Genomic DNA, 60,948 nt, shown 5'->3' on the forward strand with positions numbered 1-60,948 from the left:
CAGGCTAGTTTGATAGTGTAGACAGAGCTTTATGGATGATGATGTTGATCTAAACGATGACAAAATAATGACAGTTTGAAATTATGTCTTTTTTACAGGAGTAAAAGAAAAACTAGGGTATTTGAAAGGCATTGGTGTTTCCATTATCTGGTTAGGATCAGTACTAAAAACACCGTACAAAGATCTTGGGTACGATGTGTCCAACTTCGTAATGGTAGACCCTGTGATTGGCACAGCTGAAGATTTCACGAACCTCGTAAATGAAATTCATAAACAAGGTTAGTCAATTTGGATTGGACGTCGTTCCAATATAACTAAAAATAAAGAGACAGCAAGGTACAAGTTGAAAATTCGACATTATTATCATTTTCAAGAATCTTATGACAGAGGCCTATTTACACATTATTCAGTACGGTACGTTACAAAAGTGTCACAGAAAGCATGAAAACAAAATGTGTTGACCAATGGGTGACGGATATGTTGTAGCCAATCATTGAGACTTAATGTTTTAGCAAAGGAGAATAATAAAAAAAAAATATAAACAGTTATTAAAGTAATCTAAGGTGTTCATAGTGATTATTATTTGTATAATTTGTTTTTTTCATATAGTTATTTTTTTATTGTATTTTATATACCTTGTAAATAATGTGTTGTTTTGTTATGAGGTCGAACCTCTTTTTGCGAAAGAGTGTTCCGCTATATCAATAAATGATTTATTATTATAATAAAAATAATTATATTAAATAATAAAACATATTATTGATTACAGGTATGTACCTCATCTTGGAGATTCCACCGAACCAGTCCAGTGACGAACACGAATGGTTTACTGATAGTATGAGCAGTAGAACCTCTCAGTTTAGTGATTACTATATCTGGACAAATGGTGTCAACGGAGGACCCCCAAATAACTGGGTAGGTTTATAATATATATAGGCCTAATGAATAATATTACATTGTTAGTATGGTTTGGAGTACATCATTATTTTGCGTTTGTCAAGTTCATTATCGTTATTCATCTTACAGATCAGTGTATATGGAGGGCCTGCGTGGACGTACGTGCCGGTGCGCAATCAATGGTATTATCACACATTTTCCGAATATGAACCAGATTTAAACTATAGGAACCCTGAAGTAGAAAGGGAAATGACGGTAAGAAGAAAACGTATTGACTTAGAAAACATTCTCACTTACTGGACTAACAGACAGACAGACCATTTAGTTATTGAGTGACGGTCGGAATGTTAATAGTCATTAATTGATCAACAACTTATCTATTGTCAATTGATCTTTTCCATTAGGTAAATTTGTTCGCGCGAATCGAAAGCGTCAGCTTATACGCATGCGTATTTATGATTAAGTCTTCCAAACGCTCTCTACGCATGCGATTCGCGCGAGACAAATTCGCCTGGTGGAAAATAGGCTTTAATGATCAATTTAATTTCTATTTTGATAATCGGTTTATCCAATAATGAAATAAATGTTGATTTTCACCTTAGGAGGCAATACGTTACTGGCTGTCACAAGATGTCGATGGGCTTTACTTACGTCATGTTAATGCATTATTTGAATCGAGTGAATTGAACCAAGATGAACCAGAAAATCCGGATTACCTGAAGTACGATAATGAAACAAAAGTAGGTACAGTATTAGTGTTTGATTAGATTCATATGGTGGCAAAGTTTGAGTTAAAATTGAATAGAATTGACAACACCGAAAAAGCTTTCGTAATTCTGCAATTCACTCTACAATCACGCAGATCATTATTGCAAAAACTCTGAACGCAATATAATGCTGCATCATTAGCAGACAATTATTATTGTTGTTATTATTCGTTGTTTATAAAGCGCCAAAGAAAGATAAAATCGTCGCCGCTGCTCTAGCCAGCTATGTCCCATGAGGACATATTCATTAATAAGTTGTTTCATAGCGGTAGATTTAGTATCTAAGGCCGACAGTTTTTCGAATTTGCAAACTCGACTATAATGTATAGGTCCCAGCTGCTGGACCCAAAAAACGTTTGGGAAAAAAGAGTCTATGAGGGCTCACGGTTGAACGATTTTGGATTCTTGCCCTTTGATTGGTTGACGCGAATCAACAGATTGAATTTCATGCCATTTTTGAATTAGTAGATTAATATTTGTTGGCAAATAATACATTGTTGGAAAGGTACACATGTCTTCTTTCAAATGCTGTGTATACAATTAACTAGTGAAAAAATGGGCATGTGATTCATAATTAAAGAACTATCTGTGATTTGTATGTATCTTTGCGATTAAAGGACATCTTTTTAATAATTAATCATAAATTAATCAAAAAAACAATGATTAACTTTAAAATGTCGAGCGGCGTTTTTTGTAAGAAATATTTCTTGTTTTTATAGTGGAGTTGGGGTACGGTAAATGTGCTTCTTACCCAACACAAGATCCGATGCCTTCATTTATTACCCACTGAATAACGTTGTTATTTATCTTCTAGATACTCAAAAGCTACGATGAGCTGTCCCATATCTATACCAGAGATCAAACCCAGGTCTACGGTGTGCTCAAGAGATGGAGAGACGTCATGCAAGAATACGAGACGATTACAGAAGATGGCGATGATGATGTCAGAAAGTAAGAGAATTACACATTGTAATTCAACAAAAACTGTTGCTGGAACATTGTGTTATGTGATGATGATACATTATTTAATATAAGATTGCTAACAAATATTATAAAAATATGTTTCCCTCCTTATTTAAAATTAATTATTCCATTATGCATATATACGATTTTTTCGCATCTCAAAATTTGATTCTCTAGATTCCTTTGTTCTCACCATTTTTGTTTCAATGTAAGTTTTTGGATGTCCTTGTACAAAAACTTGCAACTTATCTACTCTTAATCTGTCGAATACGAATAAAAGAGTATAATCTTTTTATAGGTTGATGGTTGTGGATGTACGCGGTAGCAGTGTGGCTGAAACTATAAAATATTCTACCGAAGGGTGGGCAGACTATGCCTTTAACTACGCCCTCTATGACTCAATAGATGGAAATTACTTGGCTTCGCAAATAGAAGAATGGATGCGAGAAAAGCCGACGGGATCAGTAACTAGCTGGTCTGTAAGTAGGCTGCCACGTTGTCATTTCTGAAAATTTATTAAATCTCGAGTTATCTGTATCTTTAATGTGGGCCGAAATATTAGATAACACGCCCTCTGTTGTCGCTTTCTTTCATTTTGTTTTCTATTATAAAAAATAAACATTCATCAAAAATATAATGTATGTTGAAATAAATTCATCTAGTTTCTAAAGCTCTGTCTACACTATCAAACTTTATGTGACGAAAAATGTGGTGCCTATGATGTCATATCAATACCATATTTAAGCATATCATTACCGTATGTGGACACATCACACTTTTTTTTTGTCAAACTAGTTTGATAAGTGTAGACAGAGCTTAAGCGCTTAATTTGTTTGTGTTTTAATTATTAAATCATAAAAATGTACTTTGTTCAATTTCTTTGTTGAAAACATTAGCAGGTACTAACTAGAATAATATCTATGTAAAAGTAATAATATCTATGTAAAAGTATTCAAATAAAATTAGTTTTTACTCTTTTTTTTTTAACTTAGATTGGTTCAGGGGATTATCATCGAATCCAATCACGTTATCCCATTTCTATGGCGATGATGACCCTTTTGTTAACCCTTCCGGGATCACCTGTCATTTATTATGGTGATGAGATTGGTATGAAAGATATACACGTGACACATAACATCTCGAGAGATCCGCAAATTAGTAATATAAATGAAACGGTAATTCTATTTTTTAGTTCATTAATAGCGTGTATTTTGTAATTTAAGTAGGCCTATTTAAATTCTTAAATCTTTACATCTCTTAGAAGATCAAGCGCTGATATTACATTTAAAAGTTCAACACTTTGCGAACAAATTATAATTTATCGATTAATACTTGTTATAGTTTCGTGGTCTTATATATAACTTATCACGTGATGCTTCAAGGTCACCGATGCAATGGTCAAGCAATGCGAATGCAGGATTTTCTGACGTTAACGATCCAGAAAGTCTGTGGCTACCAGTCAATACTGATTACACGACTGTGAACACACAGGTAGGCCCAATTGAACTTATTCTATCTAAAGAGTATAAATAGGTCCATTTAAGTATTAAAAGGGTGTGTCCGTGTTTAACATTTCTATTTGTTTTTATTATAAACATTGGCAACACTGATAATAATAGCTTCAGTAAAGCATCAGTGAAGATGATTCGCTGGAATGAAATAAAGAATAAAGAACAGTACTATAAATCTTTGTAAAGTCAATTTAAATACGGTTGCTTAAAATGCTTCAAATTTACATAAATTGTATTTGACCCGGATCTACCCTTTAATGAAATCATCCCAGTGGTTAATCCCGTGGGTTTTTATAGGGCGGTATGGTATGCATTAAAATACTGTCCGTTGTCTAGGTGTCATTACGAAGAATTCTGGAGGACAGGTATATAGACTAACATGTTCACACGTACGGCGTAATGCTGGCATAACATACTCGTACGTATTTGCGTGTGAACGAGGCAGTTGCGTTACAACGTCACTCAACGCAGCACCTTTTTCACTATAGCTACCACACTGGATTTCCGTCGTCAGTCAAATTTATATTCAAATACATATTTATCTAGGGGGACATTAATGCCGATGTACACAATTAAAGTCTTCTTTTTTTTAATTTCATGCACTATTAGGTTCGGAATTCAGCGTACCTAAAATCTATCCGTGACCTTGTTGCGCTAAGGAGCACACGAACTTTTAAGGAAGATCAAGTAAGGATGTTACGTGCCCAAAAAGACGTCGTCACGTACGCACGCGAGCGTCTTGGGTACCCGACATACTTCGTTGCGGTAAATTTGGCTGATTTTGGCCCTGTTCAGACCCATGGCGTTAGACCGTTTTAGCGTACAACGTTACTATCAAGGTCACGTTACAAACCGCAGAGAAAAAAACGAGGTGTTCAGACCCATAGCGTACGATTATCGTTACAACGGAAATACGTCATCCAGGTTGTTTCTAGTTGCATATTCATGTGCTCTTACACCCACGTGTTTTCATCATTATTTCCACTGTATATAGGCCTAGATCTCAGCCCTACAATTATGACAACATTTGCCGTAAATAAAACATACCTCAGCATTTATTTAAGAAAAATATAGTAAAGCCAAATTTCTGTTTCTATTGTTTTTATTTTGTAGTAAAAAACATTTTCCCCAGGCTCTTGTGTTACGAAAATAAAGCAGGCCTCGTAATGATGAAGAAAAAAATGATTGTGATTAGTCTATCCAGTCCAGTCAAAGATTATATTCTTTGGTGCAGTCGGTTGAAAATAACCCTTAACTTGCTAATAAAAGGGACACAGCTCCCTTGTTTGTTTACTGTTTTTTTTAGGAGTTAGGGGATTTTCAGCATTAAACTTGTCCAGTCTAGTCTGCCTTGTATGAATGAGTGACTTGATGTCCCACGCTAGTTTTTAGCTTGAATGAAATGCGTGAATGGCTCTAGGCCTAGCTAAGCCTAAAAGCGGATGGGATCGTAGTCCCTATGTTTAAATACAAGGTGCATGTATTTATGTCATTTGTTAGAAAATATAATGGTAATCAGTTGATAATAGTTTGTAGCCTTTGTAACAGTTGTATTTGTAGTGTAGTTAGGCCTTATTTATTCTGGCCTTTTTGTTATTGAAATCCATCTCACACATTGACGATACAAGATGTCAGCCTAGGTCAAACCTTGTTTCGCGTCATAACAGGAAACGTTCTGATTGGATACAACGTTGACTTACAGTAGCGTCGTACGCTAAAACGGTACTATCAACCGTTTTCCACTACAACGCTACAACCGTTGTACGACGCGTTGTACGCTAATCCCCAACTGTTCAGACACACATTCTTTTAGCGTCGTACGCTAAAACGGTCTAACGCCATGGGTCTGAACAGGGCCTTTAGCGTGTTAGATAAGTATTACTTGCATGACAGTGATTTGTTTGGTGAAGATGAGATTGGTACCGTTGTGTTTAACACGCATGGGGACATAGGGCAATCGGTTGATATACGTGAATTAATGCTTGAGGCAGACCAAGCCATTATTGTAGAATTCCCTATCTAGTGTAGAGATTGAGACTGGGGTCAGACGGGTTTATTCTCGTTGAACTCAAGCCAAGAAAAGAGATGAATGTGTTTGAAATACAGCCTAACAGGTAGACAAGAAGTTCAACATGAACCATGATTTATGTTTTCTTTTCCGGATATACTGAGGCGTAGGTTGTCAATCGTCTGAACGTATTCATCCAAGCTGACATTTGACAATTTTGTATAATGTATATAAGAATACAAATAGGTATAATGCTGCTGTCGAATTTCATTCAATCTTATTTAAAAACATGGGCTAATGTAGTTTAATTTAAACAGGCCTACAGATAAAACACAAATAAGACAAACAATACAATTTCAAGAAAAACAATAAAACAATCGTTGAAGTTAAAAGTTACGATTTCATAAGTAAGTGTATACAAGTTTATACAAACAAAAGTATGTTTTTGTAAATGTTGTGCCTATAATGGGTAAATCGCCTATAGGCCTATGTATTTGTGTCAACAAGAGAGAAACAAAATCAGTATATTAATTTTTATAGGTATTAAGAGAAAAAAAGTATGTGTAGGCAGATACATGCCTAGCTACTCTTTGTTATGCAATGAATGAATAAAACTCATATCAACACAACTCCGATAGAGAGAATTATCGACAGTTATGTAACTGCAACGATCATGGAGAAATGGAACTTTTTCATCGAAGATCGCCATTTGCGACAACAGATATCTATAATTTTAATAAGCCTAAATATTACTATTGGATATACGGGTATGTCGTCGCACCCGTTTCTGCACCCGCAAAATGTGCTCTTCCATTTACATATATACAGTACTTTTTTATGTTCAAACATTGTCCCGTGATACTTTGCAGTTCTCTGAAATTCATTATTTCTTTATTTATTGACCTTTAAAACACATGCATTGCCATGCAAAGTATTTAATATTGCCTATTAGTTTTAAAGGACCTCATGTGGTTTAAATTAAAGCGTGTGAACTTTACGGAGGCCCAGGAGGACCAAGCGTATATTATTTTTTTCTCTGGCGCACATTACGTACGCGTCTTTTGTGTTGTGATCACGCAGGCTGACCGAACAGTTGGCGCAGTTTTTATTGAGATTTAATTTTTGAAAATGCTTTTCGCGATCGTCTTTGCCCGGATTACAAACGTGGGCCTACTATGACAGTAAAACCACTTGAGTCGGGTCCAATCATTGTTTCTCTACTTGTTTCGTCACTGTTATGTTTACTCTTGATATTCTGTGACTAAGAGGATAAGGAGGAGAAACACTCTTTGTCTCCTACTTTGTGTCTACGTAAGTCTCCGGGGTGCAGCGATCAGTAGGTGGAAAGGAACGTTCTCTCAACCGTTTGGTCTCTGGTAACGAACGTACTGTGGTGAACTTTTACAACCCACAGCAGCGACAGCTGTGAATGTAAATCATTCTGGTTTGGAAAACAGCGTCTAACTATTTATGTCTTTACCCACGGAGAAGAAGATAAACTTTCTGAACCTACTTTTAGAAATTCAGATTGAAGTTAGAACTGGAGACACACAAGAACGTATCGTAAGTATTGTAGGCTACATAGTTTTACATAGTTAGTTAGGCTGGTAGTTGTTAGGTAGACCTATTGCTTTTCTTTACGTTCTGTAGGCTTAAACCTAGTCATGAACCTAGTCATGAGTTCTAACAAGTAAAACAACTTATAATATGGTGGATGTCGATGATGATGACAATCACAATGATCTTTTTGGTGTGTCAATGATGTTGACAAATTGTTGAAATAATATGATGGAGCCTATTTAAAGACTGTAGGCCTATTAGGCCCAAAACATGACAAATGAAGATGAATTTAAGACCTTTGAATAGGCTATTTTGCAGTTTTAAGTTAAAGATGTATTGTCCCTTTTACTAATTCCAAAAAATAAAAAATAAACAATTTCGAAAAAAAGTGGATAATTTTGAAGTATCATAATAGTTATTAACTTTCACCAAAAAATTAGCCGGAAAAAAAATCATTTAACTGAAATACATACGTTTTTTTGTTCAAAAAATAACTTTGACTTCCAGTCAAAGTTTTTGATCAAAACATATCTCATAATGCAACGCGCTTGTTTGGCTACTCTATATGCATAATCATAAAACTTTCTCGCGACCTATGTGAAAACAGCTTCCCAACCATGACGAGTTGTAAACAATCCTAATTAGCATCATGCACAATGCATAGGTACTAGTGGTTTGAAATCTTTGTTTACTTTTGCTCATAATGAATTTCTAGACGAAATGTAATCAAATTAATTTACCTGTTAATTACGTCAACTTGTTGTTTTTGGCTTGAATTTTCGACTTAAAGTGAATAACTTTAATATTACTTTGATATGGCCAATTTAAATTTAGAATATTTTGACCTTCATTTTTTGTGTTTCAAGGGACAATATACATCTTTAAGTTTTCACTTATAAAAAGACCAAATAAACGGTTATCAACAAAAAACTCATTAAAGTTCAGTCAATTTGACTATTTCCTCCGTTAAATTACAGTTTTTTCAGGTGAATATCTTTTTTGGATACAATTTTGGTCAAAGTGAATAACTATACTATGTGATATTAAAATAGCATATTCAACAGAGAGCTTTAAAATAATAATAGTTAGGAAGGTTTTTGACATTTCTACTTTAGACCTTTATAGTACGACACAGGCTACGAAAACTTAAGCAAAGTTCTCAACGGGATTATAATTGAATGGACCTGACAAGTACGGCACACACCATTTTTTAAAATATTTAACCAGTGTATGATTTTCGACGGCCTATATTATAATAAAAGCATATATAATGGCTGTCATTATTAATATTAGTTTGACACTGAGAAAAAGGTTTCCATACCAGAAAGCCTCAGCCACAATCGAAACCGGGTTCTGTCAAAGGGGGAGCGAGCGAGCTCTATAGAGTACAGTACAGTATATTAAAATTGTATGTTAATTATTGTGTACAACAATAACAAAACTGTTTCGCGCGATTTATACAGTGTTTCGCGCCAGCGCCACCAATGTCTAATTACTATTACTACTACTATTTTGATGGTAGGGGATTCAATATATAAGAATTATTATTATAGAAATTTAAGCATATTTTGGAATATGACCACTTTATAAACAAATTATGTGTTCAATAATATTAAAATTATTTTGTGATTTAAATCATATGTTTGTTGTATTGAGGTATTTTTAAATTAAAATTGTCAAATATAACATGCAATTTTTTAAATCCCTATAAAAAATGGACGATTCCAAATACCACGCATTCGGTTCGTGACGTGTGGTCGCGCCCTTCCGTTTTGTGCCAGTGAAAAATTTACAGTCATTGTGTACGGACGACGGAGGTGTTTATTTGTGAGGCAAATATCTCGACTTATTTATACGTTATTTTAGCATAATTTAGTGAATTTAAACTAACAAAATGAGTACTCCCGACAGGGACAACTACGAAATGGCCCCACAAGCTGAACGTGATGTGGAAAAAGCAAAACAAGTAGAGGAAGAAGAAGCTGGTTGGACAGGACTTGGCAAAGATGAACTTCTTGCAGTAGCCGACACTCCAGCCTGGAATTGGACAAGAAATGTGCTTCTTGTTCTATTTTGGGTGACATGGGTGGCTATGTTAATAGCTGCTATATGGATTGTTGTTACTGTTCCTCGTTGCCCAGATGTGGAATGGTGGGAGAAGAATGTCGTTTATCAAGTTGAGCCACGTTCATTCTACGATACCGGTGATGACGGAGTTGGTGATCTCAAAGGTAGGCCTACAAATCGGCGTGTTGCTTTTTCATTCTTTGTTTGTCTACTACACTATCTACTAGGCCTAGCTAGAGTCTCTAGGTAGGCTAGGCCATCAGTATCATGGCATGTGTGTGGGATTAAAACAAATATGTAGGTCCAGTCTAGGCCGTTTTATGCTACGTAGTTATTGGGTTTTAGCCTTGGTTTTAGTATCATAAAACTGCCCGCATTTTCTTATTGAGAAAGATTTGGCCGAGTGCCACACAATATGGCCGATTTAAGAGCTGAAGGCCGCGGGCATCCATCCATGAATGAGCATGAATGATGCAATCAATATCAATTGCGCAGTTGCATACTACATTACCAGTACCAGCACCATTGATTTTAAACTGGTTTCAACTGGCTAGATTTAACCTTTTTGTTATGCTGACATCTGTAATTTATTCATTAAATAAAAGATTAGATTTGGTAATATAAAATAAGTGTGAACATCTGGTTAGGAATATTGATTAATTTGTGTTTAATTGACATTGTTAATTCACGAATAAATATTGCCTGAAAAAATATTACTGTAGAAATCTAAAAATGTAACAATACAAATTTAAATCGCATTGCGTTGAAAACAGGATATTAAATTTCCCTGGTAATTATTACCATATGATGTGTTAACTCGACTACATAGCCTGTTTAATAATCTTGTTTGAATTGTTCAGGTGTTCAACCATTTCATGATACTGAATTACTAATTTTAACTAAATTAGATTACTTAGTTTTTTTAATATCTAACTTTTTTTGTTGCTTTTTATTTTATAATACATTATTTTTAATTTTACACATCATAAAATTTGTATATAAATATTGATGTTCTAAAATCTTGAATATATTGTTTTATATACTAGGCCTATTTGATTTTAATTTGTAAATTCCAATTAATTTTAGGAATCAAGGAGAAACTGGGTTACCTAGAAGAATTGAATGTGAAAAATCTGTATATAAATTCAATCTTTGCCCAAGCCAATGGAACAAACACATACCCCGGAAACCACATCGTTGATTTCAAGGCTGTCGATGAAAATCTTGGAACCCTAGACGACTTTACCGTGCTTGTTGAAGCTGCTGGTGAAAGTTGTAAGTGCATATAAAGTATCTGCTGCCACGCAATCAATCAATAAAAAAAAATGCTAGAAAATTAAGAAGATTGACTCTATAGAAGTACTGGAGTTATTTTTAGTTTATTTTCATTTTTCTCTTGTATATATTACGTGTTATGTGAATAGTTGCCAGTGAGCGACCATTTACTTTTGACTATAGTACACAATACAAAATAAATTAATTAATATTCAGTAAAGGTATTCAATATAATAAATTCAGTTTAATGCCATATCTTACTCTCCACTATTTGTTGTTTTCTCATAGCAATCAAGGTTATTCTGGAGTTCATTCCTAACCACTCCAGTGACCAGCATCCATGGTTTATGGATTCCAAGGCTAATGCTACTGGACCAAAAGCAGACTACTACATATGGAGTGACAATGGAGGGTCTGAGGTAAGAGTTCATACTGACTAGCAGAAAGTGTACCTCTGCTTATCCTATAGTTTGGCAGAGAGTGTACCTCTGCCCAGCCTAGGGCTTGGCAGAGAGTGTACCTCTGCTCAGCCTATAGTTTGGCAGAGAGTGTACCTCTGCCCAGCCTAGGGCTTGGCAGAGTGTACATCTGCCCAGTCTAGGTCTCGGCAGAGAGTGTACCGCGTCCCAGCGAAATCAACTATGTTAACCTACCCACCGAAGAAACCTCAAGAATAGCTTGTTATGGTGTTGGCATCATTCAAATATTTAAGCCATGTGTGTATCATACTGTATGCTGTCCAGTGTGCTTATGGCAAATGTGCAAAACTTCAATAGTCTAGGGAGTCAGAATTTGTTTGTTGCTCTTACATTATGATTTTTTTACATAATATCTCATATTTTTGTTATAGACCATTGGAGATAGTGGTGCGCCGGCTTGGACCAATGTTCCTGGTCGTGGCTATTACTACCACAGCATGGATCCATCTTTACCAGACTTGAACTACAACAATGAGGATCTCCGCAAGGAAATCACTGTAAGTTAGTAAAGATATTATTGGCCTATTCTATGGCAGACAGTAAATTGATAATATCAGTCAGTTGTCTTAGTTTAAAAAGGGCTTTCCGTATTATGATTGTACAGTCGACTCCGTCTAAGTCGACTTAGGCGGAGTCGACAAGTCGAAAAATCTCGAAAGTCGAATTTTTAGGAAAGTCCCAATTCTTTCCTATACATTACTGTGTAATTTTTATTTCTAAGTCGAAATTTGTCTAAGTCGACGTCTTTTTGCGGTCCGAATACACACACATTCTTTAGTGATTTATATCGTATAAGTCGAAGTCACAAATTACGCGGCAACAACGCCTTAAAAAAGCCGATGAAACGTACGTAATTCGATAAACAAACAACAGAGGGGATAATGTGGGACCATATCGGTTCTGTCAAGCAGGTTGTATAGTATAGGTGGCATCCTATAACTCGCGCTAGTGTATAGTGTATGAGTTGTTTCAGAGTTGAGAACTTGAGCGGCGTTTTGTGGGTACCTATTTTGTGCTAGACAGATGGCAATAAACAATGGATACCGATTTCGAATAAGAACCGAAATGTATTTATTTATACGTTTTTGTATTGTTTCGGAAAAATACAGTTTATCATTGCCGATAAAGAGGCTTAGCATTTATTAGAGCTAGCTAGCTAAGCAAACTCTATTCAAGAAGGCTCATCGCGTGGGCCGCGATCGCGACAGGACAGGGTCCACTAGGCCTAGCCATAGTGCAGCTAGTGAGTGAACCTAGGCCTAGGCCAATCATTTTTTTGGCAAATCTGTAAGTCGAAGTTCGCGTAACTCAAATTTTTATACCGGTCCTATTAGATTCGACTTAGGCGGAGTCGACTTTATATTAAGTATATCACCAGGCGCTTTAGAATACATATTTCATTATTGCATGTTATTAGTGTTAAAATTGTTATTAATAGGATGCCATGAATTACTGGTTGGAACTTGGTGTTGATGGAATGGTCATAACCAATGTTGACTCAGTCGTTGACTCAGTTGGTGAGAACTCCCGCAGACGTCGTCAAGCAGCTGTTACCAATGACACTGTAACCGGTGAAACTATGGCTCCAACTATGGCTTCAAGTGAAGCAGCAACTACTGCCATGATGCCTGAACCAGAAGCAACAAAATCCACCAATATGGATGGTGCAGATACCAATATGAACGGTGCAGAGACCGGCGCACCTGAACCAGAACCAACTGTAAGTGTACATCTGGTTTGGTTTTCTGTCACGGCCTGATCTAGTCCAACATACAATGTCTAGTAAAAAATCTGGGGTAGTCAAATGTTGCCTTGCGAAAATTTGCATTAAAAAAATGCCATCAAATTGCATTACATATGTTAGCCTAGTAAAGTCTGCAGCCTGCTATCCTAGTTTAGTGTGTAGTTAAAAAAAGAAAGACATGTCTATAGGAAATTCACGGTTAAATATTTCGACATTAAATTATTAGTATACAGTATTTAAAATTAGCATTTAAATTATATTAAAAATTTTACTTTCAGTATGTTGTTCTTGAAGATGACAAGATTGTGCAAGACCGCATCGCCCAGTGGCGTGAAGTTTTCACTGACAACTCCTACCTTGGAAAATACAGGTAAACTTCTATGAATCTAGGCCTACTATTTAAACACCTCTTTTAAAGCAGAAGCATACTCTGACATTGTGTTCCTGTGCATCATGCTAGGATTTGCACTAGGAGTCTTACCTGATGTTTCTACCATCAGAATAATAGTTGTGGAGTACCATGAACCTGTGCCCTAATTTCACTAGTTACCACAATATATTAGTGCAATTTCCCATTGCAATAAATGATTAACAAATATTTTAATAATCTTTTTAGACTTCTTCTGACATCTGGAGCCGACTCAATTGAAAGTGCCGTCACGCAGTATGGCAACGAGGACAGACTCCTTGCCGATATACCTCTGAACATTCAGTTCCTGGAATCCATCAGTGGTACTCCTTCTGGTGATGACATCAGTGCTTCCATCGACGCTTGGGAGGAAGCCAAAGAGAACATTGACGAAAAGACAGCCAGTCGTTGGAATAGTTGGATGGTTAGAAAATAGTATACTATATTATTACCGTACTGACGCGGGTATAAGCCCACCCCCCTCGAACATGAAATCACGTCAAGTTTGGGGGGTGGGCTTATACCCGAGGATCCAAAAATGCAGATCGTCAAAAACAGCACATGTACACTGTGTATTCCACCATGCGAGCGAGCGCCCTCACGTGTAAGACGTTGCCTCTAAATACACGAGGTGTAGAGTGTCGGAAAATTAAGTTTATAGTTCATGTAATTTATGGTAGAATATCTTATTTTAAACATCAATTTAACAAGAATTTATCAAGCAGAAAAGCAAGTATACAATGTTCGTTAAATAGAAATGTACCAAAGAAATTTAATAAGCTTGTTTATGGCAGCCGATACGAAATAGTGGTTTTCCGTTTTGGCGACTTGTAGCGTCGTGTGTGAAGCGATCTTCGATGGAGTGTAAACAAAACAGGACCGCTAGGCCTCATATGGCCTAGCGTATATTAGCCTAGCTTGGTTATGATCAAAGGTAGGTGTATTCGGTGTATGGACGTCGCCAAATACAAAATAATGTATTACGACACACACTGTAGATCTTCGAATTAATGGGTGGGCTTATACCCGAGTGCCTCATTTTTCATGAAAATTAGTCAAAAGTCGGGGGTGGGCTTATACCCGAGTATGGGCTTATACCCGCGTCAGTACGGTAAATAAATAAATTCGCTGATATTAATAAAGAGTTTATAACGCTATACAGTATTATTTTACACTGGTTTCTTTGCTAAACAAGTACAATTCTAATTCGATTACATGTATTCCTAGTCTCACTAAAAACGCACCATTACTGTAAGGAATGTGTTAAATTAAGCCATTTATTATTTATCACTATTAACATTTACTCTGTATTCTGTGTTATTTAGCTAAGCAACAACAATGTCAATCGTCTAGCCAAACGATGCAGTTCAGGCCTTGTAAACGTCATGAACACCCTTCTGCTCACCTTGCCTGGAACACCTATCGTTATGTACGGAGAAGAGCTTGGTATGCAAGGCAATGCAGATAATGACAACTTCAACGTAAGTAACAATAACGCTTTCTTTCTTTTTACTCTTAAACAGCGCATAGAGACTATTTGAATTTTGTGCTATACAAATTTACGACTATTAATCATACTGTATTTATTGTGGCTTTTACCACAAATACCGGATAGTTTATTGTCAGAATTTTTATATTTATAATGATTAATTCTTTTTAATAATTATTAAATATGTTTTTCAATACAGCAACTTGCACCAATGTCCTGGGCATCATCTAAAAATGCCAATTTCTCCAAAGCTACACCATGGAAGGCTCTGGATAGCAAGTGGATGGAGAACAATGTTGAGGTATAATATAGTTTAATAAAATCACCTGAATGAAATTAAAGAGTTTTCTTTTTTAAATATGTATTGGATTTTTTTAGTACCGGTATATTATATTGATCAACATTTGTGGAATGAACGTGTTTTGTTTTGTTTCAGGAATTGAAAAAGGACGACATGTCGACTTTGAATATTTTCAAGTCCCTTGTCAATATACATCTAGAGTCTCCAGTTGTTGCTGGTACATTCGATCTGATCTCGTCATCCAACAACGGCATGGCGTACCTCAGACGTCTTAGAGATTGGCCAACATACCTTGTGGTCCTCAACTTTGGAAGCTCCAACGAAGAGTTCGAGTTTCCATCGGATAGAGTCCGAGACGAGGTTGAGGCCGTTCTAAGCACCGATGGTAAATTCACCGGTAAAGATCTTAACGTGCAAACAATGACTTTGGCTGGCCAACAGGCCGCTATCTTTAAGTTCAAAGCCATTCAGTAAATATAGCTTAATTGTTAGATGATTAAATCTCAATTAATAGTGGAGGTTTACATCTTCATACAGCTGATACTGAAAAAGAGTGAATTCATGAAAGAGTACTGTCAGGGCATCTTCTCGCATACAAATAAAAATAAGCTAATTTGACTGTTGTTTTGAACAGATAATCAGCAGATCTAGCTTCTCAAACCCTTGCTGTTTATGCAGGCAGTGAGAGTATAGATCACTGAGAGGTGTTTGCGAATAACCAGTCAAATACGCCTAATGGATTAGCTATTCTGCTTCAATAATCTCATTTACAATTAAAAAACTAATTTCTGGCAGCTTGTTGTATAGACTTGCACAGTGTACACATTTTGAGGGCTTTAGTGAATGTATGAAAATGTTTTAATTTGCGGTGTTTAAGTTATTATTAATACAAATTGTGAAAAAAATTAAGTAATTATAATGTGCCCTCTTGCCAAATTTGTAACAGCCATTGATTTTGGGAGACAAGCGTGTGTTATAATTGTACAGCTAGGAATATTGTTGTTGTTCCTTTTTGACGCGTTTATCAGTCTGGTTGCACCACCAATATAACATTGGTAGAACAACAGAGCTGGCTATGTGTAAATGAGCAATATCTCTCAATGTATTTACAGAGCAATACAAATTCACAAGTAATAATATCTATTCTCTTTGCTACATTATTAATGACATGTTTCTAAAAATAAAAGAACATTATTCTTGCCTAAATGTCATTGGTAATTCAGTGAAGAGATAACTGTTCTAGCAATACTTGATATAAAGTCTTGTCTCCCCCGTGTGTACTTTCGTAAATGAAATATTTATACCCCGCTTGCATTGTAATTTGGTTGTGCATCGCCTTCTCATTCATCGTACCTAGCTAGATATGGTGTTGTAATATTTGCCTTTTAATAAAGCCTCTGAAGTACTAAATATGTATTTTTGAATAAATTATTTTATGAAACTTTACGTTCAGAACAAGGCTGTCGATGGCCTTGTTGAGCCAAGCGCAGAATCGGTTGCGAGACAATTCGGACTACGAGTTATTTTTTGCCGGTGTCTTTGTACGGCTTTCGGTGTGCGATTACGTCACTCTACGATGATGAATTGTGTTTTTTAATATAAGTGGTACAGCGCCATCTGGCGCTGGCCGTTTATCTGATCATCACTCTCAAGCTTGGTTCCCACTAGAACGTAACGCAAGCGTTTTAACCAATGACAAGCGAAGTTATAGACAGTTAGCAATCACAAGCGAATAAGCCATCGCTTGTGATTGGTCAATTCACTTGCGTTGCGTTACGTCCTTGCGTCGCTAGTGGGAACCACGCTTAACTACAGATAGTACTGTCATAGAGATTCTCCATGGTAGTACTAAACGAGATAAATTTAGTGTCGAAGTTCAAAAAGGTTTCTATGCCTAATCGACCTGAATGTGCTTAAAATGTATCGGTGAATATATAGGTCTTTTTTTCAAAAGCTGTATGTTCTTATGCTTTGTCTACACTACAACAATTTACTAGTTTGATAGTGTAGACAGAGCTTTAAACAATGGAGAAAATATTTCTTCTGAAAAACAACACGCACATAATAATAATAATAGGCCTACACAAACCTTTGTTTCGGGAAAATATATTTATTGTTACTGAACAATTGTTTCACATTGTTACCGGCAAGTAAACTAGTTCGTATTTACAGTACACTACTGTAAGTGCTTTACGCATTAAGTTTTTCTAAAACGTAGAGGCCTATCTAAGCCTTAGTGAAGATTCGTTTGGCGGTTACTCCTTGATACGTCATTGTGACGTGCATTTCACCGTTCACCAACTCCCTCACAGCTTTCGTTCCTGTGGCTTCCTTGGCGTTGGTTAGGATAAGCTTACCACCCTCCCAGGCAGACTGCACTGTGACCTCAATGCCTTTAATTTCTTTGATATCTTCATCTATGAAGGTATCGCCAACCTTAAAAAATAAATCGTTAAAAAGTTAACATTTTTTATTAATATTATGCCAATGCTACAAACTATTTCTGTAGAAGGAAAATGAGATCGTTCCATTTCCCCACCAACGTTTCGTATCTTATTTCATTCTGCTAATGTGTAAAAACACTACAAAACGTTGGATGATTTTATTCCACACCAGCATAAGAGCACTTGCTCTATGCTGGTACAGTGTGTAATACACTATCAAAACGATCCCAATCCAAGAAACCATCCATGTAATTGAAATGATATGAATTTATGCATCCATAATGCAGCTATTAATCAGCGCAAAGTTGTGTCTTTACCTAAACAGGTACCAATTTCTACATCTGGATAAGATGAGTAAAAGGCCTTGTCTAAGAGTACAAGTACATGCGACGAGAGTTTGATTCGAACCTACTGTGCGCCACGCGCCCGATTTCAGTTATGCTACAGAGAACAGGTCAGGACCTCCCAAAACTGACCGCCGTATTACAGAACCACATCAAACATTTCAATGCAGTACTGTAGGCCTAATACATTGTTTTAAATACTTTTAACTATTATGTGACTTAATTTTCTAAAAAATATAAATTGTACCGACCTTAAATGAGTTCACTCTAGTCTTGAGCTTAGTGATGGTCTTGATGGTGAAGTTATCACCATCTTGTTGGATCTCTACGGTGGGAATGGCATCACTGGAAGCTAGTTTAGCCTTCAATTCTGGAGTAATACCGGCTTTCTCCAACAGAGCTTCGAAGTTCTGTGCATCTTTCAGCTTCCAGGTTCCGGAGAAGTTGGTCATTTTGTCTGAAATAGAAACAAAATGGTGAATTATGAATATAGAATCTGGTAATCTTGAATTGGAATGTAATATAAAATGAAATATCACGTATAGGTATTTGAATCGGGTAATCAGTAATTGGAATGTAATTCAAAGGAGACATGAAATACTGTATCATAAGATACATAAGCCTATACCTTTCTCATGACTGTTTGTATTGTGGAAAAGGGAGTCAGAAAGTTTTTGGACATGGATTAGTTTAGTGGTCTAAACATGCGCCTTCCAAAAAAAATAGTACATACACGATTGTAAGTTCGTATTTGAATTGTTTGTTAAACTCTTAATTTTAAAATTGAAAAAAAAATCATAAAGAAACAAAGCATTTCACGTTTCCGCGATAAATCTAATAGGACTAAACAAGTAAAAACTAGGAAATCAAGAAAGTAACGCACAACAAATCTAAGCGTTAAATTAGGATTGAAACGACAAAATACTTACATGCTTTGAATATAGTCTGCTAAACGAATGAAGCCTCCGACAAGTATAAGCCAAAAGAGGCAGATCAAGCTGTGCGCTTTGAATTTATAGCCAGTTACTAGGGACTTCGATCAAAGATAGCTTGAGATAAACTCATGTAATCTTAACAATGTTACGTGGCCAGTTTACATCTTTAATCAACCGTGATAATATTAAACAACTGATGTTTAATATTTAACTACAATATAAAAACACAACGTGACATTAAGTTTGTGGTAAGGTTGATCACATAACTTAAGCAAATATCGGTGCAAATTCACCTGATTTTTGTGATTACATAGATAAACAATTGCCTAGTGATACAGACGCGCTCGAAGTTAGCAAATAGAGTATGAGTGAAATGAGTATGAGTAATCTTTTCTAATAATAACTTGTTAATAATTCAATTATGAATGGTTGCTTTAAAAAAAAAATACTGGAGTGGGTGGGTGGTGTTAGTTAAGGTTATTAGAAATGGATCGATAATGGCAGTTATGTCCGTAAACACTATATTAATTTAAAATCATAGGAAGATATTTCCCTCTCTTTTCATTTGTTATATTTGGTTCCAGACGGAGTTTTGTTTTAATATTAGTAAAAAGATAAATATTTTGGTACATATGGCGTTTCATACGTATACTACTTGAGTTTGGATACTCCTATTTTCAGAAAAAAAAACAAATAAATAAAAAAAAGAATGAATGCAGACTTGGGGCAAGTCTAATACAGACTATAAATTTCTTTAAATATTGCATATTCTCCAGAGAACTTGTCAATTTGAAATGCGTATGAAAATTATGTGGTAGGGTGTCCAGTTCCTTTCCACGCCGCCTTGTCCTTCCATTTTCAACCAGGTACTCATTTACAGCTCAACTTATTTACAGTCAAGTGTCCTAACCACTCGGCTACCCAACTCCTTACTACTAAATTACTATATATACTGTATCATATGCGTACCGTAATAAAAGGGTAGACCTACTGTAAGCATGCATGTAGTTCAAGCAATATGATATAAGATTAATTATTTTCAACATCATTTCTCATTCTTAATCCGGTACAGTAGTAGTTTGTTGATCTAGAGTATATTTAAATATAGGCCTATTTATTTATTTATTTATTTATATTGAATCCTGTTTCGTGAAGCTTGGGAAAAGTGCTCCCTCTTTAGAAAATAGTTCCATAATTACTTTTTTCAAGAAGTTTTATAAAGAAGAAACTTAACTATTATTTTGATTGATAGGATTCAATTATTCATTAGAAAGTCTGTCAATCATGATGGGATATTGATGAAAATAAAATCCGACACAACATTTGCTCTTCTAGGGACCGAGCCTTTTCCTTTTTTTAATATTTTAAAAGACTGAAATTATTGAATTAAATTTATTTTAATGGATTGAAAGTAAATAAATGTTGAAAATTTAATTTATTGAATATTTTGGTAATCAGACCGACCTTTTACTGCTACATCATATATAAAGCTCTGTCTACTGTGACAAAAATATGATGTGCCCATATATGGACATGATGGCGTCATATCACTACCATATTGGAGCATATCACTACCATATTTTAGCACATCACACTTTTTTGTTGTCAAACTAGTTTGATAGTGTAGACAGAGCTTTAGCATTTTTGTACAAATCGATTTGTCTGCATCATCAGCGGATCGTAATTGTCAAACGTCATAGTCTAGGATTTAATCTCAGATGATCATCATTATCATAGTCATCATATTCAAAGATTCATTCGTTTAACGTTAGTTACCAACAGCACAAATTAGGAAAACAACAAGAAAATACATTTAATTTTTTTATTTCAAATTTTCTAAACAAAAATGTTGCACATTGACAGACATTGTGCAGTTTATACACTGTTGTCGATAGCGCCAGCCTCCTTGATTTCGATGTTTTTGAGATACATTGTAATGTCCAAGTTGTTTCAGAACTTTATTTGTTTCTATTGTTCGACTATTTGAACTAGGATTTTATTTAAAGTTCAAGCTTTGTTTTAAAAGCACATCTTAAGCCTTGCTGAAGCATCGTTTGGCTTTAGTACCGTCGAACTCGAATGTAACACACATCTGTCCTCCACAGAGCTCACGGGTTACACCGTTGCCTTTCTCGCCCTTCAGCACCAGCTTGTCACCGTCCCAGGCTGGGGTTACACTCAGTTCCTTTCCTCTCAGAGCCTTGATGTCTGGATCAACAAAGCTGGTTCCAATGGAGAAGCTAACTTCCCTGGTTCCGGCAGCTGTGGTTGTCTTGATGTTAAAGCTGTCGCCGTTCTGGGCGATCACAACCGTTGAACCTTCCTGGGCTGGTCTCTTGTCGGCTGGCACATTCAGTTTGTCCAACAGGGCTACCAAACCCTCACCACTGGCAAACTTCCATGTTCCACTGAAGTCAACAGGCATGATGAAATTTAATCTATCGGTAAAAAAAAAATATTAGAAACGATAATATTAAAATTGTGTGAATAAAATCGCGAGTCAAATTGCATTCACGTGCATTAGCCTACATCTTGATAAAAATCAAAACAGGAATATTTTTTAAATGGGGTGAAATTTATGGGGTGAGATAACCCTATCGAGTCATCTAATTCCGTCGAAAGTTTTATTTACCCAACAGGGTTACACTGTCAAAGGTAGTGTTTGTATAGTTTGGCCGAGTTCTATATAGAGTCACTGTGAAATAATAAAATCTGTATAACTAGTTTAAATTCAAGATAAACACTATTTTCTTCAAGTTGGTCTACTGGTCTAACCCAATGCTATTACAAGTTTAGGTGATTTTACTCTCAACACAAACGAAAGATCATTTTAAAATAAAAGAAGGATATGGTTTTGTCAAGAACATTCCATACCTTTTATTTCTAGAATAAAAGTCATTCTGTCTATAGTTTGTAAATCGACATAGGCTTTTGGTATTTTGCCAAAAAACATAGTTAGCTGATAACAATTTACTAAACCTAACTTTAAATTCAGACGTTTGTTAAATTAATTATTTATTTTGTCAACATTATTTTAATAGCAATATACAAAAAAAAGTAAAAGTAAAAAATTACAAGCAATATACAGAAATAGTATTAGCTGGTGTAAAAAAGAAATATTAAAAGGAGAAAAAAAACTTGAAATGTGGATAGTAAATAAAGTAGTCAGATTATTTACAGCTTGAATAATATAGGTAACATGTAATAACTATCAAATTAACTACTACTTTGATGAATAAGTTATAAATATTGTACTGTAGGTTAGAATCTACAATAATTGTACTTACCTTTTTGTTGCTTGCGAGAGAAAAGAAAAGAGCGTTTAGCTGATCGGTTGGTCGAGAAGATCAAGGATGCAAAATTAGGATTTTATGCCAATTTATATACTTTGATGTTTAGATAATTCTACAAGAAACACCCTTTCATCATCTTAATTGCTTTATTTCTATTGGTCAAGCTCATCGAAAAACGATCAGTAATTGGTTGATAATTCTTCTAGATGCTAAATCAGCAAACACTATAGAAGTTAAGCAAATATTTAAAGGTGGGTAATCGATGGGAGTATATCTCAAGTCGTTCGTGCTGTTGAATGCTGATTCGGTGAAAGGTTATAGAACTAGTATAAGCCAATATGTTGTCAACACCTCGAATAGGGTGACCTATAGGGCAAAGAGAACCCATTGACTTTTTCGTCACGTTCCTATCATATACAATACGCTTTTGATTGATGGGGATTGTAGTTTGGTACTTGTACAGAATAACCCTATTATCTAAGCAAATTCATCTTCGTGGAACGATTTGTACGATTCCACAGGTGTGGGCCGTTGCTATGCTATATTAAAAGACCTGTGGGAATTTAAAATAAGAACATTTTGTAATTATTATAAATAATTAAACTTATGCAAATAATATTTTTAAAACATTCAACCTAAAAGAGCTACGTCAACATCTACCTTCCACCTCAGCTCCACCTCTCCCCCTCCATCATCTCTTTTCGAACTAACCATATCCTACCCATTCCAGCCCACCTGTCACCCTCCCTAATCTGTTTTCGAACAAGTACCCATCTATCCATTCCAGCCCACCTGTCACCCCAACCACTTCAAACCCACCATGTGGTGCAGAGGTTCAGACGTTTTGAGAAAATAGACCCAGATGCCTAGAAATTGCATATGGTAAGATAAAAACTAGTGTACCGTGTTGCATATAAGTTAATACAAAATGATGTTATAGCGAACGAAATGAATTAATGAACCATTCGTTATGATAAAATATGTATTCCTTATTTTTAGGTTTAAATGTTATGAAACTTTTTTGTTATATTATTTTAATGATGGATTCACACCAACCTCGCATTTTGTATTTATGGAGTGCTTCAAATATGCATAAATCGAAATCAAACAATATTCTTTTTTTTTTTACACCAAAAAATATGCTAAAACATATTGCAGATTCACATGCTTTTATTTGTTTATATTTACCATAAAAGTTGATACACAATTTTAGTTGATTAATCTTCTATTAGGCTAGATTATTTATAAAAAAATTGAAAGTTAATCATTTGGATGCATAGTCTGATTTAGGTCTTGACCGATTCAGAATTTAGGCGATTTGATAAAATGAGGTAATTTTATCTATCTGTGTTCAGTTCTATTGAATTGGAGTGCACGTGTTATTCACAGAAATTAACAGAAATATTGCATTATTAGTTATAGTTAGAGTTATTGCGTATGATCAAATTTTGGAAATTTGATAAAAATGAGTTACTTTAGCTATTCCGGTTTGCAGACTGCTTGAATTAGACTGTTGTCATCGTTATTAGTTATGATGGTATTGCGATTCACACCAACCTCCCATTTTGTACCATAGTTAATTATGGAGAGAGGTTCAAATACTTAATTTACATAGCCCACAAACGTGGTAAATTGTAAGCGGAAAAATAAAAATATAGAATCTGTTATTTCTTGTGACCATTACACAAAACGCGAAGCGGACGAGCGGCGGTTTAGCGGAAACGAGCTCATGATAGATTCTATGGCACAAGCTACGCGGTTCTCCGACGACGTTACCGCTTGTATATTAGCCGTTGTATATAAAGGTTGAATTGACTTAATATATAGCTATGTTCGCCACAGTGGCGTAACGCAGAGGCCTGATGCCCTTGGTTTGGGAACCCTACGTGGCCCTCCAACGCTGGAGACCCCAGGCGTTCTTAACCTTTTTCGACATATTTTAATGTCTTTTTTTTTTCTGGGCTCTAGTCTTAGGTTTAGCCAGTGAGCGCTCATAGCCGTTACGCCACTGGTTCGCCATTACCAGCGAGCTTTGCAAATATAACTGAAATATCTGTACAAAAGTCAGTATATACAAATTGCTATCCCCAGCAAAGTCCGTCATTATCGTTGATAAGTGGTCTATATAAACCACACCATATTCATAAAACGTAAGATACGCTTGTATGCTTATCGTACGCGTCGTTTGCTGTCTGTGATTTACAGTGATATTAGAATTCGATATACATTATTTTGAGTTAGTTTAAGAAGATAAACTCATGGATATAAACATAGTAAATTTGATTGACAAAATCATAGAGAGAGATAGTCGTAAAAGGTCACTGGGATCTTCAAACGAATCGATAAATTGGAATTTGTACAGTAGAGAAAAAAAACCCAAAGTGTCTGATGATAGTATCTGTCTGTACACAGTTTAGAGTTAGTGGGTCTAATATCTTCGAGGGACCCTGGGCAGTGGCTATACCCAAGCCTAGAGTAACACCATTAACCATTAATATTTACGTGTTTAATGCAATATGCCTACTTGTAACGTTTATATTTTTTATTTTAGATTATAAAAGGATCCCAATGGGAAAAAGCTTTTTGGGCTATCCTGGAAAATCTTTTATAAATGTATTATTTGTAATGTCAGTAATTTATGTTATCACTTCGTATGTAGTGATATATGGAAATCATGAGGTTTCTTAAAGTTCTAGAATTGTATAGTATACTTTTTCCTGACCAGCATTATCTTTGGGGTGCCTCTTTCTTGGTTGTTGTCTCTGAGCACCCGGTCGTCTGTGGCAAGGCAAATGTGTATCCTGTTCCTTTGTTTGGTCACCTAGGTAGGGGTCCGGATCCGGGACCGCGACAGAACGAGAACGGATGGGGACCCTGCAAAGAAATTGCATTTTATTTGTCGGGCATTTGTATGATTTGTTTTATTTTTTTTGAATGCGCCTTGAGCACTCTTGAGTGGTATGTGCGCTATAAAAATCCTGTTATTATTATTATGTATTTGTTATGATGATTTTCCTAATAAATGAGATGAACTCAAATAAATCAGCTGGACCAGATGACGTGCATCCAAGAGTACTGAAGGAACTTAAAGAAATTGTTGCAACTCCATTGACGTCAATATACAACAAATCACTATCGACTGGACAGTTACCGGAGTGCTGGAAATGTGCAAATGTAGTACCAATTTTTAAGAAAGGGGACAAGACGGAGGTTGGAAACTACAGGCCAGTAAGTTTGACATCTGTCGTATGCAAACTTTTGGAATCAATTGTGAGAGACAAAATTATACAGTTTCTAAATGATAGAAACCTTATTATAAAAGCACAGCATGGGTTTCGGAAAGGTAGATCTTGCGTCACACAATTGCTGCTGGAGGTGATGGAAGAATGGACGAAATTGCTGGATGCGGGGGAAAACTTTGATGCTGTATATTTGGATTTTAGTAAGGCGTTCGATTCTATCCCCACCAGAGATTAATAACAAAATTGGAAGCGTACGGAATAAAAGGAAACCTACTAAGATGGATACATCAATTTTTGACAGGGAGGAGACAAAGAGTTAGACCCCATTTACACTTACGATTTAGGCCGGCCCTGGGTCGGCCCTGGGTCGGCAATTGATAAGTGTAAATACTCCAAAAAGTTAGGCCGGCCCTGGGCCGGACGCAGATCTGGGCCACCTCTCCAGGTAGGTTCAGGAGCGGCTTTTACGTTTGGGCCGGCTTACGCAGTGAACCGTGAACAACGTTTGACCTTTTTATGAGGTTGTTGTTATGACGATCCGACATTCTCAGTACATACCGTACCTTCCTCCTTTCCGGGCGACAATTTGTTTTCTTCATTATATAGTTAAATTTATTTTCAGACATCTTCTTTCAATAAAGTATTCCTCCGCTTGTTTCGCATATACATAAAATATAGCCATATTATATATAAAACAGTGGGGTTCATTTTGTTTTTAATGGGACAAAAAACAACAATACAGTATAAGGCCAAATAAAAAAATATACTTGTTAAGCGTCACACCCTCATAAATTTTCAGGGGCGGGGGGACGGTTTTTTTGTTTTTTTTTTTATAGAGGTATATTTTTGCGCGGTGGACTTTTTGCCCCACTTTTTTAGGACGAAACGTCAAACTTTTAAAATGCGAAACAGAACAAAATTGACTATGTATGAAATATTATTGCTTATGACAAAATTGAGTTTTGTATTGTTTATATCCAAACATTAAATTTAATTGCCACCAAGCGAAATTGTAGGCCTTAGGCTAACTAATCCGTCCAAGGTGCTACCCCAACCTCACTCATCGGCCATCCGCCGTCTCTCGCTCGACTCATCTATCCAGGAAATTCCCTATCGCGAGAAGCATGATTTGGTCTCAATAATACTAAATAGTGGGCTAATTTATAGTTTGAAAACAGCTTACGGCATTTCTTAAGTGAATTTTTATTCAACGTATTCATTCTTCTTTGATGAATCCTTTGCCAATTGCTGTGTAAATCAGTATTTAAAGTTGTGATGCAAAAAGTGTATGTAATTATTCCAGGCAGGTAAACCAGGCATGTAAGGAAACCCATCGCCCAACAGGACCTCGTGGTGTGCCGATCTCGAGCGCGAGATCATCGTAAACAAAATTGGTAGAGTCCATTATGTATGGGGTGTTTCCTATTTACGAACCTATAAAAAAACTGGCTTCGACCACTGTGTAGGCAAAATATTTATTTCGTTAAATCCCTAAATTGATAATCGCGTATTCTGTAATCACGTGACTAATGATGTAATCCTCAGCGACGTACTAAATGCACATGATTTAATGTGTTGGGGAAAAAGCTTGCTGTTTACCACATTACATGATTCACGGTGCTATTCGCGTTTCCTTTACGTAAATCGGCGGCGTGTAAATGAAACAATTGTTTTCACCAATTTGCCGTTGTCGACATAGAGCGATCGGCGGCTAGCGTTGTCTAAGCTAAAAAGTATGTATTTTTTCAAAAATTACGCTAGCCTAACAAACATTTGCTAGTTTTGAAATTTTCAAATAGCAATTATGAAGAATCTACTAGCAAAATGCTAGTTTGCTAGCGTGAATTTCGAGCCCTACTCTGGAGCTGGGTCGGGCCGCTGAACTTTCCGTTGTATATCGGTAAAAAAAAAATAAAAATAAAAAGAGAGGCGGCTGGATAATCAGGAGCGGGCGGTGACGCTTAACAAGTATGTTTTTTTATTTGGCCTAAATATAAAACGGTCGGTTCGCGCGGAGAGTTGAATTGACGATCGAGAGAGAAAAATGTAAACAAACTGTACTTCGTATCCCAGCATGCAATGGTACTTCCGATAAAATTATTTACGACCAGTAATCTGCGTCGCTAGTGTAAACGCTCTGGGGCCGGCCTAAAAGGTAAATATTTGCAACCGGCCCAGGACCGGCCCTGGACCCAAACGTAAGTGTAAATGGGGTCTTAGAGTGGCCGCAGCATTTTCTAAATGGTCTACGGTTAAAAGCGGAGTCCCTCAAGGCAGCGTGTTAGGCCCTTTATTATTTATAATTTTTCATAAACGACCTACCTGATGCAGTTAAATCTAAAGTATGGATGTTTGCAGATGACACTAAGATGTTTAATGTTGTGCATGAAAACAGAAATGATACTGTTCAAAATGATCTCAAGGCATTATCCGATTGGTCTAAAAGATGGCAGCTGAAATTCAACATCAATAAATGTAAAGTAATACATTATGGAAATTCAAATCCACAAATGCAATTCACTATGCCAACAGAGGAAGGTGACGAGGATCTGCCAAATGCCAATACTGAAAAGGACCTTGGAGTTACTTTTGATCAGTCTTTAAAATTTTCACTACATACGAATGAAGCTGTAAATAAAGCAAATAGACTCATTGGATTGGTAAGGCGATCGTTTGCTTACATGGATATGGATATGTTCCTGCCCCTTTATAAAAGTATAATTCGACCTCATCTGGAACATCTCTGAACAAATTCAACCTGAAGTTTTATATAAGGAATTAGTAATTAAAAAATTGAAAATTATTTTAAAAGACCACGCTCATCCTCTGCACTATAAATTTAACAAAAGTCAACGTTGTGACAGACTCCTTCAAAGAAAAATTAAAACAAATAGATATGGCAATTCATTCGTCCCTGCCGCTATACGATTATATAATGAATGATATTATCATTCATTATATAATCGTATAATCGTATTTTATGCGCTAGTTTTATTTTTTGTAGTATTTTAAATCGACTTTTTAGGATTTTATATGTATATTTTGTATGGCTTTTTTTTTTTTATCGTATTTTATATTTTATGTACTGTATCCATTTTATATTTGTATGTACTGTACTTTTGAAAAGGCCAACAGAGTTTCCCCATGGGGATAATAAAGTTTTAATTGAATTGAATTGAATTGAATACGCAAGCTGTATATGGTACCCTCTCCTAAAAGGTGATTTGGATAAGCTTGAAAGAGTGCAGCGAGGGCCACTAAAATTGTCAAAAAGTTAAGAGATAAATCTTACGATCAGAGATTAAAAGAGCTTGGATTACCTACACTGAATTACAGAAGAAGGAGAGCGGACATTATACAAGTGTTTAAAATTATCAAGGGCTTGGATGATATTGAAGCCGAAACCTTTTTTGACTTTAGAGAGGACAGTAGAACAAGGGGCCATCAATTCAAATTAAGAAAGCCAAGAGCCCGACTGAAAATCAGAAGCCACTCCTTTTCAAGTAGAATCGTCAACACATGGAACAATCTATACCACACTACAGTACAAGCAGAAAACATTAATGCATTCAAGGATCAACTAAACAAAGACAGAGCAATGGGAGATAAATTTTGCTACCAATTCTAGATAAATACAGAAGAAATGGAGGGCGTTTAAAAGGCATTTGCCTTAATCAAGAGCCCGAAGATTCAAGTAAGATTCAATTAAGAATAACAACTTTTGTTGAGCGCATAGAAGTAACAATCAGAAACCACAAGCCTAAGTAATGTTGATTGTAAATACGGCTACAAGGTGTTAGAAATTGAGGGAGAGACGAGGTGTGAACACATTTCATAAAGCCCCTTTTTTCTTTTTGTTATATAATTATAAGTTATTATAATTTCAATGTGTGTTTTATTTTTTATTTTATTAAAAGTAACGTTTACTGGTATATGCCTATGTGTGCTTGTACCAGGTACCTTGTTGACATTTCGGAATATCACCTTCATAAAAAATGTAGTTGTACGATCACCTTTGATCAACAATAACCACGCATGAGCAGGGGGCGTGTTTTATGAAATTTTTTAAAGTCACCTGTTTCTATCTCAAGATTATAGTACCGTAGTAGGGGAGTAGATCTTAATTGGCAAGCTAGTTTTGAAATGACTTTGAACAACTTAGTTATCTTCTCACACTTGTCGTCTTTCTTGTCTTTATAACTTGTCTTCATTATCTGAGACAACAGCGCATAAATCTAAACAAAACTACATTCTTTTTTCACAACAACAAATTATGCTAAAACATATTGCAGATTCACAGGTTTTTATTTGTTTCTATTTATCATAACTATTGAAATCTTCTATTTAGATTATTAGGCCTAATTAACTATTAATACAACATTGAAAATAAATCATACAGTCTAATTTAGGTCTAGACAGATTCAGATTTTAGGCGATCTGATAAACTGTGGTAATGTTATCTATCAGTTCTGTTGAATTGGACTGCATGTGTTATTAACAGAAATATTATATTACTAGAGTAAATCAAATTTCAGAAGATTTGATAAAAATGAGTTACTTTAGCTATTCCGGTTTTTCCAGATCGGTTGAACAAAACCGTTGCGTTATTAATTAAGAATTATAGTTGATGATAAAGCGGGTATTGCGTCAATTAAATTTGATACAAATTAACTCAGTAGTTCCATTTCAGTCCGATAGAATTACATTGTTGCGTTTTATTAGGCCTATTAGTTGTGTTTTTTGTATTAGTTAATAGTTCATTGGTAGAGTTGTTGCGTTATGTGAAAGTAATTCTGATGATGCATCTTCTAGGCCTTGGTAAAAAACCTCTTGGCACTAACACCACCGAAGTCAAAGGTCACGATCATCTGTCCACCAGCGAGCTCACGGGTCAACGAGTTGCCACCTTGTCCCTTCATTACCAGCTTGTCTCCGTTCCATTCTGGTGTGACTTGGATGTCTTTTCCTCTTAATTCCTTGATGTCTGCATCCACGAATGGTGTACCGATGGAGAAATTAGCCTCTCGTGTTCCGGCACCTGTTGTTGTCTTTACGGAGAAGGTGTCACCACTTTGGTTGATGACTACGGTGGAACTTTCATCGGAAGGTCTCTTTTCAGCAGGTACTTTAAGAGCGTCGAGAAGAGGTGTAAGACCCTCGCTCTTGCTGTGTTTCCAGGTTCCGCTGAAGTTGGCAGGCATAGTGAAGAATTGAAATAGGTTTCTGAAAAGAAATCCATACAAATGATATAAACAAAATACAATTATGCAATAATCAACATGAAATTCAACAAAATCAATGAAAATTGATTGATTGTGAACCCAGATAGAGTTCTACTGACTTGGAACTCGATAGCAATCCACTTTGGAACGGTCTATCTCAAGTGATACCTACAGTTTGGTAACATTCGTTCATTGAAAAACAGAAGGCGCCACACATGCAAAGCGTAAAACCCCAATATTATATTTTATATACTTTATATATCAATCAATCAATCAATATCAAAATTAATGATATACAAAATAAATCATGAGTGACACATTTTGTCAGTAAAAGTAATAATCAATAAAGAAAGGTTTTAACAAATAATAAAATAAATAAAATATAAATATGATTTAACATAAAAATAATGTTCAGTAATTATAGTATTAATTTAAGTATACTATGTGTTAAAAAAATAATATTAAAGAGGATACAAAAGCAGAATATTACGAAGAAAAAAAGGTAGAAGATGTATAAAAAAGTATGACATTGAATGAATAAAGGTGGTGGTTAACCATGAAAGATAAAAAAAAAAATACAACTTAAGCCAGGCTACTGGCCAACAATACTGTGCTTGGAGGTATATAGTAAAAACAAAATCAAAGAAACTTACCAAGTTAGTGTTGAGATGTGAATTGTAGATGTGCTGAAAGCTGAATGCTGAATGTGGAATCTTATTGTGCTTTTATACATTTCAACCCATTTGATGTTACCGTCCGTCAGGTGATTTCCAACATTTCGTCATATCATTAATATTTTATTAATTTAAAAATCAAATCTTATGATGACATTAATTGTAAAGAAAATGTTATCAAGATAAATATATAACCGATCTTCTATCTTTATGATGTAGACACAGTGGTCCTTATGGTAACATTAAAAAAATATTACCGACTGAAGAATAACAATCATAAAACATAACGATGTAACCTTATCATTTCTCTCCTTGTATCTTTTCAATTTGATTGATTTAAAGATATAGGTGGTAGTAGGGGTAATAGGCGATATCAGACCATTTCTGTTGAGTGTGGTGTGTATCTAGCCGCCAATATAACTTTACCCAGTAATCCCGTGCCCTTTGTAATTACATTCGTGGTTAATTATTCTCATAAACTTTTGGGCGACATCAACATCCTATAACACATAACTATCAAGGCAAACTCAGACAGCGTCGTACGACAAGGCCCGACAAACGTCTTGACTCGTCGGTGCTGTCTGTCGTCTTGAGATAGCGTCGGGGTAGTCTTTAGGTCGTCTCGAGAACTTTAAATATGTTTAATTTTCTCCCGACGAGATGACTTGTCTATTTACTCCTTTTAAACCTGGTTTCCACTAGAGACGCAACACAGCGTAAGTGATTTGACCAATCACAGGTGATTGAGCATCCACACTGTCGCTTGTGATTGGTCAAATCACTTTTGAGTAAGTTTTTCCAAATTTAGTCGGGAATTTAGTATAGAAAACTATCACTTTTATTTGTCACCTGTTGGCAAAATAATACTTTCTTTTTCTGTTTTTGGTATTTCATAAAAATTAGTCTTGCATATTTAATAGTTATACGATATGGTGTTTGATATGCATAATTATTAAACTATAATTATTATTACGTTGCGCTTACGTCCTTGCGTTGCGTCTCTAGTGGGAACCAAGCATAACACATTGTTTTGTTGTTACGTCCAGGCCTCCGTGTTGTTGATTAAGACACAGTACCGAGAATTGGCTGCCTATGATAAATATGTATCTGGGAGGGTGGTAAATAATGTTCTGACCTCAGGACTATGCTATTGTACTGTCTTGTTTTAGAAAACTAAAATATTATGTTTTCCCTGGCATCTGCCTAGTTGTGAAGAATTCGGTAAAAATTGTTTCCAAATAAGACCTGAAAGTGCTAAGAAACACTGAATCGATTATTCTACCAGATTCGGTTCTAAAACTGTTTACATCAAACTAGTTTGACAAAAAAAAACGTGTGGTGTTCCCAAATATGGTAGTGATATGACATCATCACATCAATATATGGGCACAAGTTTGTTTGTTAAGTTTTGTCTTATAACCAAAGCTAGAACTGAATCTGATAGAATTCTTTTTTAAAGTTATTTATAATATTTGTTGTGTTATTCGGATATTTAATATTTGGGCCTACTGTTTTGCTGTTGTTAGGTTGTGTTGGAGCTCTATAGAAGAAGAAATCCATATTTCTGCCAACAAAATACAGAATTAGGCTAATATCAGTATTTCATTTTACAAAGCGTTGGATTCGCCACTAAACAATCTTTGAACGTGTAGATTTTATCCAGTTAAAAAAGAAATAATATAAAGATAAACCAGGGACCAAAAAACCACAAACAAACAAAAAACGGTCATGGTGCAGAGCTCAGTACAAGGTGAATTCTGATACCACTCTTCAAAACGGTCTCATAACTCCGAATGACTAATCCGATCCGAACCCATTTTACTGATAAAGATCACGTATCAACCTATAAAATGTTATAAAGATCAAAGAATATATCAAAGTGTTATTATATAATGATGATCAAATGATATCAACGCATACTTTGAATTCGATCGGTGTCATCGTGTTTATGGTAATAAAATCAACGTATTAATTATAATAACATTATCGTTACATAAACCAACAATTTACTTGATAATTACACGTCTAATAGATTTATTAGTCTGTTATAAAAAGGTGTAATGAGCCGGATTTCGGTACATGAAAGACCCATATATCGTATATAAGCCTCCGCGTATCAGTCGATAAAGTCACACCAATTTGAACCGACAAGCAACTTGCAGTCTTATTCCACTCTTCTGTAACTTTGGTAAGTTTTGAATTATTATTCGGAATTTCAGCAATGGTATTAAGTCATGGTTTTTGTTTGTTAAGTTTTAGTAACACTAGAAATTAGTTTTGTGTCGAGTGCGACTGTTAGTCTATGCTCTAAGCACAGTGACTTGCAGTATCGTGTTATTTCCACGCCTGTGACGTCACTGTTATTGTGTTTGCAAGAATGCTTGCTTGCTATCTTTCCTTTAGAACTCTACACATACTGGAAAAATCAAATACGATTTTAAGTTGAAGGCGCGCATGCATAGGAACTCTCCCTTTCTCGAAATAATAATAGATTATAACTCCCCTACCTTAAATCAGCAAAGTGTTTGTTTGATGTATCTATAATGACAACATTTTATCAATAATGTTTCATACACTCCAGATAACCAACCAACCACTACATCATGCCTGGTAACTTTAATGGAACCTGGAGCCTCGCCAAGAGCGAAGGTCTCTCAGCACTTCTTGATGCCGTCAAAGTTCCAGCAGAAAAGAGGCCATCTGACGACAACGCTACTGTATCCATCACCCAAAGTGGTGACAGCTTCACCATCAAGACTACCACGGCTGCTGGAACACGAGAAGCTAAATTCTCCATCGGTACACCATTTGTAGATGCAGACATCAAGCAACTGAGAGGCAAAGACATTGAAGTCACACCAGAATGGAACGGAGACAAGTTGGTAATGAAGGGACAAGGTGGCAACTCGTTGACCCGTGAGATCGTTGGTGGACAGATGGTCGTGACCTTTGACTTCGGTGGCGTCTCTGCAAAGAGATTCTTCAACAAAGCCTAGACGAATCCAAATATTCGTGAAGATGTACATGAAAAAATTGTTGTCAGAGAGAACAGAATGAAAAAACATCAAACGAAAAAGTTATTTAAAAAAAAACTAAAAAAAAAGAGGAAAAATTTAGGTGTTTCAATAAACTGTGTGTTCTGAAGATAAATAATTGTAGTTCTGTAACAATAAACCGTTTAAAATACTAGGTCACTACCTACATGGTTAATATTATTGTAATTTTGGCGTAAAGCTAAAAACAGAAGACATGTTTATTTGTAATAATTAAAAATGATCTGAAGATTTGAAAATAAAAGTTGATTAATCTTGGTTGGTATCGATATTATGTTTATTTTATTTTCTTACGACATTATGTGTAGAATGATGATGATAATGATTATAATATGCTGACGAATAGACAGAAGACGTTTTATTATGAACATTTGGTTGTCTGGATGAAGTGCGAAAGATATATAATAAACTTTCACGTCCTTATTCACTTTTGGCGTACCATACGTAACGTTTATACAGCGCCACCAATAAATAGTCGAGAGTCTTCTTGCTTCTTGTCGAACAAAAAAAACACAAAGAGAAAAAAAGACGCTGAATGAATGAAAGAAACAGAATAACAAAAGAATTGTTATTACAAATGTAAATTTGAAGATGGATTTATCAATCAAAAGAAATACTGAAATAGAAAATGAGAATCAGGTTTGTCAGTATATTCGTTAGATTCTTTAGTTTTAGGTTCAAAGCTAGGCTCAATAAACTTGCCACCGGTAACGCGATGAACGACCTAGCGAGAGAGCATACGACCCTATAAGTCAGCTTCCTTGACTCAGGCCTAGCATTGGTAAATAAACGGACACATGTTATGTTGGAACTCAGCGTTCTGTTTTGTTGTGAATAAACCATAAAGCCACAATGTATGCTATTTTACCAATTAAATACATAATTATTATCTATAATCAATATTACTTGCACATTATTATTATTATTATTTTATAATATTAAATAATATATATTATTTATTAATTTACAGTTTTAAGGTTATAATTTCTTTTTATTAATTATTGTTTTTTTAAACCTTCTGTTAGCCAACTCTTGTGCCCACAACCATAGACAGTACGCCTCCAGTTGTAGCAACAGAAACTAGGCCTAGGCCTAATGAAGAAAACATAAACAAACCACCGCAAACAGAAGACACTATGGAATGCCAAAATCAAGAAATAGAAGATGAAGGTAATAAAATGAGCACTCAAAATACAGGTACAGGTGGTAATGGTACCATTAAAGACACTATGACAGAGGAACATGCCACAACAGAAGTGTGTGATAAAATCGAAGAAAGTGCTGCAACGGCTGATTGTGATAATAAGGAGAAGGCCTTGCAAAGTGTAGACAATGTGAAACAAAGCAGAGGTGATATTGATAATGTGGATGAAGTTAAGTCTTTGGACTTGAGACTCAAGGATTGTGGTGAAGTAGAAAATTTGGAAACTGTTAGTAGTCCATCTGAACCTTGTCAAGCAGATAAGGAGAAGAGTAATCCAGAAAAAGCAAAGGAGTGTGAACAAGAAAATGTGGAGTGTGATGAGGAAAAGGTTGATGAGAAAAAAGTGGAGGGTGATGATGAAATGATGGAATGTGATGATAAAGAGGTAGAATGTGATGAGAAAGTAATGGAGGGGGATGAAAAAGTGATGGAGGGTGATGAGAAAGTGATGGAGGGTGATGAGAAAGTGATGGAGGGTGATGAGAAAGTGATGGAGGGTGATGAGAAAGTGATGGAGGGTGATGAGAAAGTGATGGAGGGTGATGAGAAAGTGATGGAGGGTGATGAGAAAGTGATGGAGGGTGATGAGAAAGTGATGGTGGGTGATGAGAAAGAGGTGGAATGTGATGAGAAAGGGGAGGAGGGTGATGCGGAAAAAGAATCATGTGATGAGAAAGAGAAAGTGAATGATAAGGAAATGGAAAAATCACCAGCAAAGGATGGAAGTAAGGTTGGAGAAGAATCGATAGATAATAAAGAAAGTGAAGAAAAACACACAATGGAAATAATTACAAACGAGAATGAAACAAAGAAAGAAAATGGAAGAGCAATGGAAGATGTTGAAGCAGATGAAGAACAAAGGTACAGCAATTATATTTCAAAAACAAAATAAAGTTTAAAATAATAGTTGCAGTGTTGCCGCATGTTATGCATAACATTTTTATGAAATTGTTTATAAAGCTCTGTCAAACTTTATGTGATGTGCCCATATATGGACATACCACTACCTTATTTGGGTATATCACTACCATATTTGAGCACTAGTTTTATAGTGTAGACAGAGCTGTACGTTACCATTGTTCATTTAAATTTCCAGCTTGTGTATGCCTCCTGAAAACCTGTTTGAGTATCAATGGCCACCTGAAATAATGGGGGAGTGGTTTTTTGTCCAGGAACAGATCTGCGAATACCTTGGAGTCACATCATTCAAGAGAAAATACCCAGGTGTGTACAGTAATTTATAATTAGAATAGACATTTATAATAGTAAGTGGTGAAATTCTAATTTGAGAAATGGTAGACATTTCAAATGCCTTCAATCCAAAATAGCTGGTGAAATATGCTCAGTGTGCGAAGGCCCCTGTTTTAGCACTCCTGAAGGGCCCTCCAATCCTTTGGTAGTTGCATTGGACTGCTCATGCTCTGAGGCCTCCTAAGCTGTGGAGCCTCTGAGTTTAGCCAGTCAGCGCTCATAGCCATTACACCACTGAATCCGCTGAATGAACATCTTTTCCTTGTATGCATCTTTTATAATAAATATTTGATGTTTTTTTTGTAAGATCTTGAAAGGCGTGTGATGGAAATGAAGGAAAAGGAATTTTTAAGAGAACGGGGCGTAGTAACAGAAGAACAGGTTACTCTAGGTAAGTTGATCATTGCGGATGTTCCACTTTTCTTACAGTAGGCCCCAAAAAAAGAAATATTTTTTACAAAAAACGCTGCTCATCTCACGATAACTTCTGTCTACAGGCATTTCAATATTTACCAGCAAATGTTTTCATAGATTTACTTTTCCCAGATGCGCATGCCCAGTCTAAGTTTCCAAACATTTTTTCAGCTGTAGTAAACTTTAAGCTACCACATGGTAACTGTTTCCTAATGCTTCCATTCTCTTAAATATAACTGTTTAAAAGAGCGGCACAAAAAACTTCTAAATCAAATTGAACATTGAAACTATAATCTGTTAGATAAATCAGCAAGCTTTTGAGTTAAAATAACGATTTTAAGGCAGCTTGCTTGTTATCAAATGCCTCATAATCGTTATTTTAGCTTGAAACTATCTGAAATTTGATTAAGGATATAATATATTGACTTAAGTTTTAATTTATTTGGTGCTTCAAAAAATAGATAAATTACTTTTGTTGTACTTTAGGGCTCACAGCATTGAAATCTGAAGATGTGTACGATCTGATGGCCAAAGACTATAATAAAAAATATACCAATTATCTGAAAGTTTTACAAGAAAAGGAAAGACAGAATATTAGCAACAAACATAAAGAATATGAAGCTGTAAGTAATTTTAATGAAATATATATTCATGTACAGATAAAAGATAAAATGTAGTCAAAAATGTCTTTATAGCTCTGTCTACACCATCAAACTTTATGTGACAAAAAAATGGCCATACAGTATATGGACATGATGACATCATATCACTACCATATTAGGCGATATCACTACCATATTAGGCGATATCACTACCATATTTGTGTACATCACACTTTTTTTTGGTAAAAATAGTTTGATAGTGTAGAAAGAGTATTATATTTAAAAACAAACAAACTTTATGTGACAAAAAATGTGATTTTCCCATATATGGACACGATGATATATATCATATCACTACCATATTTGGGCATGTCACACTTTTTTCGTCAAAATAGTTTGATAGTGTAGACAGAGTATTATATTTTAAAACAAAGATGTATAGTAATCCTTGGTTTAGTATATCTCATTTTAATAACACAAAATATTCTACAGCCGACTATGGACACAGAAAAGGTGAAGGAGTACACGAAACGAGCTGTACGACAAGCGGCTGAATACAACGCATCATTAATGCGGGAACGCAAAGAGGAAAGGCAGTATTTTCTAGACATGCAGACCATGGTATGTAAACACACTGTACTCAATGTTTCTTTATAAATACATTATATATATACATATCCCTATTAAGGCCAATTCAGAGAAACTGTTACGGTAAGCAGAAAACTGCGATGCTTGTCCCATGTAATCTGTATCTATCCTGAGTGGAAACCACCTAACGTTGTGTGTAAATGGACATAAATAACATAGATTCTAAAGTGTTATTTCAGTTACTGCTTGTCTGTTTAAATTGGCCCTTTAGGGGATACCTTCAGGACTCCTTAAACAGGGTTTGGCTATATTGTTAAAACATAAATTTCCCCTTAATCAGTTCACAGTAAAATGTCCCTGTACTAGGTATTGCCTGAATAGGGATAGGGTGTCCCAATGGAAGGATTCTACTGTGTTGCCTATGTTCTATACATTGAATTGTGTCTTTCTTTTCCCAAATATAGCTTAATGTACTACTTTATTAGATTTTTTAACCCCAACATAGGTCACATAAGTTATAATGTAAATGAACCAATAATCATGTTTTTATTTCTAGGTTGTCCAAGTTTCAAAAAACAGAGTTAAACAGACTAAAAAAGAGATAACTAAAGTAGATGGTTATCCTGTGGCGCTTATTCCAGGCCAATACCAAAACTTCTATCGAAAGTATGTTAAGTATTTTCACAATCTTGTTATGTTAATATTGTATAGTTCATATTTAAACTCTGCAGTTAATAGTATTTAGTACTTTCAAGTGTAGTCGCAGTTGTATTTTACAAACCCTTGACTTTTGTAATAAAAATTAACCAATTCAATTAAGCTAAATGAATTTAACATTTGACTATCAATATTATGTATGGTTTTCCATTAGTAGAGTAATTGACTACATAGTTTGGTCTGACTGAGTGTAGCCATTTTCATGAAAAGAAGATCGTATACTGTACGAATACAATTTGTCTGCCTTGCTTACAGGTCTGCCAATGGTCTTGCTCTGGAATACCTTGCCCTGGAATACCTTGACCTGAAATACCTTGCCCTGGAATACCTTGCCCTGGAATACCTTGCCCCGGAATACCTTGCCCCGGAATACCTTGCCCTGGAATACCTTGCCCCGAAATTTCTTGCCCTGCACCTTGCTAGAATTCCAAATCGATGTACTCAAAGTGCCAGTGAGAGGAAATTTGTCGTCCCTTTTCCTAGAAAAAAAACTTTCAGGAACAGTTTTATCTACAGAGCACCAACCTATCTGATTATGCTACCCTCCAAACTGAGAAATGCTGTGTCAATAAATTATTATTATCTGTTCTAAAAAAGTATTTGCCGCCGAAAGAAAAATGACTACGTATTGTATAGTAGTGTATTGTATATTTTTGTACAGCCCTTTGTTTTTTTCATATTTGTTTGTTATATATGTTTATATGAGGGCCCCTTGATTGTCAGCACATGCTGTTTAGGGTTCTTTAACTAAGGTTAAATAAAAACAAACAAAAAACAAACTAATGGTTTATTATTATTTCACACTATAGATATACCCCAGATGAGTTGAACTACTTCCCCCTTACAACAGCTTTGTATGGGCCAGTACACTTGCAAGACCAGAAGAGGTTAGGCAGGCCAGGCTGGGAGGATGAAGAAGAACCAATATCAGATATCAGTGAGCCTGTAAGTGAACAATTACGTCACTAATAGAACTTTTCTAAATGTCTGTCTACACTATCAAACTTTATGTGACAAAAACATGTGATGTGCCATATATGGATATGATGATGTCATATCACTACCATTTTGTCAAACTAGTTTGATAGTGTAGACCTTTAGAGCTTTACAGTGCAATGTAATCCCAGGCCCTTAAAGATGTAGTTTTCCCAAAAAACATGAACATTTTAATAAAATCAGACATTTTGCAGTTTTAATAAATTTAATCACTTCTGTAAAAAAAATTGTTTTCACTTATAAATGGTTAAATTCAACCAAAAACCTATTGATTTCCAGTCAATTAGACTATTTTTTGCTTTAAATTACAGTTTTTTTTCAGGTAAATCATTTTTGGTACAATTTTTGATCAAAGTGAATAACTATTATGCCTGCTATTATGTGACATTAAAAAGGCAAATTCAACAAAAACTTTAGAAAATTTGACATACACAGTGAGACTGCATTGGTCATCATAAGAACCTATTTTTTCTATTTAGGGTACACCAGAACCTCCCTCTGCTGTTCCAGTAAGTAATGTTCCTCCCCCTGCTATACACATGATTCAGTTGGAGACACCTCAGAAGGAACAGCACCAGACGATGATGCCAACTTATAAGGTATACAAAAAAAGTGTGATATGCCCAAATATAGAAGTGATATGCCCAAATATAGTAGTGATGGACCCAAGTATGGTAGTGATATGCCCAAATATCGTAGTGAATAAGTTATGGACACATCATATTTTTTTGTCACATAAAGTTTAAAAGTGTAGACAGAGCTATAGTTAGACACTATAGTTAACAAATTAAGGTAATAATACATTTTCTTCATATTTGTTATGTTTCAATTATTCACCTTTAAAATACCATACCTATAAAACTGAATACTGAATTTAAATCCTTTTATAGCATTTTAATATAACTTTATTTTATTTATTCAATAACTAGAACTATTATACAGTATAATACTCATATTGTTAATATTATTTTAACTAATAATTGCTTGTCACATTAAAACTATAACAAAGCTTGTTTGGACAAAGCTCAAGAACTTGAGCACAATTTGACCAATCACAAACGATGGATTATTAAAACTGTTGTCTGTCATTTGTCAAGTATCTATGTACTTGCGATGCGTCCTAGTGAGCTGTGTCAGAAAAAAAAAATTTAGTTTCGGTTATTAGTAGTTTAATATCATTTGTTCTTTTAGCCGAAAATAATAGATGACGCCATTTGTGGTCTTTGTCTGAAAGATAAAGCATGCAACAAATTCAATATACCAGAAGAGCTTATTCATTGTGCACAGTGCGACAACAGTGGTAAGTTGTCATGACATGTCAGTACATGATTGTACCCGGTTACTGGAGTAAAAAAAGTAATATAGTTACTGCAGTATTTTATAGTAGAATGCCTTGAGGTCCCAACAAAGTGTCCCCTTAATAGGTGTGACCCTGAATAGGGCTGTAGAGTCAAAACTTATATAGATATATCCTTTGGGACATATATTCAAGGGACACCTATTAGGGGAACAATTTTCTGTGAAATGAACGTGGGAAGTATATGTTTTAACACTACGGTGAACACCTGATCAGGGGACACCCTTACTGAGGGGTTCAAAGGTGTACCCTTTTATAGAGGTTCTACAGTATTGATTCTAGTTCATTCTACAGAAAAATGTCCCTTTAATAGAGGTATCTCTATGGAGGTACTGTATGTAGTTACTATAAATAACTGGTTGAGTAAACCCTTGTTGTGTGTAAATGAACTGATCAGATTCACACATATAAGCGTGCATTATGTTTAATACTATCAATTACATAAGCTGAGAGGTCCCACCATTGAGCAAAAAAATTAATTTGATAGCTCCATGGTCCCACCTCATAAATATGAATAAATCAATATTTTTTTTACTTGTTTAGGACATCCTAGCTGTCTTGAAATGAATGATGATTTAGTAAATGAAATTAAAACCTATCCATGGCAGTGTATGGAATGCAAAACCTGCTTTTGTTGTGGACAGCCTACAGATGAGGTTAGTGGTTCATACAACGTTTATAACATCAATGTTAATATTTAAATTTGTTATTTATTTATCCTGTTTAACCTCTTCAGTCAAAGACTGGTATCCCAGAGGGCCCAGTTATGATCAGTGGCTTTGTGTGTTTGAACTAGTACACCGGGGTAACCTCCTACTCGTTTCGAAAGATGTACTACGTTCCTTAAAGTGCACTAGATGTGTACACTGGACCTACGGCTTATAGTCCTTATCCAGAAGACTCGTTCTACCATCAAGACCATGAAGTGAGTGAGCCTCGAACCCTTGCCGATGTTTAGCTAGGTAATTATGGTTCCACTGACTTGGCCACTCACTCACAATGGGTTGTGATTTCTTACAAAGTAATCAGTTTTAGTAAACAGTTTAATCGAATTGAAATATTACAAACTCGATTTAAATAAACAAATCTTTGGTTATGTTTACAGGATAAGATGATGTTTTGCGATGACTGTGATCGGGGTTACCACACGTTTTGCGTTGGTCTGCAGGAAATTCCAACCGGGAAGTGGGCGTGTCCAAGTTGCCTTGCTTCCCAGGCTAAAGAGAAAGAACTGGCTGCGGCAGCACTTCTTGCGGCCGCAGCTGCAGCTACTCCAATTCCTGAGCCTGTTAACACACCTTCTGCAACTCCACCACCTACCAAACGGAGAAGAACAGCTAAGAAAAGAGATCTGTAACTGTCTGGTAGATGAGTTTGCAGTTCTTACGGCCAGTTTTCATTCTTTGTTTTATGTATGTGTTGAATATCTTCAACCATTTCAGTCGTGGGTCTTGCATTTACAGTACAGACCTACTCTGATTAAATTCATATTGCAACGCCAGCAAAGAAAGGAGAACGTAAATGTATATTATTTGTACTCAGTTCGCAGACAACTGGGAATTTGCTTTTGGCTCTATCTGATCTCATCTGACATTGTATCTCCTACCACACAAGACTCTTTTTTAATAGTATAAATACTTTTATTGTACACATTTTCTAGACAGGTCAACTATGTAACGTTTTATCTGAAGGATGAGCCAATGACAGTACAGGACTCTTCCAGAGGACGCAGACAAGCATATTTCAAACTAGAAAACACTACTATAACGCCTTCTAAACAAACATTCCAAAATGGCTCCCTTCCTCCACAATCGCTTCCCCCTCTCAAGTGCTTATTTTATGACGCTATTGAAAAATAGAGCTTGGTTCCTAATAAGACGCAACGCAAGGACATAACGCAAAGTGATTTGACCAATCACAAGCGATGGGTTATTCAAACAGTCGCGTTTGATTGGTAAACTCGCTTGCGTTGCGTCGCTAGTGGGAACCACGCTTTAGTGGTTGTTGCAATGGTTCATATTTATAATTAATGGAGCTACCTTTTAAACCGAAGTAACGTCAATGGCGCACATACTCAAAGAATAAGAATAAATAATTTATAACATAACATGCTATGTGATATTAAAATTGAGAACTACAGAACGGGATAACAAAATATTTTTGTTTGAGCCAAAAACAACAGCAGATACAAATCCGCCACTTACAGTATAGTCAGAAACAAATTACAACAACTCAGAAACAGAGGAAGACTGGAATTATGTATAATGTAAGAACAAAATAAATGTGGTTTACACTGTACTGTAACACTTTTGGGGAAATATTTGTGTGTATTATCTTGTGAACATTTAACAATTCGATTTCACCGCTTAGGACACTTGATACAGAGAGAGACTTGGGTTCAATTCCCGACAACTCCTTGTCTACTCAGCTGTAAATGAGTACAGTTGTATTGCAATTATGACGTAATTGATGACTAAATAAATGTTAACTTGTTTGAAAATACTAGGGAGGATAAGGTGGTGTGGAAAGGAACTGACCACCCTACCACATAATGCCGAGGCTTAGTACAATGAACTCCTAACATCTCATTCCCCTACTAGAAAATTGGCAAAAAAAATAGGTCTACAAACTATAAGTAGATATCGCATATGGTATTAAAACAATATTTGACGCTGGTTACGGTCAGTCGACTTTTTAAAGACTTTAAAAAAATGCAATGACTGTATATTAACGTTAATAATTGACCGTAACATATAAACATACTTTAACAACCCATTAAACATATGTTTAAATGTCGTGGTTGTACACTGAAATAAGTCGAGAAAGCAGAGGTTACAAGACTGTTATATTTTCTTCAATTATATGCATACTTTTCGTTAGTAATGGTATTCATTTGATCTTTCAACGGTTTAGTTTGATTTGTACGAACCACGGTTTTGTTCAAAGCAAGAATGGATATTATACTGCAAGAGTGTGGCGTTTGACCTAAATTACAGTAAGGTTCTCCTTTGGTTTATTTTGCCAGATGCAAAGCTAACACGAAAATATTGATTAGCACTTTTCCGAAGAAAGTTACCGCTTTTTTACTAACAATAATTTTAATCAATGGAAATCGGCTGTTTGTTTGATTGTGTTGAGTAGAATTATTGACAACCTGTATTTTAGTCTGCCGTGATTTTAGCATGATTCGGTATACAATTCCTTTCATGTGTTGTCTGGCGATGTGTATACTGTACTGTATGAGAATGAACTTAAATATCGCCATGACGGTGATGGTGCAAGAGCCGCCGGAGGACGCCGAAACGTGTATTGAGGAGTTGAGACCGGACGGAGAAAACAAATGTAACAACATTACAACAGATGTATGTAGGCATATTATAGTTATTGTTAACACTTGAAATGACATGCATGTATATCAATGGCTAGCCTGAGTTCCAGACGGAGTTCTGACTTAATATTAGTAAAAAGATAAATATTTTAACACCGTATGGCGTTCACATGACAAACAGCGAAAAGCGTCGAAATAACTTCTAACAAGTCTTTTATCAGTGGCGTATATTGTCGTAAAACAAAAATGTACGCATATTTTTAACGATACAAATTAATGATTATAATAGGGTAAAGCTACAGGAACATTCGTTTCACGTTATGTTGATTGGGTTGGGGACGAAGCAGCGCTAAAATCGTTGTTTCCTTTTTAATTTCTCAAACAACAAATTGCAGCTCTTTAAATATTTTTGTTAGCGTCCTATATTTTTACCGAATAGTTGCTTAAACGCTGTCAATATAGTTGCTATAATTATGTCAACACTACACGAACCTATGAGTTGTCTTAACTTATTCCGAATTTATATTAACGTATATGAGGCGTATTTGACGTTGTGTTCTGAACGACTGTACTGAAGAAGTTTTTATAGATCTTTCGTTTTTGGTAAATGTGTTGTAGGCCCATTATGTAAATTGGATTTTGTCGATTTATTTTACAAGGTATGGTTATTTTCTCATAGACAGAAGCATTTGACTGGAACACTACAACACAACAGCTTATCCTTGGATCGTTCTACATTGGTTACACCATCATGCCGATTCCCGGGGGTTGGTTGGCAGGACAAATTGGCGGAAAACGCGTTATTGCGATTGCAGTTGTCTGGTCTTCTCTCCTGACTTCGTTGATTCCAACGGTAGCGGATATCAGTGTTAATCTACTGATTGCGCTGAGAATTCTCGACGGATTAGGACAGGTTAGTTTTAACGTTTGACAAGGGTTATGAAATTGGTTAAGCTTGGTTGCCACAACGTAAGGTAATCTACGCAACGTAAAGTAAAGTGATTGGTCAATTCACTTGCGTTGCGTTACGTCCTTGTGTTGCGTCGCTAGTGGTAACCACGCTTTAAAGCGTGGTTCCTACTAGAACGCAGCGACGTATCGACGCAAAGTTCTGTATTGCGTAATCACAAGTGGGAACCGACGACGCAACAGTGCTGCAAACATCGCAGATTTGATTTCACGCAGGCCGGGGGTGGGCGGTGGACACAATCATTAAGCGTGGTTCCCACTAGCGACGCAACACAAGGACGTCACGCAACGCAAGTGAATTGACCAATCATAAGCGATTTGTTTCTTTTCAATTTCAATTTTTTTCGTTTCTGTTGTATTTATATGGTGTTGATTTTTGTTTGTTTTGTAATACAGTATCACGAACTTGTGTAAAAACAATCAATATTGATTGAACGAGTTGTACTGCACATCAGTCTCGTGTCTAAATAAAGTTTATATATATATATGGGTTATTCGCTTGTGATTGCTAACTGTCTATAACTTCGCTTGTCATTGGTTAAAACGCTTGCGTTGCGTTTATGTCCTTGCGTTACGTTCTAGTGGGAACCAAGCTTCAGAAGGGCATATTCTTACGTTGCGTAGATTGCGGTACATAGCGTTGCTAGTGGGAACCAAGCTTAACAGTTTCAGTACAGTAGCTGAAACTTCGTTCTTCCATATAAGAAATCAAAATAAATTAATTTTAACTTGCAGGGAATAGCGGTACCGGGAGCCTACGTTCTCATTTCGAAATGGGCGATTCCGAACGAACGAAGTACAATGGTGTCAATTACATTATCTGGTAAGCCTAATAAAAGAGTAGTGAATAGTAGTACAAACTTTAAAATAGTAAAGTGGGTCACATAATTACTGTCGGTATTCTTGGACTAGATTGTGTTTTCTTTTTTAGGAATGTGTATGGGTTTAATTATATCAAGCTATTCGTCTGCGTGGATGTGTTCTTCGAATATTTTTGGCGGATGGCACTTTTCTTTTTATTCTTACGGTAAGCTGATGGACATCTTCACAATCCATTCTGAAAAATTAAACAATGATGTATAATAACATTCATGTGATATGTAAAAATGAATATTTAAAACAATAGGGCCTAATAGTCCAATAATTAGGCCTAAATTACAAAACGTTTTCAGTAACATCGGTGCGTCGAGATATGAATACTTTAAGAGATTAATGTGTTATGAAATTTCATTTCGAAATGAATATATTTTAGTAATAAAAGAACAAGGCCATATACATGGCTGCAGTCGCGTGCTCAAATTTGAGTTAGTGTTTACCGACCATCTGACCAACCGACCGACATAGTGAGCTAGAGTCGCGTTGCACGCGGCTAAAAGAGACATCGGTGCGCCGGGCCGTGATTTGTTTCTGTATTCGACGTCTTGTTTCTTGTTTACTTGTTTCCCGTACACTTTCGTCTACGGGATCGAGGCGAAGCACTCAGTGCTTAAAAGCCCCTCTTAGCAATAAAATCATATTCTATATAGGGTGAAAACTTCAGCGGGTGGTTAGACCATGCGACGTTAAGTTTTGCTTTGAACAAGTTCACCGTAGCACATGAAACTACATCCGTAGGCAGAGCATTCCATAAGAGAATAACTCTCCTGGAGAACGTGTCCCTTCTAATATTAAGACGAGAGCTTTTAAACTTGAGTTTATATGGGTGTCCACGGGTCCGAGATTCTAGATCAAATTCAAAAAATGTGTTGATCGAAATACGATCGAAACTTTTAACAATCCTAAAAACTTGGATAATGTCCGCTCTCTGCCTTCGATATCTCATGGTAGGAAGACCAAGAATTCTCAAACGTTGTTCATAAGGAATATTATAATCAATCTTGTTGCTCTTTGCTGGACCTTCTCTATTTCATCCTGATCTCGTTTTCTAATAGGATTATTATAAACAGTGTTACAATATTCAAGCGTTGGCCTGACAATAGACTTATACAGCTTCAAAAATCCATCTTTATTCAAGAATTTAAAAGATCTATAAATCATTCCTAGTTTCTTATTAGCTCTTTCACAAATATCCGCTACATGCAAATTAAAGATTAAACTAGGATCAAAGGTAACACCTAGATCTTTCTCCTGCTTTACCTCATGTAGTAAATTACCAGCCATTGAATACAAGAAATTGGGATTATCACGACCATAAGGAAATACCTTACACTTAGTGTCATTAAAAGGCAATTGCCAAACATTAGACCAATGGGAAGCACTGTCAATGTCTCTTTGAAATAAATCCGCATCATCAATGTTATTGACCACTCTATACAACTTGGTGTCGTCTGCAAATAAACGTATACTAGATTCGACAACATCAGGTAAATCGTTAATGAAGATTGAAAATAAGATTGGGCCCACAGAAAGCAGATATCATGAACAATGCATGGGATTAATTATTGTCTATGTTAAAGCCTCCTAAATATAACCTAATTTACTACTACTACTAACTTAGTACTGTACTACATAAACCATCCAGGGTCCATTCACAACCAGAAGTCTACCTTAAGCCACACAGCTCTTACTTGCAGAAAACGTTGACACAATATATTTTCCCATTTCCCTCTACATTACAATGTCCTAATTATGCATGAGTTTAGTTGAGAGAGATTGTTTTGATGGTTAGGTTATGCAAAAAGTATAGAATTTATTTTATTCCTTATGACCTGTTTACACACAACGCGGAGCGGACGACCACTCAGGATAGATACATAATAATTCGACGTGGGACCAGCTACGCGGTTTTCCGCTTACCGTTACCGCTCGTCTGCGTAAATTGACAATATTAATACATATCATGATTTCTGCTTGAGATGTAGTGTAATCGAAAATTCGCGGCCGGCCATAAACGATGTAAAATACTGAGTATGTTTTTATTGTTGAACTAGACGTTACTGGCTAGTTGTTTTTTATATTAAATTATTTATATATAATTTCTTTATCATAGGCATTGCTGGAGCTGCTTGGACACTTTTATGGATAACACTGATCTACGAGTCTCCCAGTGTGCATCCTTTCATGTCGATCAAAGAAAGAGAACACATTAATTTGGCTTTGAACCAAACTGAACAGAAAAGGGTAATCGCTTAATAATTGTAATAAAATTATTTGTATATAACCATTTCAATCGATGTTTCCAAAACTGAATTATTAACTACTATACTATACAGCAACATTGTGGTCCTGTCTTAAATAAAAAATAGTTTTGTGAAAAGAAATGAGATCGATATTTTGATTTAAATAAGGCAATTATTGTTGGACAATAATATTTAATTTCAGTTGGTAGGTTATTCCATATTTTAGCGCCTGCAACGTTGAACGACGAGTTCTAAGTTTGTTTCTGTTTCAGTTCAGTGTTCCATGGATAGAAATATTTTGTTCTTCGCCAGTCCTGGCACTCACACTTTGTATGGTGACGTTTGAATTCGGATGCTATACACTTCTTTCCGACATGCCGTTGTTTTTCAGTCATGTTCTTGGGTACAGCTTGGAAACGGTAGGTTTCTAAAACGGTACTGTTTCTCCGTGATACAGCATTACATATTGTGTTAATTCTGTATCGAGATTATTTGTAAAGTTACGTTAAATACATGTGGAATGTTCGTATGTACTGTAATACTGTACTATAGTACATTAAGGCACCTATAGCAGTAAAATACAATCTTTTCCCAGATCATGGGAATATTTGGTAATAACGTATTACCAACTATTCCGATCTTATCTTATTTGTATCATGTAGGCCTAAGGTTTTATGGCAGAAAATTAAATGTCAATTAGTCGTAAATGTAAACATTATGGATGAAAACTAAGCCTGTTTTAAAGCACCTTTAGACTGATCCTATCATTGACCCATCACTACCAGATTTGAGCACATCACACTTTTTTTGCCAAACTAGTTTGATAGTGTAAACAGAGCTTAAATGGGGAATACAAATGTTGACGAATTAATACTTTTATTTCGATAATTTCCCTTTTTCAAGGCTGGCCTTCTGACATTGGTAGCAAACATAATCCAGTTCGGCATCAAATTCACATGTGGATTCATAGCCGATGTTATTATTAACCGTTCATATCTCAGCGTGCGGAGTACCAGAAAGATGTTTGTGGCGATAAGTGAGTTCAAATGATTTAAAGGGCTTAACATTGAAGTAGTATCTAAGCTTTTAGGTAAATACAACGTCATATGTGACAGGTCTTATGATACAGGTTGTGATATCCATGTGACGTTGTAACACGGACTTACTGGAAAAATTGCACAACTTTGTTAAACTCTCCTCCAAGTCTATTCACTCTTCCTGTTAACATTAGTTTTAACAGATATTTCGAGCGTACTTGTGTGTATATGAAGACCCGCTAGGCCTTTATATTTTGTACAAATAATTAAAGTATTTTGAAATAAAAATTAAGCAGTGATCAAATATTACCTAAAAAACATCAATTTTAAAGAATTAATTTTAAACCTCTCCTGTAAACCGGGCTGTATCGTTTGAAGTTGCCACCAACCAGGTAGACGTCACAAAACCAGTCTTCCGGAGTAATTCGCCAAAAACTTGAAAATCGCGACTTCAAGCTATATAGACATTGCTAAGACAACATTATGGAAGTACCTTAATATAAATAATGACGGATCAGAAAAGTTTATTTCATGTGTTATATATATATATCGATACAAAAAAGTAAATTCAATAATTAATTTGTATGTTTTTTTCAACAGCTCTCGGCGTATCATCATTTTTTCTAATTCTATTGAATTATTTCGATAACAATCACGTGACAGTTACCGTTGTTCTAGTGACGATTGTGTATTCCATATATGGATTTGACGTCGCTGGAATATTTTCTAATCCTATGGATCTCTCACCACCATTTGCTGGGATCATTTCTGGACTGATGTTGACAGCATCCAGTATTACTGGTTTTATCGGGCCATTAGTTCTTGGCACTATTATTAACGGCGAGGTAAATCTTCCTTATAACGACCTCAACTATGGCACGCCAGGCTGTTGACAGCTTGGCGTTCCATACTAAACAGAACCGTCAATGTCTGTAATCCAACTTCAACCGCCCTGGGCGTCTGCTTAGAAAGTATATAGGCTTATTACGTTCTGTAGATACTTATACAAATATAACATATTCAGTATTTAGCGACGATAACAACTTGTCCGTCAATTACGGGTGACGGTTTAAACTCCTTAGAAATGTAATAGTTTGATCCAGTAATCACTTGTAAATGCCAATTTACACAGCGGTAACGGTAATAAAAATATAGAATCTATGTTATTCTTTATGACCATTAACACACAACGCTCAGGATAGATACAGGTTCTACGTGGGACAAGCTACGCGGTTTTCCGCTTACCGTTACCGCTCGTCTGTGTATATTGGCCTAGCTGTATGTCGTCAGCGGTATGAGAATTGTGTCATATGAAGGCTATTTTAAGCACATTATCCATTTAATACTGAATTAATTTAATACGGTATAAGTTAAATTAACAAAATTATTTTATTACAGAACACGCTTCAGAAATGGAACGTATTTTTTGCAGTCGTTGCTGGTATTCATATATTTGGACTTTTGGTTTTTCTAGCGTTCGCACAAGGCGAAGAGCAAGAATGGTCGAAAAACGCTAAAGTATATGAAGGCGAAAGCTTAGCTTTAATTCGACGTTCAGAAAAAAATCAGAACCGACATGTAACAGAGTAGTCAATATACCATTTATAAAGAAGGTTTTAAAATATATATTGAGACCTGTTGGAAAAGGGTATAGGAAGGTCTAAGAAAGACTAAGAAAGTCCTAGAAGGTTTGTTCATCTTTTAAAACTGTGAAAGGGGAGGGGCGGTGCCGACTCGCCCTCGATGAATTCGCGTCTTTGACTGTGGCGTAAATAGGTGGCTATACATTCTGTTTGTAGCCTAAGCCTATTTATTTTTATTATTTGTCATAGTTTTCGTTGATGAGATTACGTAGTGCATGCGTCCGTATAGACAGACCCCTTTTTATGTCAGTATTAGTTTGATCTGTTTCCCGTTTAGCTCAACGTAACAAACGTATCAATGTCTATAAATGCAAATTATATAATTTAACCCAATTATAAACTTTTGAATTAGTGTATACAAAACAAGATAAAAAAAAATCTGCTCATAGCTGCAAAAGTATTGCAATTAGCATCGAAAGAGTCAACTAAAGTCAGTTAACTAGATTAAAGTACTAGATTAAAGTCAGTTAACTAGATTAAAGTCAGTTAACTAGACTATCAAACTTGATGCGAACAAATGTTATTACTATTATTTGGTCAAACTAGTTAGTAGACAGAGCTTAGAGTCAGATCGAAAAAAAAAACATATATAAATCTACAAATATATACGTGTAAAATATAATTATATTATATATAATAAAATATTAAGAAGGTATTTTTTACATTGTTTTGACATTTTAAAAGCGGATTTACTTGCACTTAAACAGATTATTACATTTTAACGTATAAGTGGACTAAGGGCGTCGATTTTGCATCATCATCATGTTTAAGGTAGGCATTGAATCCGTTTTATCATAAAGTGTTTATATAAGGAGACACTATACATACAAACGTGTTTAAGATAGGCACATCTATACTTGCCCCAAGTCTGTATTTAATTTGTCAATTTTATGTTTGTTCACCAGATCAAGATTATACGTATAAAACGCCATATGTGCCAACATATTCATCTTTTCACTAATTTGAAACGCCGTCGAGAACCAAGACAAGGCACTGCATACCGCTTGGTTATCATAAGATGTTTAAGGTAGGTACTATAGGTCTATTATTGTTTATCATAAAAAGGTAGCACTGTTATACCATTGTTCAGGCATATCGTTATACAAGTGTTTAATGTATAAGGCGTCCATATGAGGATCACATGCCTTACTGTAGTAATAAAGTAGCCTAGTAGTTTTTTCACTAATTCCTCCATGAGGGGTTGTACACATTTTTGTACTTACATTTGCAAGTCTTCCGCTTCAAACTAAACTAATTCCTGTCATTTGATTGGACGATTGTGATTCACTTGGCGTATATTATGACGTACTATTTAAAGATCGTGGAATAGTACTTGTTTTCGTGTAAGGAAATCTTGTTTTCGACCGAAAAAAGAAAAATCTGCGTGAATTCCAGTAGCAGCATCTGTTGCTCATCGTCTGTAGTCGAACGGAAGCAACGGCATGCACGACGCGATCTCAAGATACAAGATAACTTTATTGTCAAATAATTCAACAAAGATTTGAAATCTTGATATAAAAATAGAATAAAATCAGTAAAATGTTAAAATATCAGAACACAAAGTACAATACACAGTACAGTAAAAATATACAGATAAAAATGCAAATACAGGATTTATAAAATACAAAAATGCGATTAGGTATTCCCAGATGTTCGAAAATACAATTATTTCACAACAAGATCAGAACAATGAAAGGCAATTTAAAAAAAACCCATACTTGTGGGAGACATGCCAAAAAAAATAAACCAAAAAATCAAAAACCCAAAAATATCAAATGCATAGCACAGGTAAACAGTCATCTTCTGGTAAACACATTGAAGTTTACAATAGATAAATAAATTAATATTTGGATGTTAGATGTTATATAAAATAGAATTTTATCTTTCACCGAGTGAAATTATTACCATCCATCGTACTCATAAACATTCATAATGTGTATACTAACCCAACTATAAACACAACATCGGATATTTTGATCTCCCCGAGGTTTAAAAAAAAATTCCGTAAAACCCCTAATATGGCAATCCAGGGAAGGAATCGGTTTTTGGTTTAAAATTATTTATTTTAATTTCATGCAATGCGATTTTGTATCCAATTCTCAGTGATGTATTTCCACATACTACATAAAGGTATGCCCAGTATCACTATAGGAATATTTGGTAATACAGCATCTAATTTGTATCACATGTGTGCGGTATCATGTAAGTTTAGGTTAAGGATTATGGTATGGTATATTACTATGAGATACATGTGGAACCATGCGATGTTGCAGATGTTGTAATAAAAAAATTGTCCTATATACTGGAGAAATCTAGATACAGTACCAAGAATCGGCTGGATGATTTTGTGTTAAGAGTAAACCAGTCAGATTTAGAAGCAGGCAAACGTTTTACAAAGTGCCGCACTTTGCGGCGGTCGGAAAGTCTCTCCGTGCCAAACTCCTCCACCAAGGCATTATAAGTCAGCCTATTACAAGAAAACTTATTGTTTATTTTCCTTCAAATCAGACAGAGACAATATTAAATTTATAATAATTACTCTTTTATTGAACCATTCTGTTTTGATGTGCGAATTAAGGCTATCGTTTCGTCTTCATGTACTTTACTAGCGTTTTTCGACCACTCTTGCTCTTCGCCTTGTGCGAACGCTAGATAAACCAAAAGTCCGAATATTTGAATACCAGCAACTACTGCAAAAAATACGTTCCATTTCTGAAGCGTGTTCTGTAACAAAATAATTAGGCTAATTTAAATTTGAATGGTGAGCAATAAAGCGATGGATATGGCCTACTATTAAGATTATATAATAATAGTAATTATAATAACATTTCAATGACGAGTTGTTATCACTCAAAATCATGACCAGTAACAAAACTAAAACATAGGCATATTGACATAATTTATTTAAAAACAATATAGGCCTAATGTATTGTTTGAAGGTATAGGCCTAAATGATGCAATATCCCTGGCGTAGTTTGTTCATAAACATTTACCTCATCGTTAATAATTGTGCCAAGAACTAATGGCCCGATAAAACCAGTAATACCGGATGCTGTCAACATTAATCCAGAAATGACCCCAGAAAATGGTGGTGAGAGATCCATAGGATTCGAAAATATTCCAGCAGCGTCAAATCCATATATGGAATACACAATCGTGACTAGAACAACGGTAACTGTCACGTGATTGTTATCGAAATAATTCAATAGAATTAGAAAAAATGATGATACGCCGAGATCTGTTGAAAAAACATACACATTGATTATTCAAGTTACCTTTTGAAAGAGTTATGATTGCTTGTTACGTAAATATTTTGAGTAGCCTAAGTTTTCTACACACTCGATACAATTCTTAGTGAGTAGTAAAAACTCACTGCAGGAAAACAAGAATAAAATAGACCACTGTAATTTAGAGGAGAATGTAAACGAAATGTGCAATGTGTCACAAGCAGCACACAAATCGGACATTTTGTATCATTAATGAAAATGTGACATTGTCACTTTAACAGTGTGTTGGACGTTTCGAGGTTCGAATTCAACTCCCATCGCATTGCTTGTATCCTTTAGGCAAGATACTTTACTTACGTTTGCCTCTCTCCACCCAGGTGACGTGTATAAATGGGAACCCGGTTAGATCAAGACACAACTTTGCGCTGATTACCAGCTGCATTATGGGAGTATGTTTCCATACGTGTTTGATCAGGAAAAAATTACTGGGGTGATAATGTTCAGCGCTTAGAGGTTTCACAACATTAGGCGCTATATAAATTCAGGATATTATTATTAACAATATTCTAGCATACAGTGTTAACATATACTGCAATTTGGAAGAGAGAGTAGACTCACTTATCGCCACAAACATCTTTCTTGTACTTAGTACGCTGAGATATGAACGGTTAACAATACCATCGGCTATGAATCCACATGTGAATTGGATGCCAAATTGGAGTAGATTCGCTATGAGTGTCAGAAAGCCAGTCTAAAAAATAATGTTCAGTTATTGTTGATTTTAGGAAGCGTAACTAAAACAACATTATAAAGATGCCTATTTTTATTAATTCTATACAGGTCAACAAAATATCTTCTGCCTTTGGTATTCATAAACCTTCCAGACCAACTGTCCATCCCCTATCCACTCAGGACACGTTTACACATAAATAGTTCACTCGTGGTAGGCATACTCCACAGTTTTCGAAACCTACCGTTTGCAAGCTGTACCCAAGAACATGAGTGAATAACAACGGCATGTCGGAAAGAATTGTATACAATCCAAACTCAAAAGTCACTACACAAAAAATCAGTGCCAGAACTGGTGGGGAACACAATATTTCTATCCATGGAACATCCTGCAAAACAAAGATTAACAGAATATAATGCTGTTCTGTAGAACATGACAGCGATTGTCACTGTGGTTTTGGACACATCGATCGGATATGTAAACATATACAAATTATTAAGTGATTAGGCCTACCCTTTTCTGTTCAGTTTGATTCAACGCCAAATTAATGTCTTCTCTTTCTTTGATCGAAATGAACGGATGCACACTTGGAGACTCATAGATTAGTGTTAACCATAAAAGTGTCCAAACAGCTCCAATAATACCTATTAAATATAAAATAATAAAGCATAGGTAAATAATAGAGTACTAACGAGTTTGCCCGTATACAACCGATAGTAAATTTGTATTTTAACCAATTTCAAATCGTTGGTAGTGCAGTGACCTCATTTCCCCATAATGTTAAGATAGCTTTATTAGGCATGTCATGTGCCTAAATATGGTGGTGATATGCCGAAATATGGTAGAGAAGTGTTATTAAATTTGTGGTTTGGAAAATTGTCTTCATATAGCTTACCATAGGAATAAAAAGAAAAGTGCCATCCGCTAAATATATCCGAAGAACACATCCACGCAGACAAATAGCTTGATATAATTAAACCAATACACATTCCTAATAATAATAATAATTTAAAAAAAACACATGATCAAGCCTGTTTATAACTATAGAGTAATACTACCGTCTTACCATAACCGAGAATGTTGACAGTAAGACGTGCCGTGTCGGGCCTCGTCTACAACGCTGTCCGAGTTGGCCATAAGAAAATCCAATGATGGAAGGAACCACAGTGTGAAACATTTCACTAATATGGCGTAAAGGGTCTTTCACACAGTTTCATTTTTACGCGGCTACGCGCATATTTCATCGCATAGCTGCGTGGGGTGTCGTGAAAATGGTCTTTCACGCCTGTTCCGGCACGGTTCCGATCCGTTTCGTTTTCACATCAAGCGGCCGCGTGGAGCGTCGTGGACCACTGGAACGGAACCGTGCCGGAACATGTTGTGTGAAAGACCCAATTTAGACTGTTGTGGCTTCCGCAAGTGGTAAGGTAATCTACGGATTCAGAAATCTGGATTATACGTAGGCCTACCAGATAATGTAATTGACACCATTGTACTTCTTTCATTCGGCATCGCCCATTTGGAAATGAGAACGTATGCTCCCGGTATCGCTATTCCCTGCAAATGTAAAGTTTAATATTTTGGTATATCTGTTATAAAACGACATATTTGATATAAAACAACTGTATAGTTATGTATAGTACAGGGAAATTTTCGAAAAATCGCCAATTTTCGACTTTTTTATTGTGTTTACATAGACAAAGGCTTTTGAAGAGGTGCTCTACAATTTATAATTAGATAATGTTTCTATGCGAGTACTAGTACGGTAGTATGTTTCTTGCAACCAATTCCAAACTTATCAAAAGTGTTGTTTCAGTTCGAAACTAACCTGTCCCAAACCATCAAGAATTCTCAGCGCAATCAGTAGATTCACACTGATAGCCGCTACCATTGGAATCAACGAAGTCAGGAGAGAAGACCATACAACTGCAATCGCAATAACGCGTTTGCCGCCAATAACTTGTCCTGCCAACCAACCCCCGGGAATCGGCATGATGGTGTAACCAATGTAGAACGATCCAAGGATAATTTGTTGCGTTTTAGTGTTCCAGTCAAATGTCTACGAGGATGAAAAAACCCATGTGTGAAATAGATTTGACAAAATTCAATCGACATAAATAGAAACACACTAAAACAATGAACGTAGGCATCAGTAAAGTAATTACAGCATCATGTCCATATATGGGCACATCACATACAGTTTGATTGTGTAGTTACTTTGCCCTTTGACATTCATTTGAATCTCAATGTAAATACTTTTTTAATTATTAATTAATATTTGTGATGTGTTGATGTTATGTTAACTAATTGTTATAAATGCTGTTTTGTTAATTTCGAGCAAGAACAGTTAAGTCTGATATAATATTTGCTGTTGCTTGCTTCTGGCAAGAATAGTGGTTGATAAACATGTCGAATAAATAGTATTATATAACACATAAATTCATTCCTGTCATTTGATTGGACGAATGTGGGTCACATGGCGTGCAATAGTACGCACTATTCAACGATCGTTAAATAGTACTTTTTGAAACATTTTTGTGTACGAAAAAAAAATGTTTCGCGGATGAAAAAAAATCTAGTATACAAATTACCCTAAATTTTAGATATGCATACTGTAATATGGCTCTGTACTGTGAAATACAACAGCGCCACCTGTCGTCTGGTCTCAGTAAACACCCCCGCGGGCAGCAGATTTTTGTGTACGATTTGGACATATATAATATGTACTAATTTCATTCAAAAAGGCATTTAAATTAGCTTTAGATCGTCATTTTGCTTAATTAAGGGGATATCCCTACAAGACTGTGGAATTGTTGGAAAAACCATAATTAGCCTAGATAAGTTTGAGTTTAAGTTTGCCTTTCAGCCAAGCTAGGCTATAAGTACTATACTAGGTCTAGCCTAGGCCATGCTACTCATTCATTCATTCATCTTTATTTCGGAAAAAAAAAATTCTCCATAGTTCAGTAACAAATTAGTGTACATTATTGCAAATATAACAAATATATATCTTTGCCTCTTGTGTTTATATATATATATATGTATTCAGGTTGAAATTATCAGACCGTTAGGATAGAGTGCTCAATACCAAGGTAGAGCATAAATAAATAAAATAACAATAAACCAAGTTTTCTGCTGTTATTTTATTTATATATATATGTAGATATATATATATATATATATATAAAACCTACGCTACATAGTGACGTGGTTAGAACAATAGATTCATCCATCTACTATGTAGATTGGATGAAGGAAAAGCAAATTCATGAATACATTTTATGACAATATTGTCTGACCTCCCTAACCTGCACAACATGCCAAACACCACCTTACGTTGTAGTTCGTAGAACGAGCCGATGTGGTTTTCTACAAACATGGTGCTGGCACTGCATGACCTAGGTTTATTAAGGAGCAGGCGTAAGGCATTGTTGAAGCACCACTAAGGCGCAGGATTGGTCATAGCAATAAATAGCAAACAAATAGCTGTGTAAATGCTATACCTGATACAGCAATAATAGCAATTAATAGCAAACAAATAGCTGTGTAATTGCTATACATGATACAGCAATAATAGCAATTAATAGCAAACAAATAGCTGTGTAATTGCTATACCTTTTACAGCAATAATAGCAAATAATAGCAAACAAATAGCTGTGTAATTGCTATACCTGATACAGCAATAATAGCAAATAATAGCAAACAAATAGCTGTGTAATTGCTATACCTGATACAGCAATAATAGCAAATAATAGCAAACAAATAGCTGTGTAATTGCTATACCTGATACAGCAATAATAGCAAACTAGAACTTAAACTCGTCACTTGAGGACGAGTTTGGTTATCCGCCAGCAACAAAGCGTATCTTGCGTATTCAAGTACTTCCAAGTTATGACTTTTTCAAAAAAAGTAGGCTATTCAAAATTAAAACTGCCCTCTCAGTGTAATACCCAACTAAACCCTTTTAATAAATTGTTTTCCCGTGACGGGACTCGAACCCGGTACCTCTGATACCAAAGTCGGTTGCATTACACATCGAGCCATATGACCACCTGCTGACGAAAATCCGAAGAAAGAGTCCTCGTTCATTCGGTATGTCGTGAACCCCCTCGATGCAAGTTGATTATTACATATCAAACTTAAATCATAAATTTTACTATGATGAAATCTTCAAAAATTTTAAACGCTGATATTTTATGAAAGTACATACTTTCAAGTTTTATATATTAACATGTAAAGAAAAAAGATAAATGTTATGTTTATTGGTTTGCTCTTTGAATAAGTTTATGTTTGTTTGATGATAAATATTTCAAAAATTATATTTAATATGCAAATAATGTAGCCATCAAACACGTTTTAGCATTCAACACTATAATAAATCAGACCTATGATTCATACACTGCAAGAAATTAAAATAAAAAATGGGGGTAACCTTGCATTCTGATGAACTGTTTCATTTTTAAAAGTAGACATATTTTGGAACATTTTCACAATTTGTTGACGTTTTCGTGCGCAACCTGTCATGTTTAACGTGCTCGTAGAACGCCATTTCAAGTTGAAAAGTGAATAAAATAACGCAAAATTGTTAACCGAAGATTTAAAAACACAATTCGTGTAAAAGAAATGCTCATACCTGTTCCCTGCGCCGTGCGCGCGTAAAAATGTGCGCACCAGTGGCAATTTTTTAAACGCTTAAAATGACCTGAATCGTGCTCTAATTTAATCAGAAATTGATTTGAAGCATTTTAAAATTTCAAACGCCATTTACGCGCGCACTTTCTAATGTTACAAATTGCGATAGCGTTAAAAAAGTTAACTATTGATGTAAAGCAAACGTGGCTGAAAATGACGTTAAAAAATATTCATTTGTTTCGAAGTTATAACCAATTTAAGATTTTCAGAAAATCACGCGTAACTTACGCTACGCGGCTCTGACATCGTCAAAAAGCTTGGCTGGACAACTTCAGTAAAATGTCTATATGTTGAACAAGTTACAAAATGTTATGTTAACGCGTTACAGAGAAACAGCGTGCACAAATTAGGAGCATTTTAAAATTTCAAACGCAGTTTACGCGCAGATTTTCTAGTG

The 60,948-nt window shown here is 35.6% G+C and overlaps 9 protein-coding genes across 10 annotated transcripts in view; 5 read left to right on the forward strand and 4 right to left on the reverse strand.

The window, feature by feature from the left end:
* LOC140060807 (alpha-glucosidase-like) overlaps window positions 1-7,104 on the forward strand; it is an 8,279-nt gene extending 1,175 nt beyond the window's left edge. The window contains exons 2-11 of the mRNA XM_072107156.1: window positions 99-278; window positions 770-915; window positions 1,027-1,152; window positions 1,500-1,637; window positions 2,479-2,615; window positions 2,926-3,106; window positions 3,620-3,802; window positions 3,969-4,118; window positions 4,748-4,918; window positions 5,997-7,104. Of these exons, the coding sequence (XP_071963257.1) occupies window positions 99-278; window positions 770-915; window positions 1,027-1,152; window positions 1,500-1,637; window positions 2,479-2,615; window positions 2,926-3,106; window positions 3,620-3,802; window positions 3,969-4,118; window positions 4,748-4,918; window positions 5,997-6,161 (1,577 nt within the window). The 3' untranslated portion in view covers window positions 6,162-7,104. The remainder of the gene's footprint in view (window positions 1-98; window positions 279-769; window positions 916-1,026; window positions 1,153-1,499; window positions 1,638-2,478; window positions 2,616-2,925; window positions 3,107-3,619; window positions 3,803-3,968; window positions 4,119-4,747; window positions 4,919-5,996) is intronic.
* A 2,383-nt stretch (window positions 7,105-9,487) lies between these two features.
* On the forward strand, window positions 9,488-16,871 carry LOC140060397 (maltase A2-like). The gene is made up of 10 exons (XM_072106585.1): window positions 9,488-9,937; window positions 10,860-11,048; window positions 11,337-11,467; window positions 11,899-12,024; window positions 12,966-13,247; window positions 13,550-13,641; window positions 13,888-14,104; window positions 15,006-15,161; window positions 15,369-15,470; window positions 15,606-16,871. The coding sequence occupies exons 1-10, from the start codon at window positions 9,601-9,603 to the stop codon at window positions 15,942-15,944; spliced, it is 1,971 nt and encodes a 656-aa protein (XP_071962686.1). The 5' UTR covers window positions 9,488-9,600; the 3' UTR covers window positions 15,945-16,871.
* Window positions 16,872-17,577: 706 nt separating this feature from the next.
* On the reverse strand, window positions 17,578-19,232 carry LOC140061038 (cellular retinoic acid-binding protein 1-like). Its single transcript, XM_072107446.1, has 3 exons — window positions 19,188-19,232; window positions 18,510-18,715; window positions 17,578-17,906 (listed from the first exon to the last, which is right to left on the reverse strand). Exons 2-3 carry the CDS (start codon window positions 18,708-18,710, stop codon window positions 17,697-17,699), a joined length of 411 nt encoding a protein of 136 aa, XP_071963547.1. The 5' UTR covers window positions 18,711-18,715; window positions 19,188-19,232; the 3' UTR covers window positions 17,578-17,696.
* Window positions 19,233-21,053: 1,821 nt separating this feature from the next.
* LOC140060696 (fatty acid-binding protein, intestinal-like) lies at window positions 21,054-22,723 on the reverse strand. Its single transcript, XM_072107011.1, has 2 exons — window positions 22,481-22,723; window positions 21,054-21,631 (listed from the first exon to the last, which is right to left on the reverse strand). Exon 2 carries the CDS (start codon window positions 21,616-21,618, stop codon window positions 21,226-21,228), a length of 393 nt encoding a protein of 130 aa, XP_071963112.1. The 5' UTR covers window positions 21,619-21,631; window positions 22,481-22,723; the 3' UTR covers window positions 21,054-21,225.
* Window positions 22,724-30,090: 7,367 nt separating this feature from the next.
* Window positions 30,091-30,929, reverse strand: LOC140061032 (cellular retinoic acid-binding protein 1-like). Its single transcript, XM_072107439.1, has one exon. It carries the CDS (start codon window positions 30,927-30,929, stop codon window positions 30,537-30,539), a length of 393 nt encoding a protein of 130 aa, XP_071963540.1. The 3' UTR covers window positions 30,091-30,536.
* Window positions 30,930-33,767: 2,838 nt separating this feature from the next.
* On the forward strand, window positions 33,768-34,759 carry LOC140060963 (fatty acid-binding protein, intestinal-like). Its single transcript, XM_072107340.1, has 2 exons — window positions 33,768-33,812; window positions 34,206-34,759. Exon 2 carries the CDS (start codon window positions 34,228-34,230, stop codon window positions 34,618-34,620), a length of 393 nt encoding a protein of 130 aa, XP_071963441.1. The 5' UTR covers window positions 33,768-33,812; window positions 34,206-34,227; the 3' UTR covers window positions 34,621-34,759.
* A 422-nt stretch (window positions 34,760-35,181) lies between these two features.
* On the forward strand, window positions 35,182-44,475 carry LOC140060769 (uncharacterized). The gene is made up of 12 exons (XM_072107111.1): window positions 35,182-35,316; window positions 35,703-36,742; window positions 36,978-37,105; window positions 37,440-37,523; window positions 38,033-38,169; window positions 38,641-38,769; window positions 39,293-39,402; window positions 40,263-40,398; window positions 40,929-41,048; window positions 41,641-41,749; window positions 42,350-42,462; window positions 42,912-44,475. The coding sequence occupies exons 1-12, from the start codon at window positions 35,269-35,271 to the stop codon at window positions 43,161-43,163; spliced, it is 2,406 nt and encodes an 801-aa protein (XP_071963212.1). The 5' UTR covers window positions 35,182-35,268; the 3' UTR covers window positions 43,164-44,475.
* Window positions 44,476-44,582: 107 nt separating this feature from the next.
* Window positions 44,583-52,733, forward strand: LOC140060247 (sialin-like). 2 transcript variants are annotated; one of them, XM_072106380.1, is made up of 10 exons: window positions 44,583-44,801; window positions 44,988-45,168; window positions 45,814-46,047; window positions 46,839-46,926; window positions 47,035-47,130; window positions 49,093-49,223; window positions 49,495-49,641; window positions 50,126-50,258; window positions 50,860-51,104; window positions 51,658-52,733. In XM_072106380.1, the coding sequence occupies exons 2-10, from the start codon at window positions 44,989-44,991 to the stop codon at window positions 51,847-51,849; spliced, it is 1,446 nt and encodes a 481-aa protein (XP_071962481.1). In that variant the 5' UTR covers window positions 44,583-44,801; window position 44,988; the 3' UTR covers window positions 51,850-52,733. The 2 variants fall into 2 exon arrangements, with proteins under 2 accessions (XP_071962481.1, XP_071962480.1); XM_072106379.1 differs by having other exon boundaries at window positions 44,583-45,168.
* A 1,205-nt stretch (window positions 52,734-53,938) lies between these two features.
* LOC140060780 (sialin-like) lies at window positions 53,939-57,387 on the reverse strand. The gene is made up of 7 exons (XM_072107127.1): window positions 57,329-57,387; window positions 56,755-56,850; window positions 56,373-56,503; window positions 56,104-56,247; window positions 55,748-55,880; window positions 54,896-55,140; window positions 53,939-54,626 (listed from the first exon to the last, which is right to left on the reverse strand). Exons 1-7 carry the CDS (start codon window positions 57,369-57,371, stop codon window positions 54,438-54,440), a joined length of 981 nt encoding a protein of 326 aa, XP_071963228.1. The 5' UTR covers window positions 57,372-57,387; the 3' UTR covers window positions 53,939-54,437.
* Window positions 57,388-60,948: the final 3,561 nt, after the last annotated feature.

Source organism: Antedon mediterranea, chromosome 10 (assembly GCF_964355755.1).
Source record: "Antedon mediterranea chromosome 10, ecAntMedi1.1, whole genome shotgun sequence".
Lineage (NCBI taxonomy): Eukaryota > Metazoa > Echinodermata > Crinoidea > Comatulida > Antedonidae > Antedon > Antedon mediterranea.

Bases quoted from the DNA above. Each gene is read 5' to 3' on its own strand.
- LOC140060397 (XM_072106585.1), top strand. From the start codon at position 9,601: ATGAGTACTCCCGACAGGGACAACTACGAAATGGCCCCACAAGCTGAA. The intron at 9,938-10,859 runs GTAGGCCTACAA...AATTAATTTTAG, and splicing joins CGGAGTTGGTGATCTCAAAG to GAATCAAGGAGAAACTGGGT. The intron at 15,162-15,368 runs GTAAGTAACAAT...TTTTCAATACAG, and splicing joins CAGATAATGACAACTTCAAC to CAACTTGCACCAATGTCCTG.
- LOC140061038 (XM_072107446.1), bottom strand. From the start codon at position 18,710: ATGACCAACTTCTCCGGAACCTGGAAGCTGAAAGATGCACAGAACTTC. The intron at 17,907-18,509 runs GTCGGTACAATT...TTATTTTTTAAG, and splicing joins CTAGAGTGAACTCATTTAAG to GTTGGCGATACCTTCATAGA.
- LOC140060696 (XM_072107011.1), bottom strand. From the start codon at position 21,618: ATGCCTGTTGACTTCAGTGGAACATGGAAGTTTGCCAGTGGTGAGGGT.
- LOC140061032 (XM_072107439.1), bottom strand. From the start codon at position 30,929: ATGCCTGCCAACTTCAGCGGAACCTGGAAACACAGCAAGAGCGAGGGT.
- LOC140060963 (XM_072107340.1), top strand. From the start codon at position 34,228: ATGCCTGGTAACTTTAATGGAACCTGGAGCCTCGCCAAGAGCGAAGGT.
- LOC140060769 (XM_072107111.1), top strand. From the start codon at position 35,269: ATGGATTTATCAATCAAAAGAAATACTGAAATAGAAAATGAGAATCAG. The intron at 38,770-39,292 runs GTATGTAAACAC...TTTTATTTCTAG, and splicing joins TTCTAGACATGCAGACCATG to GTTGTCCAAGTTTCAAAAAA. The intron at 41,750-42,349 runs GTAAGTTGTCAT...TTACTTGTTTAG, and splicing joins TGCACAGTGCGACAACAGTG to GACATCCTAGCTGTCTTGAA.
- LOC140060247 (XM_072106379.1), top strand. From the start codon at position 44,989: ATGATTCGGTATACAATTCCTTTCATGTGTTGTCTGGCGATGTGTATA. The intron at 46,048-46,838 runs GTTAGTTTTAAC...TTTAACTTGCAG, and splicing joins TTCTCGACGGATTAGGACAG to GGAATAGCGGTACCGGGAGC. The intron at 47,131-49,092 runs GTAAGCTGATGG...TCTTTATCATAG, and splicing joins CTTTTCTTTTTATTCTTACG to GCATTGCTGGAGCTGCTTGG.
- LOC140060780 (XM_072107127.1), bottom strand. From the start codon at position 57,371: ATGCCGAATGAAAGAAGTACAATGGTGTCAATTACATTATCTG. The intron at 56,504-56,754 runs GTAAGCTATATG...TATATTTAATAG, and splicing joins CTTTTCTTTTTATTCCTATG to GTATTATTGGAGCTGTTTGG. The intron at 55,881-56,103 runs GTAGGTTTCGAA...ATTATTTTTTAG, and splicing joins TTGGGTACAGCTTGCAAACG to ACTGGCTTTCTGACACTCAT.